This window comes from Mastacembelus armatus, chromosome 6, assembly GCF_900324485.2.
Source record: "Mastacembelus armatus chromosome 6, fMasArm1.2, whole genome shotgun sequence".
Lineage (NCBI taxonomy): Eukaryota > Metazoa > Chordata > Actinopteri > Synbranchiformes > Mastacembelidae > Mastacembelus > Mastacembelus armatus.
The window spans coordinates 14403773-14475861 of NC_046638.1; the positions used below are offsets into that span (position 1 = coordinate 14403773).

Sequence of the window (72089 nt, forward strand, 5' to 3'; positions counted from 1 at the left end):
TCAGCGCTGGGGGACAGGTTTTCATTAAGGATATCTCTGTACTTTGCTCCATTCAGCTTTCCCTCAAACCTGGCCAGTCTCCCAGTACCTGTTGCTGAAAAACACCCCCACAACATGATGCTGCCACCACCATGCTTCACTGTAGGGATGGTATTGGGTAGCTGATGAGAAGTGCCTAGTTTCCTCCAAACATAACATTTAGAATTGAGGCCAAACAGTTCAGTCCCCAAGCAAGTTTCATGTGTTTTGCACTGAGAACAGACTTCTGTCTAGCCACTCTGACATAAAGCCCAGATTGGTGAGGGGCTGCAGTGATGGTTGTCCTTTTCTGATATGTATTGCCACCTGTAAGGCTCAAATCATGCCCAATCAATTTAATTTACCACAGATTGACTCCAGTCAAGGTGTAGAAACATCTCAGCAAAGATCAAGAGAAATGGGAGGCACCAGAGCTATTTTTCGCATGTTGGTACAAAGGGTCTGAATACTTATGTAAATGTGATATTTCAGTTTTTCCTTTTTAAAAAAATATATACAATTGTATCAGACTGCAGCATAACAGAATTGAAAAAAGAAGGGTGTCTGAATACTTTCTAAATGCACTGAATATTGAGTTTCAGTGTATTTCAGTTCATAGTGAGAGTGTAAATTCCAACCTTCTGAGCATGCCTAATACCCAAACCCTCCTATTTCCAGGTATGAAGGAGGGTACAGTGACCAGAGTTTAAAACTAAACACAATTCTGGACTACTGTAGAGCATTTCTGTGCAACATGGCTGCGACTTCTGCAGATTAAAAAGGCTCATTAGTTTAAGAAAATGCAACGGTTGATATTTTTTGGTCATTACACACTGAGAACATATTTAAAACATTAGATTCCATTTCTGCTAATAGAGCATTCTAAATATTACACTTTGAAACTTCAATTTGTACTACAGACTCAGAAAACATCCACATTGAATGGCTTCATTACACTGAAAAAGAGAAGTGTCTCTGAAGAGTAAAACAAATTCAGGAAATGTAATTGAATTAGATAGATAGACTTCATTTGAATAGAGATGAGGACATGTTACACCAATAAAAACATTCCTGTTACCGAATTTTTAAATATGGCATCTGTAAAATCATGCAAGTGCACCAAAGGCTCAGAAAGACATTTTGTGCTGCATGAAGTATCTAATACACATTATAAACCATCAGACTGATGATACGGTATTTAAGATCTTTTAAGAAGTAGAACTTGATAAAAAATATAAAATGACTAAAAGAAACCTCTGTCATCGAACAAGTTATGTCAAAAACATGTAGGCCAGAGGCTGCCTGAGATAAAACTGACAATGATCACTTTATTTCTCCTAACCTTCCTGCCTTATTGTGGTCTGGAGGACCGTTATCTGACAGTAACACAGCTTTTTCAGACAGCAGTGTCAAAGAGACATTTGACTGCCACCTACTGTGAAAGATTATCTCAACAGATCTGTGTACGGTCTGTAACCACCAAAACCACATATTTATATTTTTATCTTTTATACTTATGTGTGGAATTATTTAGCTATTGGCTGCAGGTACAAAAATACATTTCACTGTATTGTACTATGTATAACTGTGCATGTGACAAATAAAGCTTATCTTATCTTATCTTATCTTATCTTATCTTTGGTAGTCTTGTAAATGTCCAACATTTACCTTTATATTGTGGTGGAGCAGAAATATAAAGTAACATGAAAGGAAAGTATTACATGTAGCCTTATTGTAACAATTGATAGACAATCATAATGTTCTTCATTTTTCTATTATTTCTTTCTTATGAGTTTTATGTTCATGACAGTGAGTAGGTTTGGTTGGGCTGTTTTTTATTGTTTGTTGTATATCAATTGATTTGGCCGTCTGGGATTACATGGTTAATGTTATGTTTTTATTTTATATTGTAAGGTGTTTAAGTACAATATCACTTGTACAAAGACCTATATGGATTTGAGACATTCATATTTTAAACAGCAGAGGGAAGTAAAATGGAGATTAAAAGTAGCAGGGACAAAGGAGGAGGTTTGAGACAAATGTTGCAGGAGCAGTAGTCGCAGTAGTAGGCTTGATTCAGAGCTGGCCATTGTTTGTCAAAATAAGGAAATTGGAATATAACCTGATTGGAATGACAAGTAGTAGTGAAGGAATGTTGGGGGGTGAACGAGGGGGGGGATGAAGTGGTCAAGAATTCTGAATAATGGAAAGGGAGGAAATGGAAGGAATAATAGAGAAAATCAAATAATGAGGAACAGAACTATGGGAAGTGTGGTAATAATGAGATTAATAAGTGTTCAACTGTGGGGGAAATGGTACAACAATGTGAAATTTGAAAACAAGCTATCAAGATATATGCAGAGGCAGTGAAAATCTGTAGTAAATAGAAAAGGGAAGGAGGTCCCAAGGGTAACAAAGAGGTCAGAGAAGGAACAGGACATAGGCAGGAGGAGTTAACAGTAGAGAGACTGCAAAACAAGCAAAAAAATACAAAACAAAAAAAAATCTCTTAAAGAAAGCACATTCTTGACTCTGAAACATTTTTCTTTGGTGCAAATACAAGCAATCTTAGTCAAATTATCAAGGAGAAGAAGTTTTGGAAGGGGGCAGCCATATAAAACAAATATGGTCAAATTGCTATGGAGTGTGGCAACACATTGATCAGCACCGTTGCTTCATAGCAAGAAGAGTCCTAGTTCACAATCTGGCAGGGACCTTTCTGTGTGGAGTTTGCATGTTCTCCCTGTGCTTGTGTGGGTTTTCTCCAGGTACTCTGGTTTCCTCCCACAGTCCACAAACATGTATGTCAGGTTGATTGGTGACTCTAATGGGGCTTTTCCACTAGCTCAATTTGGTTTCTTTGGTTTTCCATTAGGGGATAGAACCTGGTAGCAAATACAGTTAACCCCGAAATTATTCATACCCCTGTCAATTTTATGGAGTTTTGGATTTTTCTAATTTATAGTGTAGCTCTTTGCCCCCCGAAAACAACATTGTTGCACTGGCTACCCCTGAAATCTGATTGTCCCCCCTGCCTGACGCCCCCACCAGAGCTTGAATGTGTGCTCATATTAATCATATTAATTATGATATTTCTTTTTCTCCATGTAAAAATGCAATTTTAAAGTGTTTTGTTCAAAATTATTTAGAATTAACATTAATTTTTAGCTGTGTCCCAATTCAGGGGCCGCATCCTTTGATGGCTGTATTGGAAGGCCGATTGCAGTGATGTCGAAAACAAAGCTTGATGAAGCACTGAACCACTTTCAGACAACTGGCCTGAAAACGACACTGCTTCAAAGCATTTGATACAGTCAGAAGAGGGACATCTGCTGGCTGTCTTTGAGAATTGCATCTAGGTGGACATCCTGACAAAGCCTCATTGCTTCATGCTGTAGTGAATCTCACCTTTCCATCTTTCTCATAGTCTTTAATAAAAGTTATTTTGTCAAAGGTGTGTCATTGTGTTGGTCTGTAGATAATGCAATATTTAAAGGAGTTTGTATAACAGGCAGCCTTGATGAGGCAAATATGTTGACTGTTGACCCTAGGTCCTTAAACTCCTCCACCTTCTTCACCTCTACTCCCTGTAACCTCACCGTTCTACTTGAGTCCCTCTCATTTACACACATGTACGCTGTTTTACTGGGGCTAACCTTCATTCCTTTCCTTTCCAGAGCAAAGCTCCACCTCTAGATTTTCCTCCACCTGCTCCCTGGTCTGACTACTGATGACAATGTCATCTGCAAACATCATGGTCCACGAGATTCCTGTCTATCCTCATCTGTCAGCCTGTCCATCACCACAGCAAACAAGAAGGGGCTCAAAGCCGATCCTTGGTGCAGTCCCACCTCCACCTTGAACTCCTCTGTAACACCTACAGCACACCTCACAGTCTTACAGTTCTCATACATGTCCTGCACCACTCGAACATACTTCTCTGCCACTCCAGACTTCCTCATACAAAACCATGGCTCCTCTCTTGGCACCCTGTCATACGCTTGTTCCAAATTTATGTATAGGCCAGTTTCTAATGGGCCTAAAGGAACATATACATTAAATAAAATGAATTACATGAAGGGAAGGCTGTGCACTATAGATTGAAAATAGATGTAAAACACCACTCCTGACATTCGGACGTATAGTCTTTATTTTTTGTTACTTGATCAGTATATGGACAGAGACAGCTTAGTTTATATATGTATTTATGTATAACATATTTAAACTTTACAGTACACACCTGAATGACAACAAAGTAGGTCAGAGTCCTTCTACTGTGAATAAAAACAAGCTCATAAGGAAGCCTCCAACATTATGAAAGAACCAAGATGAGAAAAAAATAAAGAAAAGAACTTATTGCTCAATACAAATCAAACATAATGATAGCAAGAAGAACAATAGTAGTACACATGTATCAATATCATTATACCAAGATGAGGTTAAATCCTATTGTTGTCTAGAAAAAGACAAATTCCAAGTGAAGAGAAACAGAAATATGTTGATGTCTTCTTCACGATACAAAGTGGTAGAGTGTTGGGTTAAGGGTTTGGTTAACCTGCTCTCTAAATAAAATGTGCAAGGAGGGCCAAGGACTACACAAACCTATCCAGCACTTGATCTCAGGAGTTGTGCACTTTCAGAAAGGTACTGAACTTCACTATTTATAGACCTTGAGAAGGAGCAGGTAAGAGCTTGGTTTTCATGTACAAGGTTAAATTGCAAAGATCTGGGTCCAGGCATATTAAGTGCAAACCATAGTTGTTCTGAGAGGATGAGGTTTAGGTTGACAATGCTGTACAGCACTTCAAAAAGGGGCAAACTACCTCCCATACACAGTCCGCCCTGCAGGCAGTTTGGGTAAAAGTAGTGTAGGAGGTAACCGAAGTGTAGATGGCAGCGAATAGCTCTGTGTTTAGACAAGAAACACTGAAATATGATCATATACGAACTCCGCTACATGCAAACATCAGTGTTCATGGAATCCATCGATGAGGTTCTGTGAAGAGTGACTGAGGTGTTTGAACTGACCAATAACCTCTAATAATCACTCCCTTCCATGTCTGGATTTTTTTCACACTTACTGGATACTTCAAAATATTCAACAATAATTTGCCCAGCTTCAGTAAAATCACATTCTTTTCATTTATCATTCATTCATTCATTTACGATTTCCCAAGTCAAAAGCTCCCCAGTGTTTTGATAACAAAAAGAAAAAAAAATCCCTCTCTTTTTCTCTGCATGTAAAAATGTATTTTCCATCAGTCTGCTCTCTATGTCCCCCTGGTGTTCTAAAACACAATTAACACTACAAACATTTTAACTTCAGCTGATAGCCCTTTAGGGTGCGGCTGGGTTTGCCTGTGGAGGGCGGGGCACCTTGTGATTTTTTTAGGGAGAGGGGTTTATTTTCTAAGGTGGCTGGGGGTTGCCCTACATTCCGAGCTTGGCGCCCAAATGGCTCCAAAAAAGCCCCGCCCCTTACAGGCCGCCTCAGTAAAGCACACACCTCAGAGATTGGAAGCTACGCCCCTTCTTACAGGAGATCTAAGGGTTTTTGTAAAACAGAAAATGTGATGATGATACATGAATACAGAACATTACTAAGCCAAAAACTGGGGGACCCAATCTCTGATCACCAGTGACAAGGTGGTCCAGTATTCCAGCAGACAACAGCACACAGCTCGCTAGTCTAAAACTATACTGTAAAACTATACTGTATACATATACTCTACTGGTGAGATTATTGTTGCATGGCACATAAAGGCACACACTAAACACATAGCATAAGATTCCTACTTGTGTGTGAGCTTGTATATTTATGTCATTTCTTTGGTTTAATTCCCTTACAAAGCCTAGCTCATGCAGCTTTTATTTGGGAAGATGTGTGAGAATATGTGTGTGGTTACGGATATTTGTGCCTGTAGGGGTACCTTTGGTATATGCATGAAGAGGAGCTAGGTGCTGTAAGGGAAGGCTGCTGCGAGTTCTTTGGTGGCGACCTGGGAGGGTTTATTAGGTCAGCCTGGTTCAGCCTCTGGCCCCCTGGTTCGGTCTGGTTTGGTTTGGTTTGGGTGATTGTCATGTTGGAGACTACAAAGAGCCAACTACAGCCTCATTCATGCACTAAAGTTACAAACTAATAATGCCAGTTGCATCCATAGCTCTATTTAACTAGTCACATGTAAGGTGCTAATAATGAATGCCCTAATACTAGGTACTACTCACATACTAGAATGGCCTAAGATTATGCTCAAGATTATGCTTTTAAATGCATAAATATGTTAATAAATACTTATTCTAGACTATATGCATGTAATGGATTGTTTTAGGAGCTTGGGTTAACACACAGCTTAAAGCTGCACACAGCTATGTTGTACTAATATAATTCTGAATGTCCACACTGGGAAAAATTTTAACGACAGTAACCAGATATCCTAATATCTGATGTCCTTAAACTGGTCATGTTCACTGGCCATGCCTGTCTTTTCTGAATTTTACCATTTTGTAAGTGGTTTAGGGAACAGTTTAGAACCTATAGTGTTTCCAGGTTGCAATTTAAACCCATTTAGTAATATTCCTCTATTAGACATAACAATTCCTTAGTTTATGTGCTACAAACATTACAGATGTTACTATTTAGCTCATAATGGTGCATTCTCATAGTGTTTTTAAGCAGTGAAGTATTGTAATACTGGCAATTTTGTGCGCACAGAGTGATTAAAGTTTGTGAATACAAGTTCACTTATCTGAGTTGTTAGTTTTCAACTAATCAAGTGCTTGATAATAACTTTGCTGCTACAATGATTCAATTAGTCTGTATATTTAGATTATTCCTGCTGTGCTCATTTGATACTAAGCCACAGATGGACTCCAGTGGCTCACAAATCACAGATTGTCATCTTGCTCAAAATCAGATTAAGGTACAGATTATAATGGTGAAAGCAATAAAAATGTATGAAGCTGCACATTTGTTTTAGCTAATCTTCCTGGTGGAGTAGTGGCTAGGTTTAAGTGCACATATGACTGCAGGCCTGGGCTTAGTATTCCTGGCAGAAGATGGTAAGAGTTCAGGCTCACGTTTTGTCAGACACTATACATGTAAAGCTCTGTGACTATCCTGAACAGACAGATTTGACCTATTATTTCAAAGTTTTTATGAGTCTGGTTTCTGAATACCTATACTCAAAAAGTGTTTATGATCATCTGTACACAACAAGCCCGCCCGTATGTCAGTAGTTCACCTGTTCTTAGTCACATTCCCACACTGCAGTTGTGAAGAAATTCCTAAACAGCAAAAAGGCTATTTTGCATTCTAAAAAGTAATCTGAGATATAATCATGCCAAGTGCAGCACTAAATTGGCATGGTGTACTCTAGCATGTACTCATGACTAAAAATGCTAAGAAATTCACTCTAATCACAACAGGTGCACTGGGCTACGATAGGCTGTGTTCTGCTGTCTATAAAATTCTGGACACACCCCTTTGGCACTCACCTATCACTCTTAACCATTCCTATGCAAACAACACAGAGAGAGATAAAAGAAAAAACTGAAACTGCTTGCAAAATACTGCTCCATACCACTTTTCTTTATGGCACCCCCTAAAAGTTAATTTTTTTTTGCCATATCCTGCACTCTAACCTAATGAATTTTTTTTCCTGTATTGATTGTTTACACACACAGGGGAGGGGGGTGAGGTGGGGGTGGGGTCACCTAGCAAATAAATCACACTTCAAGAACAAAAACAGTTTGCTAAAACTTTAACTGCTAGGCAAATGGTGTGGAGTTGAGGCGAATATTTAAAAGATGTGGTTTCATTTTTGTTAGCAACACATATGGTATTTTACAATGAAGAGACAAGGATGGCAGACAAAGGACTATGGAGGAATTGATGACAGAGAAAGCTGTCTCCAACTAGCTTATGAATTTTCCTTCCTGTTGCTGTCATGCTCTTCCCCCTAACATGTCTGACTACCTCTCTTACATCTTGAGTACTTTTTCATCATCCCATTCCTCTCCCATCTCTTTTTTTGCACTAACCCCTCCCTGTCTCATACCCTTCTTTCTCTGTCCCTCTAACTCCTCCCTTCCTTTTTCTATGGCTCTTTAGCAGGACACTTCCATGGTGTGGGTCACTGCGCCGACTCCCTCTGTGCTGTCGGAGTGCGTGCAGGCCCGAGAGCGGGATCCATCCGTGGAGCTGGCGCTGGTCAGGGAGGCTGTCCTGGAGCGAGCCAGCCGGGTCATACTGGCAGAGGGCACTGGGATAGAGGGAAAAAGTGGAAAATGCAGGAAGGCAGAATAAATTAGCATTACATTTTGTAAGACAAATGTTAGATTAGTTGATATTAGGGAGATGTGGGAATTACATGCTTATGTGGAGAACTAAAGAATATCTTTCTTTTTGACTAGCAGGAAAAGGCAGCTGACTGGGTCACAAAACAGCTGTGAATGCTTGGGGATCATTGCCTGTGTCTGAGCAGAGACACTATCAGCACCATGCACAGGAAAAACTGGGGCATCAATTAAATAAACCTCAATTTTCATTTGGAAGCACAACATTTGTATTATGGAAGTATATTAAATTATTCATTAACATTATACATGTAATTAATAGTATTAGAATATGTGTTTCCAAAGTCAAAAATAGACCCTGACAATTTATGCAGAAATCTTTGCTCTGAATATGTTATGGATAAGACTTACCAAAACCAAAACAATTTATCCAAAAATGTAACACAAGTGATGTAGCTGCAGTTATGTGTTTCCTTATAGTTGGAATGGCATGGTGAGTTATACTAAATTAAAGTTTATTTAGATTTTGTTCCCTAAATGGCAACACAACAAGCTAGCAAGTAAACAAAAAGTCAAAAGTATTTTTATAGTTAATATGGTGAGTGTTAGTAAACAGCTGCATATTAACACTTCCAGCAGACACAGAGCAACATTAGTATTCATTTGATGTTGTGTTTCTGGGCGCCTGGAATACAGTAGGTTTATCAGAGCGTTGTTTGCTAAAAACAGCTGCCTGCTGCAGGAAGCTGCTTTATGTGAGTAGAGTCTGTGAGCCAAACAAACAAAATAATGAACTTGATAAAAGATGCTAAAATGCTCTACAGAGCTGAGAAGAACAGGGTTATTTGCAACTCTCTTGCTTTGTCCCACTTTCACATCATAATAACCATTTGATCCACCATTAATGTAAAATATTTACTAGAGCAGCATAAACTGTAAACTGTGACTTAATTACCTTTTTCAAATGGGAATGAAAGGGAATAAAACTCAGGGAGACACTGAATTCCCTGAATGATTTTTTAAAAAATAGAAATACTAATAATCAAAGTCGCAAAAGAATTATTACTTGCAGAGTTACGACCAAAAAAAAACATTAGCTCCACCTTTAAAAGACCCACACCAGTCCAACTAAATGCGTGAGTCTTGTAGAAGTTCAAGGCCGCCCTCTTGTGTTCATTCAGTAGTTCATATAGTTTTATTTAGCTCATTTGATTTCACTCTATTTCCTGTTGTGTTGGCCTTTTACCTGTAAAGACTGAAGTTTGACTTGTCTAATGTCATTAGTAATTTGTTATGAACTTAGGCTTTGCTCAAAGCTAGCTGATGGCCATGCAAAGAGCAGTACTGGAGATGCAATGGTAGAGGAAGGTGGGGAGGGGAAGTAAGGGCAGTATATTTTTCCATGGGAGGAAAAATTATTTTTGATAAAACAAAGAATGGGTTTAATGTCTTTGGGGGTTAAAAAATAGAAATGAAAGCAAAAGTAAACATTTCATAACAGCCCAAAATATTGTGTTTAATATAACAAAATAAAATTAACATAAATATCAAAATGCTAATGTCATTGAACGGGACAGCGATAAGTCAAAGGTGAATGGGGAGGAGGAAGTACCTGGCCCTCCACTCAACCTCCGATCCTTCACATAAGCGACTGAGAGGGCAAGGAAGACAGAGGGCAAGATTAACACAACTCAAGTCCCTCTGCATGAAATACATGATATCACAATGCACTCACATATGACTGCAATAATACTTCTGCTGAAACAGTGCTTTACAAAGAACTACATTTCGAAAAATTTGGTCACAAACAGAAATATACATCTAGAATCACAGTCTCACTCACTTTCATGGATACTTACTGTAGCCCATTCCCTGAAGGAAATACTTGAAGGCTTCAGTCAGCTTGCCAGGCTGGAAAACAACGTGTCAGTTTTCATTGACATGAACAATGTTAAATACAAATGATGTATTCAGGTTCGTCTGGAGTTTAATTTCATTTGATCATATGGAATGCTGTTGACTATGTCGGTTTTGTAGGCGTGTTACCTGGGTGAGCTGGGGAAGTCCACCAGAGTCAGCCATCTGCCATAAGAAAAAAGAGCAGCAATCTAATAACTCACAGTTAGATGGAAGAATTGTAAATCCTCTGTCTTTCCTAGCCTCTGTTGTGCTGGCACTCATGTTTTTCCCTTTTCATTGGTCTTTCTGAAATACTGAAATGTGAAATTGAGCACATGCATTTATCATTAGTGTTTTCTTTCAGTCACATTTCCTGACAGTGATGTGATGTGCAAACACAAAGGTAGTGCTAGATTGCTTAAGTGTGCACTGCAACAATTCCATTTTGAGTGTGCCCGGAGACCTTTTTGTCTGTTGCCAACCCTCTATACTCTCTGATCTCAAGTAGCAGTAAATGCTCAAAAATCAGTCTCAGATTTGAGATTTGTCTAGTTATCTATCAGCCACTCATCTAATACTGGATATTTTTCACTGCTTGTATAACTGTTATTAAACTACATTCACTTTTGTATTGTATTTGTTGTAATGCATTTTCCTTGTATTCATATGGTCTTTTCCACAATGTTAAGTTTTTTTTAACACTTTTAACACTTAACATGTCACAGTAGGTTATGTTGTATTAATTTAGTGTTGCATGTTGTATTTCATGTACTTTTGACAAGTAAGGATTATTTTGTCACACCAAATTTGGTGACTTTGACTGCAGAAGTAAGTATTCCTTTATAGGTTCAGAAATTTCTCATACACTTAAGCTAAGAACAAAAACACCAAAATCAATCGGATATTTTATTTACTTTACTATATCAACACCAGAGAAAAAAAATCCCCAAAAAATGTAGAAAGTCTACGACTTTTCATGTTATACTCAAGTATGTGAAGCATTTCCACATTTTGTACAATTTGATGTGTATATATATATATATATATATATATATATATATATATATATATATATATATATATATATACATATATTAATCTGAAAAAATAATTGCCATCTGATTTTATGTCATTTCCAAAAATGTGCATTGAGTGTAAGTGGGGTGAGAACAGGTAGTTACCTTTAGGAAGGTGGTGTTGGTTGGATCCAGTTTGGAGTTGCACTCGACCTTATAGATGAAAAAGGAGGTTGAAAAGAAGCCAATAAACCTGCTGTACAGGCAGAAATCTGATAATCTCAGAGAGTTAAAGATGATCAGGAACTGTGAATGTACTGTATAGGCCTGTTAGTGTGTGTATATGAGTGACCCAAATACTGCAGTGTGCTGCATAGATGAGTCACTCTAGCAGACTGAGAACACAGCCGCAGTGTGCACATACACACACACACACACACACACACACACACACACACATATCACATATACACACATATATCACATATACAGCTGACAAATGTGAACAGATATGCACATATGATGCATGAACACTCACACAAACACAGCAGGAGTAAACACACAGCCAGCATCATACACAAATGGAACATGTTTTTGCTGTAGGCTGCTTCCTACTGGGTTTAGTCCTTTAATCCTTCACACAGATTGCAGCCAAAATATATATTTTGCTGCCCAAACGTGTCAAATGTGAAAAAGCAAAATGATGCATAACTATGACATGCATGTATTTCTGTTTCCACTGACAGATAAACATTGTCAGATAAAAGTCACATGCAAATTTTCAACACTTGTAAATGAGGTGCAGGATATGCAAATGTATTAATCTCTTAAACAATTTCTCTCTTCTTCTGCTCACTTCTTATATAAGGATGTATAATAAATATGTAGGAGGAAAGACAGCAGCCTCAACTGTTCATATCAGTGGATGTCAAATAATAACATGACCTCCATCTGTCACACCTAATAAAGCAAATTTTGTTTACTGCTCTTGGTTCCTCAAAGTGCCCCAAACTACTACCATTTCATCTCTCTTTATTTCTCTCTTTCCAAGAGGTTTTATAATAACATCCTTTCCCCATATTTCTGTCCAATTCCTCCCCCTCCATCTGACAGGGGAATGATTTCATTCAAATCTGAACATGTGGCAGATTAAATAGTGCAGAATCATAATCTGGGCCACATCAAGCTTGTACAAAAGAATGAACCAGGTCTCCGCTGGCCAACTTGTTTCTGTTTTTCTGAACGAGCACAGACATTTTCTTGCTAGATTTACATGCCATGTACAAAATATTGAATACAACACAAACAGGAGCAGGGAAGACAAGGAATATATAGAGGTAATAAGTCATTTCTGAGGAAAAATTAAACTTTAATAAAATAACATTAAAAGTAGGGTAGGCTATGAGACAGCTTGATTTTGAAAGTAGACAACCAAAGAAATGTTACCCTTTTGGAGAGCAAGTATTATGAAGATGATCACAGACACTCTCATGAGTGATTCAGCTGTAACTTAGCTGATATTAGCACTGGGCTAATATATATACTATACATATTGGATAACATACACAAATCCCCCTCAAACAAAACAAAACTGAGCATTACCTGTCCAGCGGAAATATGGCCCCTATCAGGTCATTTTCAGCCCCTTTGTACTCTCAGTTTTGGCCATTGTTGAAAAGCCACACCAATATTGATTCTGATTTTAGTTCTTGCAGTCTTCAACTTTGTTTTAGCCATAGCTTTCTTGACTACTGTCTTCATTAGCAAACAAAAGCTGCTGTGTGACCCTTTTCTGCCTTAACTCACTAGCTGTAGCTATAAAAAACAGTGTTAACATGTCTGCCTGCAGCGCCTTGTGGGAGATCCTTGGCTCACAGAGTGCAAGGGCAGAGTGTAGGCAAGTAGGCCATCCAGTTGTTTTGTTGAGACTGAATAAAATGATTGGTCAGGCTTTTTTAAGCTCTGTTGCTGCCACAGATGAGGGTTTTTTTCTTCATGTCATCAATGCATTTAATTAATTTATTCATTGCAATTGGGATGAAAAGCACAATTCAATGAATGTAAGAAAAAATACTTCTGCAACTCCTACCCTACCTTTAAGATGAGAGATAACCAGTGAAACAAAGTTTCAGAGATAAGAAATATGATGGACTTACCACTCCTTCCTCAGCAGGGGCATTGTCCCCTACAACCAGCATCACAGGGCACCTATAAGAACACAGCATTCAGGGTGAATATTTCAACCAGTAAATTGAGGTGGCCAGAGCTGTACTTTATTCAGAATTGTGGGTGGGCAGGAGAGGGGTGCAGCAAGAAGTTTTCAGGTTTGAATCCTGTTTGACCCTGCATGGAGTTTGCATGATCTCTCCATGTCTGTGTGGGTTCTAAAGCTCTAAATTGCCTTTTGGTGTGAATGTGAGTGTGTTTGTCACAATGTGTCAGCCCTGTGATAAAGTAGTGATCTGTCCAGGGTTTACCCTGCCTTTCACCTAATGGGATGGAATTACAACTGGAATTTTAGGGCTGAAATTAATTTCTTAGAAACCATGCTTTGTTTTTTCTAGTAGTTGGGTCTAAATACTGCAATACCCATAAGCCTCTAGCACCGTTGCAGAAATAGCTACTCAAGACATGAATTGGAAAAGAAAGACATTCAAAACCCTCTCACTTTGTAGCACTCTCTCTCTTGTTGACCCCAGTTAGATCTTACTGTACCTTAGACTCTGTAAGGGTTTAGTCAGATGGATTATGTATTGTGAACTCTATTGACTTACTTCAGGGTCTTGGCGTTGAGAACAGTCCCACTGCGGGTCATCTCTAGATCTCGCCGACTGAAAGAGACAAGACGTGAATGATAAAATGCCGTCAGTGCTTATGTCTTTATATTTGTGTGTGTATGTGTGTGTGTGTGCGTGTGTGTGTGTGTGTGCCTGTGCCCAAGTAACATTATAACACTGTGGTGTGTTTGTGAATGACTTGGTTAAGGTTGTCAGGGAATGGCAAGTAGTGGTTCTGATTAAGGTTAGGGTCCCCAGGAAATGAATGTAAGTCACTGTAAAGTGTGTGTGTGTGTGTGTGTGTGTGTTTTCACATTTCTCCACCTGTTGTACATGTTCCAGAAGAGTTGCAGGTTGAACTGGTTGATGGTGCTGCTGATCTGTTGCCGGTAGCTCTGCACTAGCTCTGTATTGCTCATTAGCTCTTCCTGCACACACAGTAAGAATAAGAATTAGGAATGTCAGTTTTCCTGTCCTGTTTTTCCTATTTACAGGAAATATCTTAAAATGAAGAAATCGGGTATAGCTATTGAAAATCAAATTTTATTCCCAGACCATAAGTATACCTGGCTAAAAAGATGTGGCAGCACATTATCTGGCAGACCGCTGGTCAGACCTGACAGCTGGGGGAAAACCATAGGGAGATGGTCATTGTAAGAAAACAAGAAGTATGTCTGAAGGCAGGTTTGTAAGCTTTTTTGTACTGACTCCAAACATTAGTACATAGTAAAAGACAGGCACCTTAGAGGCAGCCCAGTCAATCCATCCTTTGCCATTGGGGTCGATGTTAAGCAGAACCAAACCCTCTACCAGTTCAGGGAAGATCAACTGAAACAGAAGACACAGAAGATTGATTTAAGATTATTCTTGGATTGAGAACACACAAACCTTAAATTTAGGATTATTGCCCAGACCAGGTTACCCGTGAACAGTACCATAGGAGAATCAGGGTTTGACTTACGGCAAACTTGGCCAGGATGTATGCTCCAGCTCCAACTCCAATCCCAACAATGCTCTTAAATCTACAAAGATAAATCGTTCATTAGGTGTTTTAAGGCTACAACTGTAAGTAGTTCACATGTACTGATGTGAGATAGGATACAAGAATCCTGACATCATGCTTAGACAGTCTGTGCCTATAACAGTGTTGCAGAATGCTATTGGAAGCACAGATCGAAATTCATGCTTGTTGTGTGTTGAGTGTTGTACATCTCAGCTGTGCCTGGTACTGCATGTTCCTGCTTCACTTAGACTGTTTTATACAGAAAAAGGCTGGCCAACAGACTAATCCTGACCATAAAGATACAATGTGGTTAATGTGTTTATGAAAAGATTACATGTCATTGTTTTGGTTTTCACAATAAAGCTGCTATTTTCAGTTTTGTCTGATTGTCAGTCAGAACATTGAACAGATCCCATTACTGATTTTGTATGCAACACAAAAGAAGCAGATATAATAGTATTTGCAGCAAAAAAATCTAGTTTTTGCCAACTCAGAGAGAAAAAATGGGGCATGGTGTCCTGGTTGTTGCTGAACATTGGCTGTGTATGAAGAAATATGGACTAATTTTAATTAGTAATTCTGAAGTAGCACCAACCCAAAGTGCTCCACCACAGTGGGCAGCATCCCAGCCAGCTGGTCCATAGTAGGGTACTGGTACCTGTGGAGAGAAAGCGCACAATGCATTCAGTCCACTCTCCACTTCACATGCTTCTATGTGTAACACCACATTTCTCCTCCTGTTCTTCAACAAATGAATCCTCTGACCACAGATAATGAACACATATTTAGCAATAAATAATTCTCCTCTATTAATGTGCGCACATTTGAACTGTACTTTTTTGTGCGTGTTTATATACCCCTGTGGCAACTGCGAAGCTCCAATCTGCTGCCCTGGGGCGTCGACATGGCAAACAACAAAGTGCTTGGTGATCTCCTGCATATCCTCATTATTAAAGAAAGGGTTGAAGCACAGCTTGTCTGTAGGAAAGACAGGGAGGAGACAAGATAAGCAGTGGTAGCATGGGGTGAGAGGACAGAAGGATAATGGAAAAGAAAAAAGAAAGTGCAGGTACAAAATGGAAGCAAAGGGCAGAGCAATGAGAGGGTGGAGAAATGGGAACACTCTAAATATGGGCCACACTCCGAGAGGATATTAAAGGTGACCATCTGTACAACTGATCCTATGCCATCAAGGAGAAGGCCAAGACTCCTTTCAACAAATCTGACATGTTAAACAACAATCCTTATTCACCTCCATTTTTAGCCAGCTGACAGTATGAATTACTCTACAATGTGTTTTTTACTGATATGGCAAACATGAAGTCTTCATCTTTTAATGGTAATGACAAATGGCCTAATTAAAGGAGAAATGAGCTTGAAATATCCCTGTTTGCCTTATTATCTAGGTCAAATGCATAGGTTAACATAGAAAAATGTGTGTGTAAATGTTTTTTCTTTAGTTTCTGATGTCAGACCAAACCATCATTATGGGTAATGTCCAGTGTAGTGCATTTCAAAACATGTTTCATGAAGAATGTAACTATTTAAAATCCATCCATGCATTATGCCTCTTGGCTACTAGCCTATGTTACTGCACAAAAATGTACTCAAATGTTGTAAAATGATTTTTATATACTGACTACTCTTCCTTGCTAAAGAGATTTATTTTCATGTATTTTTGTGAACCAGTAATAAAAAAATACCAAGCAATGAATTCTGAAATAGCTGCATGTATAATAGATGTCAGCACTCCCCTCCCACTCGCTCTGCAGTCGGCCTACTTTCAGCCTGTGTGTGTCAGACTCTGTGAAACTACGCAGTAACATTGTTTCCTCCTCGAGGTCTGACTGAGCTGCATTAATTAAACGGACCAATTAGCATGACAACTGGGTTAGAGATGAAAAGTATGGGAAGCTGGGCACAGGCACCCGACTGAGCTTTTTATGTTCAGAAAAATACAGATGCTGCATTAGAACGGAGGTGAGAATTTTCTCCCGTTTTCTCATCAATGCACTCTGAATCATCGGTCAGCGCTCGCAGTCTGCCCTCCTACAGACTCCATGACCTACTTTCTCCTTATCACTTTCTTTTTGTTTCTGTTTAAGCCTCCTCTCTCACATCCCTTTATTATTGTTCCCACCCATCTTTATCCTCTGCAGTCATATCAACCACATAGTGACAGATGCCTCCAAGTATTTATTTATTTTTTCTTATTTGCAACTTTGCAAATTTCTGACCTCTTTTCTACTTCTTACATCATCACTTTTACACTTTCAGTATTTTTCTCTTTGTTGAATTTTCTATTTTTTCCCATTCCCTCCTGTTTGCTTTTGTTCTTGTTCCTTTAAAATCACAGATTGGCAAACTGCTCTGCCATCCTGCTGATTGGCAGACATTTTAAAAAGAACAATAATGCAGTGTCCTTCCTCCTTTTCCTGGTTTGTGTCTGTGATAGTGGGTAGTGTGTTCAGTTTTATATAGATATGATAAAACTGGAGGAAATGATATGAATGAAATTATTTAATGTTATTAATGGTCGGTCAGTATGGATGGATGTTATTTTCTCTAGTGTGATGAATTCTTATAGAAGGTCCAATGATTCATGTGTAGTGACCATTTTGTTTTCCAGTTTGCTTTCTTGGCAATAGTTACAAAAATGAGGAGTGGACTTTTATATTTCATTGGAAGATGATCAGCTACTGTGCTATTACTAAGCAGGTGGAGTGATGGAGAGAGAGGGACAGAGAGCTAAATCATTTTCCCATTTCATTATTGGCACTGTTATTTTTGTTTCTGTGTTTGTGAAGAGCTAAATTACAACAGTTATTAAATCATCACTTGCAACATGTACACATAGTCCAATCTGTCACAACTTTGATTTTCAAATGCACAACAGCCTGATCCATTTTCCATCATGGCAGCAGAAAGGAATCACACACCTTCGTCACCTATTTGAAAATAACCAGTTTATATCATTCAATATTCTAGTCCAGAAGTACAGAGTTGGGGAGAGAGACAATTTCTCCACTACCAACAACTAAAATCCATAATTAAATCAAACATTAGTATATTAAACAACCCATTTAAATCTCTCAATCTAACTGAAGGGACTATTAAAATTACAAAATCCAATAAAATATCTAAACATTATAAGCTCCTTCCTTGTCCTGTGTAACTGTGCCATGGTCAAGAGATTGTGAATGCAAATAACCCCATGGTTCTACTGCAGCAGCAAAATACATTAATTAGTTATTAGTAATTAATTAGTTCTATTCTTTAGTCTGTTGAATTCACTATTATGAATTATGTTAAGTAAGTTTATTGTTTATTGTGCTTTTTTCCTTTGTGATTTTATTGTATTATAAATAAGATGGATAATAAGCTTAATAATAATTTAAAAAGATACAGACCAAAAAGACGGCAGCAGGGCAGACAACAAATGGCCAATACATGCAGTCATACCAGCAGTTAGCAGAGCTCTGGTCTATGACACACGGTACTCCAAACCCCCTCCATCCCTATGCACCTCCACCCATCAAAGCAGCGCCGCATTGCTGCTAGCCCCGCCCGTCTCCCTCTGCAGGATGGGGATGTTTTTCTGACCTACATTTCATCACTGCCTCTCATACTCACTCTTTGATTTGAATCCTCATCTCCTCCTCTTTTCTATTTTCGTTCCCACACAAATTCATCTCATAGCCTTTCTACCTCTGGTCTCTTTCTTTGTCTCTCATTGTTTTTATTCTGCTTTCCTCTTCACTGCTTCTCTCTACATCTACCCTTCCTCCCCTTGACAAATGGGTTTATATTGTTATCCCTGCTATAATTAAATTATTGACCACTCAACCTGTATTAAGTGCTGGAATGTAGGGCATGCTGTGACTCTGTAGCCTATAATAACATAAACCTAGCAAACACTGTTTTGATTTTGATTTTAGACTTCAACACAGAGCTTGAGGTTATTTATGTGTACGATTATCTATTGTAACCTGAAATCTAACTAAATGTAGACACAACTTCATGAAACCAATCTTTTTTAATTAACTTTTGCATTAATTTGAACACTGCTTTTTTCAGACATAAAAATGTCTCATTATTTCCTGATAGAACACACCCCATACTGAACCTGTGTATATTTTGAAATTGATTAATGGATAATTTTTCCCTTGGAACTTGGTGGCATGGACCTCCCGTTGGAGATGATAATAAGTATGTCTCTGTTCATGTGTCTGCTGCCAGTGTGAAGCCATGAAAGAAAGATGTGGAATGGATGCCAATTATCACCTTTGATAAGTGCAGAAACACCTTACTGACAAGCTGGGAACATCTGTTGAGACGCACACACACTTTTTATGGATACTCACGGTTCAGTCCCACGTCATGGTAGGTGAGGATAGCAGGCCGGTTTCCTTTGGGTGCCCCACGGATTACCACATGCAGCATCCCATAAGGGGTCTCAACATCATGTTCCTGTGAAACACAAAAACACACACTCACCTGGTGGCTGACATGTCTGTAAATCCTCCCAGAGCAGACTCAGAGGAAGAGCACCCCACTGATCCATAAAATCAAATTTTACATTATGCGGCATGCCACATCAATGTGTAGGGTCTCAGCAAAAGGTAAGAAATTGAGTTGGTGAGCTAGTGTGAGTTATATCCACAGTAAATGATTGGACACGGATTCAGGTTGTACAATAATTCACCAGTCAAACCTCTCTTGTTATTACCCACATTTTGTCACCGTTCGCTTGTCAGAGCAGGCAAAAATCAAAATGGAGGCAGGGCTTATGTGTTATTACAATATTATGAGCGGCGCAATGCAGTCATATGCGCACACATAAATGCAGAGTGGTGTTTTGGGATTATTGTGTCTGGTTTAGGTAGTAAACTGCAGTGAAGCCTTTGCTGATAATGCTGACACTCTTGTAATATACTCTGCACTTTAAATCAAACAGAAATCCCGAGAAAAATACAGAGAAACAGCTGTAAGTAAATCCATTCATCTGTAGCTCACAAAAGCTGCCTGCTTTTTGTAACATAATACACATTCACTACAGTGATTGAAGTAACTTCCAATGACTCACAGTACAGAAACAAGTTATTAATGAAGCCAACTGCTAAATTTCTGCATAATCCCCCCAGCAGCAGATAGTTATGCAGCCAGCAATTATGAGGTAATCCAGCTAGATTATCTTTCTATGGTTTCAACATGAATATTATCTGCACACTGCGTTTTAATTTGAGCAGTTATTGCACCTGGGGCTTCATTGACAGTTTGTTTTAAGAGGACAGATATAAGGAGAATATAATATAAATATGAATATATAATATAAATATAAGCTATTTCTCATGTGCTCCTCATGACCTTCAGGCTTCCTGGACAAAAGCACTAAGCGGAATTTAAAATATCTCTTAATAGAAGTGGGATTCCAACTTTCAGCATAAGACACAGCATCTCAAGGCATTTTGATTAGCGTTCATGAAGCTCAGTCCCATGGAACAGCAAATGCCTTCCTTACAATGTTACTAAGACCACAATAAGCCAGAACCAAGAGCTGCCTGACTCAAATAATCATTCCTTCTCTCTATTCTCTCTTCATTTCCTCACATACATATGGCCACTCATCTGTTCCATGGTTACAATGGATAATACTGCAGACAATCAACACTTCTGTCTACTCTTTAGCACACATACTCACAAACACACTAGCGTTTATCCGCAGATGTATGTTCGTTGGTGTGTTGCACAGCATCTGTGTTAGCATGCGTAAGTGTGTCAGTGGGCCAGAACCTCTTAATGACACTACAATTTCTTCTTGTCAGTACAAAGACAGAACATATCACTATTGTAAAGACGTAGGCTTAGTTGGAAACAGAAAAAATGTTGAGAATAATAATACAGTAAAATACAGGGGCTCATACTCTGGGAGAGTATATACCACACAGTCTTTCTAGCTACTCACCCCATCCCAGCACTCAGGCATGACTCCACAGTCACTGTACGCTCAGCCAATCAATAAGAGGAGGGTGCAGACAAGAAGACCAGCAGCCAGAACTCGCCTGTTTTAAAGGACTAGGTCCTGGTGAGCATTCACTGTATGATGCAAAGTTGTATAGTAGATGCTGCAGACTGCTGCAGTGGCTTTGTGTGTTGGACACTATTCCCACCCAGGCTTTTAAGCTGCTAACCTCCTCCTTGTTCCTCCCTCCCTTTCCTTACACTCTGTAGGGTCCAGAGACAGGGGGTGGGGCAGGCTAAAGATGATTGGTTCACAGCATTGCCTCCCCTGTGCAGGATTGGTCTGCTGTCTTGTCAGTCTTTATTCTGGAGGTTCTCGCTCTCTCATCAGTACCACTGCTCTAATTTTGTTCATTCTGCTGTGCTATCTCTCTATTTTCCTCAGGAACCTTGTGTTCCAGCCCTCTGGCAAAAACAGAATAGCTGCTATTCATCACTTAGCCTTAATGAGGTTGATTCTTTGGATGAAAAACATTGGGAGACCTCTTTTGTAAGTCTGCAACAATCAGAACAAGAATCAGAAGAGTCTTCGTGCCTTAAAAACTGCAGCATCCTCTTCAGTTGCGCAGCTAGAGTCTGCCAGGTGTCTAACCAAAACAAATTTGTGATGATTTACAAGTGTCCCAAATAATGATTTGCTAAACAGCTAAACCGTAAACAAGCTTGGAAAGCTTTTCCTACCTTCCATAACTCTACATTAAATTATATGGTATACAATACTGAGACCAAAAAAACTCAGTAAAGAGAAAATATAAAGAAGATTAGGAAGCTACTGAATTGAATATATTGACCCATCTGAGAGGATTTGGGGTTTCTGAGGATTCAAATAATGCCAAACTCAATTCAATTGGTCAAAATGTCTAGGAAGTTAAAAAATGTAAGTAAATTAATACTCATTTTGCTCTAAGCCTCCAAAAATGAGCTTTTAAGGACATTTGTTGGTGCTCAGAACCTAAATGACCAAATTAATTCATAAATACAGTGTCTGTAGTTGGAACAAAATATTGAGTGTGATAAGCGTGAGAAGCGTACGTGCATATTCACATGACTGTGATGGTGTCTGAGTGACTATCCATACACACACACATTTTTAGTAACACACATGTTGAGTCTCCCTCTCTTTGGTCTCTTTGTCCCTAGTGGCCAGACCCTTTGTCCTGCCTGCACCTCTCTCCCTTTTCTTTCCGTTTATCCTCTCTTTTCTCTGTTCATCTATTCCCCATTTCCTGTTGACAGAACAAATGGCATGCTGACTCAACTTGAAGCGACACTCTTTGCTTTCCCTTTCACTCTCTCTCTCACTCTCTCTGAGTTTGCCGCTTTTTCCTTCATAGAAGACTATATCTGCCAGCATGATATCGGAAAGACGTTTAAGCCAAAAGTTCAACATTTAAAACGAAACTGAAATTTAAAACTGAAATTAGTTTATACCAAAGTGTTGTATGGGGTTTTGTATCTTTCTTTTCTAGTTCACCTACACCTACCCGTGTCCCTGCATATATTGTCATTAACTGCTGGCTCCTGTCAAGATTTAAGAATTTTATTCGACATTTAACCCAGAAAATCTGAGTCAATCCATATTTCAAGATAAGCATAGAAAAATAAAGCGTGTCTGTCTTTCTAAGTTGTAAGGCTATTGTTAACTTTTTTAGTCTTGATTGTGAAGACATTCTGTACAGTCACACTGCCCTTTCATCCCTGAGGTAAGTGTTCCACCAATAACAATGCAATCCTATAACACTGTCAGGTCGATCCATCCATCCATTATGCACACTTATTCCTAACCAGGGTCACAGGTTTTTTTTTTTTTTAAAAAAGGATTCAGCAGAATGATTCAGCTATCATCTCCTGATTCTCAGAATTCTTCTTACACTGAAAACCCTGAGCATCTCATACAAATGCTGCTGGCTGGCTCTAAGTTACAGAACGGGTTACCTATGGTTTTAGCAGTTAATCTAGCCTCGAGCCATTATTTAGATGAGAAGCAGACTAGAGAGGTCTGGCAGATTCATTTCTCTCTTCATACCCCCAGATTATTTTCATTTTCAGACTTTCAAGTGGCATCACCCAAGGACATTTATTAGATTTGACTTTGCAGATTTTGATGCACTTATGTGTAGGGTGTATGTGAATGTGTCTAATTAACTAGATAATGCTGATGTCAGTATACACACTAAATACATGCACAACCCTATGCACAACAAGTTTGACTGCTCATGGAAATCAAGGAACTGAAGAGGCCATATATGTGTTATATCAGAGTGAGTATCCACATCAGATGGGGCGATGTTCTTGACACAAAGAGAGCCACTATTTTATTTTCATTCCTGGCTGAGGACACTTTGTATTTGTACTTGGCAAGCATAGTCTCATCATCATTTCCTATAAAATGTGTATGCTTCATCAATAAAAAAAAAGTATTCTGAAGTCAGATTTGATCACTCTCAAGTTCATGTTTGACTGAATGGTAAGACCACTCTGGTACTCTATTTATATCATCTCTTATTGATATTATCTGAAAATATGTTGAATTAAACAATTTGTCTTGCAATTAGTGAACTTTTGCAGAATTAAGCTGATTTTTCTGTCTATACCCGTTTATTCCTAACCAGGCTCACAGGGACCTGCTGGAGCCTATCCCAGCTCTCTTTGGGTGCAAGGCAGGGGTACAACCTGGACAGGTCACCAGACAATCACAGGGCAACATATCACCTATTAACCTGACATGCATGTTTTTGGACTGTGGGCGGAAACTGGAGTAACCATAGAAAGCCCACACAAGCATGGATAGAACATGCAAACTCCACATAGAAAGGCTCCTGCTGTGTTTCAAACCAGGTCCCTTCTTGCTGTGTGGCAATAGTGCTAACCATCAAGCCACCATGCTGTCATTTTCCTGTCAGTGTTCGATAAATACCTAAACTTATAAGTATAAGGCACAGATGTCAATCTCGAATACTGGGTGGCCACTGTCTGTTTTTCCAACTATACCTGCCCTACCTAGTCCTGGTTACCTGGATCAGGTGTGTTCATCCTGCAGTAGGGTTGCAACACCTAATCGATTACTAAAATAGCTGGCATTTTTTATTACATGTGTAGCAAACTCATTCAAGGTTCATATTTTGACAATAAAATATTGAAAACAGACTATATTCTTTCGTAAAACAATTGATTAATCAATTAATCAGAAACACAAAAAAACAATTAATCTATTATTAAAATTGTCATCTGTTGCAGCCCTAATTCATCCAGTCAGAAACTGCAGAGGGCAGAGACAGTTGGAAAACCTGCAGGACAGTGAGACTCAAGGATGGGACTTGGACACCCCTGGTCTAAGGTGTCTATAAGTGCTTTACTGACAAAAATAAAAACATATAACTGCAGTAAGCAGGCACAATACACAAAAATAAAGCAGTCTTTGCACTGTACATCGCAGGTTTTCCACTATGCACCGAATGTTGAATTAAAATGTTGATATAATATTTTATGTCAATTTATACTTATTCATGGACTACATTTCCTTGTCTTCTACAAAGAAATGGATTTGTATCATCTGCAACAAATCTGCAGCACAAAGAAATGTCTTTAAAACTGTATTAATTACATCAATACTTATCTATATAACTAAGACAGAGACAAGACCTCTTAAGCAGGAAACAGGCAAAAACAGCCCTGCTCAATTACTGATCCCATGATGTGTTAGGTCTAACTGTGAAAGAGAGGTGTTTCATGAGAAACATCTCATCGACCTGTCTGACACTCAGTATGCCTGACTAAAATAATCCAGACATGTGTGAAGCTCAGTTTCTCAAACTCATGCTGTAATAGTTCATGCAAGTTTTCAAATTAAGAGTTTTTATCCTTTACTCTAATTAGCTTAGGTGTAAACGATCCAATCAATGCACACTAATGGTGCAACAGTATTTTAGTTTAACCTACCTGAACTGAGGAAATTGATACAGTATTTTAATCGCATCATGTGAACTGTGATTTACACTCTTCTTGGAGAAACTAAGAAGTTAAAAAAGCTGTGAACACCTTTAGTCATATCCTATGGAAAGTTATTTTCAGTCATAGCAGGGGTTACATATGGATTTGTGATGAGGGGGAGTCCTTGTCCAGTAAAGTTGAGTTTATCTAATAAGGAAACCTTAAAATATAGAATGAATACAGAGTGAAAAAAGCCATTAAATCACTTTTATGGGCTGAAAATCTGAGTCATGTCTTGGCTTTCCAAAGGCCAAAGACCTTTCCAAATCTCAAAGCTCAACACATCCAAGCCTGTCAGGGTTAGGTTAATACTGGCATCAATAGAAAACAGAGCAGTTGCTCTGAGCTTCATACATTGCCATGAGTGGGTTTAACTCTGAGGCAGCACAGTGGTGTGGTGGTTAGCACTGTCACCTCACTGCAAGAACGGTTTGACTCTGCAGTTTGGGGTTAGGGTAATTGCTGACTCTAAATTGTGAATGTGTAAATGTCTGTCTCTTTGTCATCCCTGTGATACACTCGTGATCTGTCCAGTGTGTGCCCCGCCTCTCACCCAGTGTCTGATGGGATTGGATACAGCCCCTCTGGGATTGGGATGTTCCAGCATAAGTGGTAGACAATGAGTGGATGGGTTAACACTGGAGTATGTTGAAAATCCTTTGCATCATTATATATACACTCTAAAGGATAGTTTTGAGAATGGGCTGACACAGGTTACCAGTGTATCATAGTACCAGCATGGAAAGACAAAAGAAATTCAAACTCACAATCACATCTTCAGGCATATTAATGTGGCCCATTACCCTATTGTGCATGTCTTTACCATTCTGTGTACAGTAAAATATTTTTAGTACTGTGTTGGTGACACAGTTGAGGCAACACATCCACCTTACAGTAGCTATTATCATTATTGTTATAGTTGGTCTTGTGAAATTACAGATACCCTTCACTTTTCTCTTTTCCTCTTCTGCATTAGTTCATGCAGACACACTATTTAAGTAAGTAAGCAAAAAAGAAGAAGAAACAAAGAAAGATGAAGAATGATATATAGCAAGAGAAGGTAGAAGAGAAGAGGGGAGGTTCTTTCTCTTCACAACAACAGCAGACACACATCTCATACCTTCCAATCCCCTATCGGCATCAGCTGTTCACAGCTTTCCTGCAGAAAGAGACAGACACAGAAAAAAGAGAGAAAATAAAAACATTAAAATAGAAAGGAGATAAGTAGTCTAAACTCAGACAGAGACATTTTGCTCATCCATGGGTGTATCCACTGTTGGAAATGAAGGCCACCAGACTTACACAGGATGAGCACAAGCTGTGTAGTGTAGGGCTAAACTACAGACACAGAAAACCGTTTCCCAGAGGCACCTTAGCAGAACCATATATCTTTATCTGTCTAGAAACATACACAGCAATGTATGTTATGTATTAGATTGTGATTAATTGCTTTCTTTTATAAGCAGAGAAATTCAATAATTTGAAAGCAAAATTGGTCTAAGTTGATACAACAGGTGCTTGAAGACCACCTGACTTCAAGCTCCAAATGTCCCATGATGCAACTAATGCGATCCCATGTTGGTTGTTATCATGACCCTAGGAAAACAACATATATCATGTCAAATAAGACATGATATATGTATATAATTTCACAGGTTGAGGAGTAAACTGACATTGATTAATGGAGTGTATCTTTAAAAACAGTTGGAGTGTCCAACTAATTGAATATTTAGCATTTTAACACATCAGTAAGTGTGAAGTTAGTGCCAAATACACCTGGTATTCATTCAATGTATCTCCTAGAAAGGCAGCAAAAACAATTTACTAAAGCACATTTGGGAAACTAGGGACAAACTGGCAGTAAAAACTGAGGAAGAATGGTGTTTTAATATAGGATGAGAGAAAATGTTCTGTCCAGATTCACCCCAAAGCAAGTCAACTCAACAAACAAAGATGAGCTCAGACTTGCAATCACAGCATAAAAATAAAAATTTTGTGATGTGGCCACAGGGCAAAGAAAGTCAGAATTCGTCCTTGACTGCCAAAATGGATTTAAAAACAAAAATATTATTTGGAAGCACTGAATGTTGTTTTGAATTTTGCAGGGTAGGTGCTCATATTGTTTTAGAAGAAAGTTGCTGAAAAAAATAAAACATGATTTTTATCTATGGCTAAATGTGTACTGGTGGTTGGAATATAAGATTATTCTTAGTATGAACATGTATCTTGTTTTTAATAGGTTGTTTGCAGCAATACAAGCTCACTGATCCTAACCTGTGTTATTACAGCTCATGTCACTGTATGTATGAGCTGACTCCTGCTCCATTGAGCTAAGAGCAAAGCAGGAACATCAAGACAAAAACACATAAATAAATTAATGAATGAATTAAGGACATGCACATGAGGTTAGACACCAGTCAGAACAGATGGTTTTCACTCTTCTGCCATGTTAACCATGCACATCTGGAGAGATTTCTGAAAGAAAATATGACAGGATTAAAGATGGATACACGGCATATACAAAGTCAAAAGGAACAGTGGTGGATTAAGGTAGGGGAAAAAGAGTAAAGAAAGTAAAACTTTAAGTTAATAGCAATGAAGACAAGGGAAAAGGACATGAGTGGCCCTCCACTGAGTAAACAAAGTCAGATCAGGGACACACCTAAAGAGAGAGAAAGATGTCATAAAACACAACAGGACCTGAAGCTGCCCTCCAGACAAACATGAGCTATTATCTTTTATTATCTTTTGCTATTGTATCATCACCAGCAAGCCGCTGAAGATGTGAAGGGGAGGAAATCCAACTGAAAGGGCAACTTTAGTCCCTGTGGTTCCATGCCATTGGCTCTTTGCTTTGAGAGGAAAAATGTTAGTGATGATCGGACCAGCAGGTGGCACTCTTCTCTTTCTCATAACTCGCACCCCATCACAATGCATGTAGAGGATGTGCAGCAGCTCAGTGAGAAGGGAGAGGGCTTTGCAGCTGGAAGGTGTACTGTAGGCGGTGACATGTAGATGAAATTTGACTTGTAAGTGTGTCTTACAAGACTCGTAAGTGTGTTCCATTTTGTCTTAGTGATAATGGATATTCACCATAAGTAATGGATACTCAAAGGTGGTATGAGAAGGTTTTTGGATGGTTTTGTCCAGGTAATCTCTAAAGGCTCTCTAGTCTGTAAAGTTGCTTAATGATAGTTTCTGGTGTCTGTGATAACTCACAGCTCTGTCTCTGTGGCTAAGGCTGGTTTTGTAAATGTAGTTTTGGCCTATATTTTAGGCTTTTTAAAAGGATCTCTGTGCTGAAAAACAGAATTACTGAGGTGCTAAATTTAAATCATCAGGTCCAGGAGGATCAGGGGATTGACATGATTAAGTCTGATCCTTGAGATTCTATGAATGGAGATGTCTAGAGGGAAAAAGTTGTCTACGCAAATCACTTGTCGAAAAAACTGAACATTTACACATTAAATTAAATGCTGAAGTATAATAGTGTAAAGCTCAATGGAAGATGTATAGTGGTGTAAGTATAGTGAGGTGCTTGTTGTGCATGCCACCTAATCTCTGAGCTATGGAAATTGATGATGACTGACCAAACATCCTTAAATGGTCAGTGAGTGAGATGAGCACTATTTGGGTTTGGAACTAAATGTTGTGAATTATTTTTCCCACAGCTGTGCCAGTGTTCGATCCAGCATGCCTGTATCTGATCTGCAAATACAGTAATAAATTTGTTTTTTCCACTGGATGGTGCAAATAAGACCCACATATATGACCCACTTGAATATTGTAGTGTACAAAAGTACACTTCTAAAATAGCTATTTTAAGACACATGCTATTGTGCTATTGTGCTATTGTATCCTTCTCTTTTATAGCACTTCAGAGGGAAATAATGTACTTTTTTGTTTCACATTTGCTGACAACTATAACAGCTACTTCACTTTGCAGGTTAACTCACCATGATGCATTTCTATCATAACTATATAAAATTAATTTAAGTTGTGCTGCATAAGCAGTACTTTACTTCTGGTGCATTTACCTACATTACCATTTCAGTAGAAGACTTTTACTTCTAAATGTTTTATTTTTGAGGTCTATTGCAGTTTTTTTTAAACTATTAATTCTTGTTGTCAGTGCTATTACAGTGGCACAGTAACATTTTACCTGCTTTGCTACCTGCTTTACTTTACTAGTAGGTGTTAAGTAGCAGATACCTAGAGGTAACATTAGCCACACTGGTCCAAGTCCTCTGTAGAGCTTAGAGGGAAATTCTTTTAATTTTTTCTTGAGGGTTTAATAGTGTATTAATAGATTCCATGTGTCTGATGTTCCAGTTTCTGCTTGGCTAAGCTGTTAAATTTTCAAAGCTGTCTTGTGTTGGATGTGTGTGTTTGATTCAGTGTGACGGCAGTCAGATGTTTCTGCTTGTTCTGGTGGTTCTGGTAGTTACCGGAACGACCCCGCTGGTCCGACGGCGGGTCTGGCGGAGCCAGTGCCGTGCGATGGCATGCCAGCGGTGAGTGGGGCGGCTGGGGGGAGGGGGTTCGTTAAGGGGCGTTGGGCTGGCAGGGCAGGGGAGCCCCCCCGATGCCTCCTCTCCTTTATCCTGCTGTGTTGTGAAACAACAAGCACAACAAGGTGGTTACTGGGTAACAATGGGGCAGACATAGCAGCAACATATACTAAAAATAAAAATGTGATGCAAATCTTTCATGATTCATTTTCTGATGAAACATTTCTGTTCCTGTATATCCAGAAAGGTTATGATATACTATTGAAAATCGCAGCAAGTTGTGGGTAGAGACCTGCTGGATTAGATTATTCCCATGAAACTCTATGGCAGGAATATGCTGCATTCCTATCACATTTGAAACACTGGAAATAGAAGCTGGAAAAAGCAAAGCAGTATCTGGTATGTCACTTTCAGAGCCAGAGACAAATTTACAGTAAGACACTGAAATCCTTAGTACAAGCTCTCTCTAAGCCCTCCTACATGAAATTCTCAGGAGAGTCTTTCAGTTATTTGTATTTTTAATATTTCATTGATTTTTTTTATTTTCCAGCATGATGGTCTTAACACACACATTAATGCAAGAAATTAATTCTTTTTTTTTTTTTTTTAGCTATATCTGATTTAATGGTAGAATGACTCAGATTGCTCAAACCCCTAAATTCCTCGAAAAAGTCCATGACCTCAGTTAAATTGTGTACTCTTATTGGTAAAACCCATAGATTCTGGTTTGCACGTGGCTCTGCTGCTGCTCAATTGAGTGTCAGGAAAGTTACAGGAAAGCTGTGAAAGGGAACCAGGAATGTGCCATCTCCATAGCTGAGAATGTTCATGTCGTAGGAAAGCTTGGTATTGCTTTAAGAGGGCATGACAGAGGCAAAAGCTCAAGCAACCATGGATGCCTTTTGGAAACCCTTCTTGCTGACCGAAACATGGGTGCAAGCACAAGAAAGCAAGACAAGTTCATTTATTACGATGCTATAATGACAAACTCTAAAAATGACAGCAAATTCAGACACGAAAGGGAATGGGAGACAAAAAATACAAAACTACAGTGAGGTAATGATTAACAAAGATTTGTTCCACCCCTGCCCCTGTCCATCAGTGTTTTCACACTTCCAGAAATTAACAATTTGAAAATGCTGTAGAATAATCTTTCCTGAAAGAAAACTGATTCAGTATCCTAGCTTTGCATTCAGACACTGATAGCACCTGTTCTGCTGCACACCTCCACCTCCGCCATCAGATGTCTGGCAGGTTATTTGTGAAGCTAAATTATTTTTATTTTTATTTGTTGCAAAGGCCTACAAGGGAAAGGAAAGGCCAATCCACTGGAGAGGCAAGACGAAGGAAACACACAAGACATAAAAGTGACACAAAGCAAAAGGTGCAGGCAGAGGAGGATGCAAACTTTTTTTTTTAGGAAATTCATGGGTTTTTTGCGTCTCAAACTAGAAGGACTTGGCACTGTCTGAAGTTGGCAGTCTTTTTCTTCATAGCCTTTGTTGGCAGTGTACCAGAAACATCTATCACTCAGCAAAATGGCAAAACATCAACAGCAAGATATAAGGGTGTGCATGTTTGTGATAGGAACAGAACACAGTGGCCCTGTAGAAACACTGCCCCATAGTACAATTGTGACAAGAAAAACTACCTAGGGTGAATTTTCCTAATATTTATTTCACACAGATCATTATCAGAAATTACATAAACCACATATTTCAAATAAAACAAGCAAAAATAATGATCATCATTTGATCATTACTGACATCTTAAGTCAATTTGAACAAATAAAAACTTCCAAGTTGCTGCTTTTAGCCATCAGGACATCTATGCTCATATGAACTGAATGTATCATTAGTCCCAACATGACTTGCTGTGAATCCAACCAGAGTTTAACCAGTGTTTTGTGCCAGGAGGCAATCACTCAGTAACTGCTCTTAAAGGTCACACTGCAGCACAACACTAGAGCTACAGACTTCCAATGAGCTGGGAAAGGACACAGGCAGGAGATGAACCTACAAATGTGAGCAAGTCATCATGAGCACACACAATGACATTTTTCTAAATGGGCTGAAAAATAGCAGAATTAGTGCATCATATTAGACTACCACTAAAAAACTACTGTCTTGCTGTAACTCCTGGGAGTACAGTTTCATTTCTGACACACTGGACCAGTGAGTCAGGATACACTAACAGGTTTAGTCAGTGGCACCATCAGCTGCCTCACACTGACTCTTCCAGCATAATTTTGAAGTTTCACAGAAGTAGAAGAATATCCCACCCTTAATCCACACAGTTGGTTCAATATGTTGCGTTCATGCTATTTTGAGCAGTAATAATTTCTCATGATTAGCCATACATTTTTTTAAACTATACCATCTACACAGCTTGTAAGAATAATAGTCAGTTCACATCACTAAGATATGGCTATTTAATTCTTGCCTAGCTTTTCCATCAAATTAATCTGATATGTCTTTGCCATTGCCACCATTCCTGCAACAAGAGGCTCTCAAACATTCAAGAGCCCCTGTTTCAGCCACAACCTGTTGCTTAGGTAATGGATAAGTGGACTGGAATAAGTGGCCTTTATATAACCGCCCACTGACTATGTGCTGCTCAGCTCTGTTTTGCTTCCCTCTTTATCTACCACCACTCTCTCCCCACTTAAATGAGTTATTATCTTTTCATAGTGTTGTTATCAAAGAGTCACGCTTGGATGGAGTTTGTTGATTTCCTCCTCTGCTGGTAAACAAACACACTGTCAAATTATAAGCCATCACGTCTAACGAGCACAAACATCTGTCTTAATACACAATGCCAAGAGTTTCACGTGGCTCACACATGAATCAGATGTGAACAGTCAGACAGAAGGGTTAACTAAGGACACATATGGTAAATAAAGAAGCCAGACTGACCATGTCTGAGTCCACTCCTCTCTGCTCTGGCAGCAAGGGCTTCTCCTCTGTGAACTGCTGCTCCTTCATCCCTGCCATCCTGGACAGCAACCTGCAATCACCATGGCAATACACACACACACACACACACACACACACACGCACACACACACACACATACACACATATATCTAAGGTGTGACACTATCATTATACACAGTATTGTCTCTGTTCAACCTTAAAAAACCTCAATAAACTGTATTTACTCCCATTGTGATACATGATGATGACAATTCTGTTTCATTTAAATGTAATGAAACAGTTACGTCCTTCACAAATGTACAGTGAAATTATGGAAGGCATCAGTTAGCTGGCCGAATGTTGTATTGACCTGGAGTAATCTGAGAAGCTGACAAATGAGGAACTGACTGAAAACAGAGAAGATGGAATTAAGATGGGAATTAGTTTTGCTGAAAGCCTGTTCTGCTTTATAAAAAGATATGGTTGAAAATGCATCTACAGTACAGTACACGCCAGGACTCAATGAAAAGTCACAAAAAATTTAAAGGTCTCCTGTGCAGTTTTGTGTGCATAAAGAAAGGTGTAATTGGTGTTAATCACCAAAATGCACCATGTATGCTTGAGGTCCAATAGAGTTGTTATATATATCAACCCTACAGATCTATGTCATGACTGTCAATTTGAACTTTGTTTCTGAGAAATCTTGTTTTCTTCACCATTTCGGCATTTTGAACAGGTGTAAATACCAAAATACTTATGACACATGGCTGCTTATAGCATGGAGAAGAGGCCAGTCAGAGGTGCTAAATTCACCCTTAACTGACCCAGAATTAAATCTGCAGATTTAGTTTTCAGTTTTTTAAATGTCATAATATTCAGATTTTACTGACCATTAGCTGTGCCAAAATGCAGTTATGAATCTTTTGTACTAATGATTTAAGATAAACAAAACAAGAGACAAACATAACACATAACACAATAAAAACTTTGCTGTACTAGTGGTCAAAAACTCCAGTGTACTTTAAATTGTGGTAGGTTTGTTGAGTATATCTGGACCTAAGCAGAATGTGTGTAAGATACAGTCCAGTTTATGTAATTTTCCTGCAGTCCTGCTGTGTCCTGCAGCCAAATCTAACAGAATGGGAAGCTCTCAAAGCAGCACTGATAAATATTTGTGCTTTTTGTCAACAGAAATTTTTAGCACAAACAGAAACAGAAAGCACATATAAACACAACACATAGCATTTTTTTTTTCCAAAGTTCATAGTACAGTATCTATAAAAACACAGTTAAAAGATCCACACACTCACACTTATTTGCTTTCATTCCTCTGGAGACTTTACATTGACTTACATTCATTTCCTGGAGACTTACCCTAACCTAAACCAGAACCACAATGAGCCATTCCATGAGTGACAACCTCACTCAAAAGTCACTCAAAAGCATACTACAATGTTATTTGGACACACACACACACACATACAACATATACAGTAATTATACACGAAGACAACCAAATACACTGACACATCAACACAGTGCAGTCAGATTGCATCAGGGACACAGAAGAAACCACACGCACACACAAACACACCTACACGCACACACACACACACAGAGTTAGTTTCTACTGACACTATTGACCTGAGACAGATATTTGTTGGCTTTATTACTCCATCTCATAACTGACAGATTGGTGCAGTAACATTTTTTTTTTTACTCACAGGGAATAGTGTTCTTCATTCAAAGTGACGTTAAAGAGTTGGGAGATGGGAGAATATGTTGAGTTAAAAATTACTACACAGGAGATTATTGCAATTAGCTACTGTTATTCCTTGAAAACAGCTGCAATTGGCCCTTCACTAAGCTCCGTCACCCTTGGTTACTGTTGCTGTGCTTGCTATTTTTAGACTCATTGTTAGAAGTAATAATGGTAAAATGTTTGCCACTGGAATCGTAGTCATTTTTGAAACAATAGGTACATGATTTCAGCTAGAAGTAAACAAAAGCAGCCTTCGTATTTCTGTTGCATGTTACAGCTAAAAAGAAAATTGTCACCAGCAGATCCATGGCTTAACTCTAGTTCAGTGAATGATTGGAAACTCCTTGTACAGCATTATAAAAAAAAATGGTCAGATCACATTATAAACAAGCTGAGGAGCAACACATATGTTAGACTTGTATATTTAAATATTAATTGTAAGTTTGTGTATAATTGTTTGTATATTTTCACAATGTTTTGGTTTTTTAAAGAAACAGACGAGAATGAGGGCTAATACAGTAGATATTAAGTTTTTCTAGCGTTGATTATGTGTAAAATAAAACTACATTCTGACAAAATTGCATGGAGCCGCATACACCAAACAGAATAATGAAAAGTGATTTAAGCATCACAAGCAGCATTCAATCTGCCTCAGAAGATCTCAGGCAGTAGCAGATAATTCAGAGGGAAATGCCCCAAAAATAAAGTGAAACCAGAGCTATTTGTATGGATGGATCTTCTGTTGTGATTGTTCATTTGGACTGACCCTATCAGCAGAACACACACCAACACTGTCTACCTTTCTGCCCATTCCAGCCTTTTTCTCCCTCTCCAGCCCTGTTTGTCCTCTACTATTTTCTCTCTGCCACTCTTTCAGCATTATCTGTTTTCATCCGCTACCCTTAAAGAGACAGCCCAAATGACACACGTGTGACCTTAGACTGTCGAAGTTACTACTTACAAGGGAAAATCCACCAGAAACACATCATTCCAGCACATACTTTTAAAATAGCGAAAGCGAAAAGCGAAAAAAAGCGAAAAATATATGACTCAGATCATTCTGTGAACATTATTCATGCATCTTTTTTTTAGAAACACAAACAATTGTGAAAACACTGCAAGGAATCTTTTACATATTATCAATATTAAAATAGTGACTAGAGTGGCTTTAAATGGATTTTGGACTTAATGGCATCAGCTTATTCCCTCTTATGATAATGGATCACATTTTATCACAACTACTTTTCATTCTCATCCCAATCACTTCTATTGCTTGGGATGATGCTGTACCTGTTGTACCTGCTGAGATCTGGAAACACTAAGATCTTTAAGTAGCCAGACCATCAGACCAGTTGTCAACAGGCCAACAATTTATCCAGACCATCACTTTATGTGCAGATAAAACTAAGGGGTGTGCTCACTGCACAAGAAAACACTTTGTGCTTACAACTATGAAAACTAGGTCAGATTTAAATCAGAAAGTCAGTCTGTGATGGACCTTTACAACTGACAGTTTGGGTAAGATTTTTAAGGCTGGCTAAGTTGTGGGTTTATTGATTCATAACAATTAGAAAGCAGCAGTATATGTTCTTAATACCAACAGAAATTATGTCCAAAACTATAAATTTTATGATTGATTTTTTATACATATATAGTAAATGTGACAACAACAATCACATGGAACATTACAGAGTATGAGCACCATTACTCTTTGGTGTCTAGGCTGTGATTTTGTCGCTCCACACTTCCTGCAGAGTTGACCTTGATGTTTCCTTGTGTTGAACAATGCTAACTTCCCTGTGTGGGAAACCCGACTTGCACCCCAGGTTGATCCTAGGGTGGAGAAAGGGTCTTTGAAATGCCGACAGCAGCGGCAGCAGCAGTGGCAGCAAGTGGCAGCGTATCTTTTGAGTGGACAGTGTGCACAGGAATGAGGCATAACAATGAGTAGACCACTGACAATTAAGTTCACCACCATGTTTAAGAAGGTATGTTGGATAAGTGCTGCAGTGACAGGAGTATTGTATCTCATGTGAGTGCAGTATGCTCATAAGTTACATATGTGTTTAAATAGTATGGAGGAATTATATTAAGCTAGACTGTTTTGTAAAAATCAGTTGTGCTGATTTAAGATTTCTCTCATATCAAAGAAACAACACTGATCTGTCAGCAATAGCTCTAATTGGCTTCTCAATCACCAGCCACAATGTATTACTGTTGCATGTTAAAAATACCTTTCAGTCCCAGTGCTGTCTCAGAGGAATTTCTTTCCTCATAATAAGAAAACTATGCATGGGCTTTTATTCACCTCGAAACATAAGCATAAAACACATAAAAAACACATCTCTAAATAGCTGCTGTCAACAGTTGACCTTGTTTTACAAGCACTCACATGCCAGTCAAACAGAGCACACCTGATGTTGTTTTTCTCCTTCCCTCTGTCTTTTTCTCCTTCCTGTCTGTCTGTTTCTCCTTCCCGTCCATCTTGCTTTTCACTTCTATCGTGACCGATTTATTAAACAGGTGAATGTGACCTTTCTGAGGCCACTGGAATGGAGCCATTAGGAGTATTAATATGAGAACAGCGACCTGACAGCACCATCTTTCTTCCTCCTGCTCTCCTACTTTATAGCTGCCTGACTGCAGCTCTTTTGCTCTGTCATCACTTCCCCTCTTTATTATCACCTCACTACTCTCTGTCTGTACCTGTAGCATACATGATATCTGGAAGCACTTTCCTCACAAATAAGTACTGTTGTAAGAACAAAGTCTAGGCCACAATGAAATTTTTGCTTCCAAATAACATGCAGAGGAGGTTGAGATTCTCAGGAACTGTATTATATGTATCTGATATTCTGATGTTATCAGAGTTAGAAAACAAACTCTATTTACAGATAATCAAAACACTATATTGTCCACATTTTTAGGAATAAACACTGAGCATGACGGGTGTTAAATAACAAGAAAAAAAACTAGCCTACAGGATTACCACCTTATCCTCATTTCACCTCAGTAAACCCCTGTTTATTCCCTCATTTGATTTCTTATATAACCTGCTTTATAGTTTTGCCTCTAGGACAGTCTGTGTGCATTATGCTGAATTTCCTCAAAATTTGTATTACTTTACATTTTCTCCCCAAATACTTTTGTGTATATGCATCAATCTGCTCAGAATGTTACGCAAAATGCAACATAGGGCACACCTATGCAACATGCATTATGCGGTTTTTTTTTCACTGCATATACATACACTACACCAAAAGTTCAGCAAGTCTTTCTCATTAGAGAAATAAGAACAACTGCAGCAACACTTAATAACTTTAACTATAAAAATATTAATTACTACAGTTTTATAGTTTAAAGTTAAAACCTTATTATTTTATAAATTACTTGAGGGAGCACAGTAATACAGAATAGTCACTTAGTAGGTGTTATTTCCCACCAGGCACTGTGTCTGTTACGCTTGCCTTGGCATTCTCTGGCATTAAATCTCTGCTTGTCTAACTTTCCCCGTCTCTGCTCAGTCTCTGCTTCTTTTTGTTTCTCTGTTTTTCAAACTCATCACCACTGTTTGACAGTTTTTTCCAAGTTCTTTCCCCTACACTTCATTTTCTGTCTTCCAGCATCTCTTTCCTTCATCTTGCTGTCCTTTGACTTTTTCCTTATTCATCTTGGACTCCGGCATATATCTCTCATCTAACCCTCTCTATCACTCCATCCATTTTCACGCCATCTCATCCTCCCACCTCTGTCTTGTCTCCTTTCTAACTCCACCCCATCTCCTCCCTGTCTTTCTCACCATCTCTATTCACCACTCTGACATGCTTATGTAAGACAGCGAGTTGTGAAATCAATTACCACTGCATTATACCAGCTATATTTGGCCTCATGATGCCACTGCTGCTGGTGGAAAGATACCAGTGCCATCTCCATCTGATTTAATGCTTCATCTTGTGTGCAACTTTGCATCTATTTATGGTGAAGTGCTTGTTGCTCTTTAAGTAAAAGATGCTGACCCATGTGGTTAAAAATCATATGCAATTGTGTGTCTTTATAAGTGTAAGGCTGCAAGACTGTTAATGTGAACTTTGAGGTGGAGGAACTGTTAAGTTTTCATTAATTTGGGACATTAACATCCTGCGTGTTGGAATACTTGGCTTCTAGTACACATTCTTGTTTTTCCCTCCATCCTTACATCCCCACATTTACATTGATCTCACACGTCAGTTGTGTTGTGTATGTCACAAACAGCACTGCCAGTAAAGCTGTACAATGAGGCATGTGGCGATCACAGTCCCCTCTGCACAGTGGAGGACCTCACTTCAAAGCCTCTCTTCATCCCTCATGAAACTGTGCTTAGGCAGCCAAATTGTCAGTGGGTGAGAAGTTATTTAGGGTTCTTTTTTCTTTGTCCCTTCTGTCAGCCAAGGAACAGGCAAAGTAGGTTTTTGTCTAGATTTGTAAGAAAAGAGTCTGCTTTTACAGCAGATTGTTGAGGAGAACAAAATGGACCTGTCCTTTTTTCTGCTCTCTCTCTCTCTCTCTCCTTCGTTCTTTTTTTTCCTTCTTTTTAATTCTGCCCAGACAGGGTTGCTATGGCAACCCAGCTTAGTCCATCAAGTCTGGCTCACCTTCTCCTTGTGGCTTTTTTTACATTATACATTTATTTTCCCACAATCTCATCGGACCCTTGTGCCAAAATTATACTGCTTCTGTGGTATCATATTGCTTTCATCAAGTTTAAAACAAACATATTTTATCCTTTGTGCTTCATTCAGTGGCTTCATTTTACACTGGGCTATTCAGAAGGACCAAAATCAGGCCTAACACATATTATGAATGCCATCTGCACACTGTCATTATATTAACTCATGGAAGAATTGTTACTGCTCTCTCCTCACTGCTCTCATTGTTATAATTAGACATAATATCCTCCTTTGTCCTTCATTCACAAATCTAGTCACATCTTGTTCTCTATGTTTTATTTTATTTGCCTCCTCCAGTTCACATTCAGCTAAAAGCCTCCATTAACATTGTCAAGGGTTGCCACTGTGTATTATGTCAACACAGGACAAATTAAAGCATGTAGGTCTTTATGACAATCCCTACATCCAAAATAACTTAGCCTCATGTTGGATCATGGTCCATGATACAGTTGAGTGAGACAACACAAAAGCAGAAAAAAACTCAAAATCAAACTACTCATGCAAACTGTTATACTTTTTATTTTTATCTCATCATGACCATTCCACAAATGGCATGTTTTTCTTTTGGTTATCATGAATAACTGAGTATCTCATAAGTGACATTTAAAAGCATTTCAGCCTGATAGTTTTATTAACTTTGCTATTGTTGGGTAAACCAAAATGAGCTGCTGACTGTCAATACCAAAGACAAACATTCAGATCTTATATTGCACATCTCTCGTACTGATTTGTCCTACAGTTTAGTGAAAAAACTAATTTTCTACAGCTACAACTTGGGGGGTGTCTGAACAAGCTGAAAACACAACATTATGTCATTTTAGCAACAGTTTTTATAAGCTATTTTAAATGTATATGTATGCAGTGTATATTTCTAAATTCATTCATCTTATGCGTACCAGATATTTATTAACTAAAGCCACTTTTTACACTGGCTATATTTTGGCACCACACTGTTCTATGTCAAAGTTATCTCAGGACAGAACTGTGTATTATGCAGCAGCAGAGAAAGTGAAATTGTCTGTCTCCATGCCGATGACATGATGCTATGTTATTCTGGGATTTAAGTCATAAATAGAATGTGAATCTGTGACCACCATTATTAACATTTGTACCCAATGCAACAACTTTGCTGAATTCATATAATGTGCAAGACCACTAAAAATGCATTAATACTCTTCCTCATTTTTTTATGTAACAATACATAAGTATACATAAACCTGTAGCACTGGAATGCTTTATATTTCTGAGACATGTGTTATATGCCACAGTGAATGTCTCATTTAACATCAGGAAGGAAAAGGAATCCAACATCAAATCAGTCCTCAAACAGGCCCAGCAGGAACTTCAACCTGACTCAGCAGCAGCTGATAAAGTTTTATACTGCTATCAGTGAGGATGTTATATGCACAACCATTATTGTATAGGTTGGTCTGACAACAAAAGAAGACAGATTACAATGGAGAGTCAGAGCTGCAGAAAAGATCATTGGTGCTGACACGCCCACCACAGAAGTTGGTCAGGGAAAAATCACTGCAAACCCTTCACACCATGGACATATTAACACCAAAATAACAGAAAAACTGCTTCTTTTCCATGTGCCATTAATATGATGTCAGACTTTTCAAATATAAATTCAGGCTGTACATACTGTACACAACTACGTACTGAATGAATATTATCCATTCAATATTTATTTCAGTGCTCTGTGTTGTTTTCCATAACTTGTATCCTTGTTTACTATCTTTCCATATATGTATGTACCTATTTTTTCACCCACACATATACAAAATAGTTTTTATGTTTATTTTCTTTGTTCAGTTTTGTTGCCACTATCAATGTGGGTGATAGTTCTGTGTGTCTGTCACTGCAAGCAAGCTTACATAAGGCTAGAAGGCTCAATAGATATGCCGTGTAGATCTATTCTGTGTTTGTTATGTAATAATAAAGGTATGTTCGGATCCAGTTTCTTAGCTCCAATCATCCATTGCAGGCAGAGCACTTTAGTTTGATACAGGGACAGTCGAGAGGCTAATAGAGAAGCTTCCCATCAGACCAGAAATCAATTGCACAGCCATGTGGAGGGGATCTAATGTACATTCTGGCAATCGTTAACTGGAAACTAGGACATCTCAAAGAGACCAAGAGACAGTAGGACAGTAGGGGGAGAAACAAAACAGAAAGAGCGAAAACTGTAATAGAAAACTGGGCACATAAAGGGGTGGAGATAATATGCTCAGAATGATTTATCCACTATGATATATCACTTTTAAAAAGCACTGAAGCACTGTCAGCCTACAAGGTTACTGGTTGTGTTGAAGTGTATAAATCAGGCATACTGAATGGCTGAAACATTTCAAAGAAGATAACAGCCCTCTGGGGGATATAAGTCCTCTCTCCCTCACACATCCTCATCCCCTCACCACAATCACAGCGCCACCTGGATGCTTCTGTAGCCTGATAAAGAACCTGAGAAAATGAGAGGACTGATGTAAGCACCAAGGACACAAAAACAGGGGCTGCTACAGATATGTTACTAAAGCCAGGAAAGAAATGGTCTGAAGTCAGCTACAGATTTGAAGATGACTTCACCACCAAGATAAAGAAGAAAGTGATTATGTGATTATGTTAACGGCGTATGTGCTTGAACTTAGTGGTTAACAGAACATTATAAACATAAGGCTCTACCTGCAAAACACAGACTGAAAATTAAGTTTTACAACCGAAAAATCAATAAAAACCCTTGTCCACTGTTGTTCTAGATACATTCATTTTCAATGAGATTTTGTTGTGCATGATATTATAGCTTGCTCCAGACTGAAAATAGCAAAATAAAGCAGAACAGAGCAGGTAACTTCACTATGTGACTCCATTAACCTCTATAAGTGTGGTAAAAGTTACTGTCATTGTGCTGTTCTCACTAGTAAATATACTAGTCTCACATTTCAAACCCTGAGTTTTAAAGTATGACATGCATATCCTTACTGTATCTTAATGTTTTTTTGAGCATGGTGGCTGAGTGGTTAGCACTGTTGCCTCACAGCAAGAAGGTCCTGGGTTTGCAACCTGGCCTTTCTGTGTGGCGTTTGCATGTTCTCCCTGTGCTTGTGTGGGTTTTCTCCAGGTACTCTGGTTTCCTCCCACAGTCCAAAAACATGTATGTCAGGTTGATTGGTGACTCTAAATTGCCCATAGGAGTGAGTGTGAGTGTGTGAGGTTGTTTGTCTCTATGTGGCCCTGTGATGGACTGGTGACCTGTCCAGGGTGATAATGGATGGATGGATGGAAATTTGCACGTGTGAATTATTTTGCATTGAAAATAGAGCGAAGCTTTAGAACTGACAGGGCACCCCTTGCATTAGCTGATTGTCATGAGCTGCTTTATTCATGCTTCACAGCCACTGGCTGCTTTGTGGCTGTTTGGCTACAGACTGGTGTATAGCACGACATTCAGAAGGTGACACCTTTCACCATCTCTCTATGTAAATAGTGTGTTTAAATCTTCTAGCATCATATCCAGTAAACTGACAGTGGACATAAAAAGACTAACAGGATACATAAACCATGTAGTAGTTAAAAAAAAGAAAGAAGAAAATATGTGAGCATTATTAGCAGACCTGTACATTTAAGCACCAGTAGAATATGCCTGTATCTTCCCTCTTGTTTTCTTCCTGTTGACTTGGTGTTTTTCAGTTGATGATGCTATTGAACTAAGTGGATATGATTCCCAGAGGATGTTCATCCACTCAAGCAGAGTGGAGAAGTTAATACTGACTGACATGACCTGACATTCATTCCTATAAATCTACCATCACCCTAATCCACCTGTTAGTATGTGGGCATGCACTGGAACAATGCACCTGCTGTCATGCATTTTTTACACACTTTGATTCAAAATCATGGCACTGCTTACAAATGAATTTAGATTCCACCATTTGCAAATTAAACTTTTATTTATGTGTAGCTGCTGAATGTCTAGAAGAGTGTTCTCTGGCTGAGAAGCTACCCAGAGCATATCAATGTCGAGTGAAGGATTAAATATTAAATATCTGCTATTTACTCCAGACTGAAACCCTCTGCAGCGCTTCTAACATAAAAAGCTTCCTTGTAGCCACTGTCAGATGAAAGATATAAGTTCCCAAAAGTAGTTGTAGTCAAAAAGTCAGCATTTTACCATGTATCTTTATACTCAGGCCGGACCTTTGGTGTTCATAACAGAGAGCAAGGTGATTCAGGTAAAACAAAAGCCAAAAATCAACAAAGGTGACACAGAGTGACAAGACAAATAGGGGAGAGTTCATGCTTCTCTATTGTAAAATGTATTTCTGCCTCAGCTCTCAGTGGTGGCTTCAGAGTTGGGGTTTGAGAGGGCAGGGCCCCTTGATGTGTCTTAGTTTCTGCAAGAGCTTGACTTACTATAGCAACTACAGTGCACAGGTAATCTAATATTAGATTCTGGTAGAATCGTGCTGAGGACAAAGCACTGAGCCTTTGTAATCTCTGATCTTATAGTTTCATTTACTCAGAGCCTCATCAGGTTTCTAAAGGACAAATCTAAGAGCTTTAAGTGCTACCTCTTTATTACTACCTGGAGTTCAATTGAAGGCCAAATTAAAATCCTATATTATGAGAAGGGCTGTCAGAAGCAGCCTTTCAGCAGACAATTGAATACAAAAAAGAGGAACCAGTAAAATAGGCTCTCCAAACACTGATAAAAAAGGAACAGGCAGTCAACCACGTGTGTATGAAGTCAATAAGATGAATTGAATTGAGCAATGAATACAACAAAAATACTATAATATTCAATAAAAAGAAACTTCAGAGTTCATTTTTGATGTTGAAAACAGCTGTTAAGAACAGACCCATCCCAGTTTAGTAGCTGTCAAAGAGATTTGGACCATATCATAGCTATTCAGCCAACATAGATAAGAAGTTCTTCAAGTAGAAAGTTGAACATCTATATAATTACATGACAAATAATAAAAAAATAAAAAATAAATAATAACACAATAAACAACAACAAGCTGAAAGAAATAACTTGAAATGATCAAGACAATATGGATTAAGTAGTGAGTTAGCATTACCTGGGGAGCAGAAGGACTAAAAACTTATTTATAATATAAACTGGGCTCTGTCTGCTTTTGAGACCAGAAAATTAGAATTTATTATTTTAAAATGAAGCAGCCTTTGAAGAGGTAGTCTTTGTGTCACAGTTGTAAATTTATGGATCATTTATGTAAATGATCAGAAACAGTGTAACAGTAGCATAAGTAAAGAAGAGTCACATAGTAACAGCTGCCTAAAGCTCTTTAGCTCATTACCTGGCATGAGCCACCACAAACTACTGGTCATACCTGACCAAGTACAGCTGAAGCAGGCAAGGTAAGATGAGATATAAGATAAGATCAAATCTATTCTTACCACTAGATGCTACGAAATATTTCACATTCTAAACATCACACCCTTAACGTTTTTTAGATATTTTTATTATCAAATCCATCCATCCATTATCTATACCTGCTTATTCCTTTTCAGGGTCACAGGGATCTGCTGGAGCCTATCCCAGCTCTCTTTGGGTGAAAGGCAGGGGTACACCCTGGACAGGTCACCAGTCCATCACAGGGCCACATAGAGACAAACAACCTCACATGCTTACACTCACTGCTATGGGCAGTTTTAGTCACATTAACAACATACATATTTTTTGGACTGTGGGCGGAAACCAGAGTACACCCATGTAAACACAGGGATAACATGAGAACTCCACACAGAAAGGTCCCTGACCGGTTGCGAACCCAGGCCCCTCTTGCTGTGAGGCAACAGTGCTAACCACTAAACCAACGTACTGCCTAGTATTATCAAATCATTGCACATAATATATAAATTATTATTTCAGATTTTTGTGCATTTGTAGCTACAATTTTTTTTTTTTTCTTAGCAAATCATTCTGGTATGCATTTCAGTCATACAGACTTACTGTTTTATATTAATCTAATTGCAGAAATGTAATGTTCTGACTTCAGCGTCTGGATATATTATGAGCATCTACAGTGACTACAACCTGAATGCCAAGATTACATGTATGCGTAACTCAACTAAATCCTACTCTGACATACATCCTGAAATACATATGTTTCCAGCTTTGAAGGAGTGTGTTGGGTGGATGAAGAACTGGTACTGTCTGAGGTGTGAGCAATGATTATAATGAACCCCACACATGTCCAGGTTTGTATATAATTACTTCCCGTATTAATCCACCTTAATGAGACCACAAAAAAGCAGCTAGTGGTACCTGTTTTTAATTAGGAAAGGCTGTCCGCACTTTTCTTTTTAACTATCGCCCACACACACACACGGATATGTTTGCAGCCAGTTTTCTCAGAAAAATTTGTAAGCAGTGAGTTTACTCCTTTGTACCAATGTTACCAGGGAGCACAATCCTGTGTCCAGTTGAAATTAAAAGCTGAACCGAATATTCTGTCCATAGAGATCATTTGCATGAGAAACACAGCCTCCTATTGATGTCTAGTGTAATAACTTTTACTGCAAGCAGCGGTGAGATGTTGAGCAGCCATTTTGGAGAAAAGCAAGGAGAAAATGTGTATCTACTTCCATCTTCTTTGTCTTTACCCTTGGCAAGGCATAATTTATTTATTTAATTTATTTATTGAAGGGGGTGTTTTTTGTATACAATTTTGCACTGGAAAAGGAATGACTGGTGATAACCAGGCAAGCAATAATAGTGGCTATGGATTATGTCTTACACTCAGTGAAACTCAGTGAGTCCTCTGAACTTGGATATGTTCCAGACAGCACTTGCTGAGACTGTGTTTAACTACCTGTATATGCTATGTATGAAAAAGCACCCTAAGGGCAGCAGAACAACATGATCTAACATCAGACTAAATGTGTTTAATCACGTGGGCTCCACCAGCTGTAAATGTGAATTTACAGACATGCAATAGAAAATGAAAAACATATGCACTAGATGGGGAATTTGTTATTTAACTGTCATATGAGGCCAAATTATTATTAGCTTGATGTAATGTTTAAGAGCAAGAAATAGTGCTTAAAATAATTCTGTTTTTCATTATGAAGAGAAATGTCAAGGCAAGAACTGTCTTGGGGGAGTTTTCTAACATGGGTTTCAATGGCCCAGCAATGGCACAGAAGCCTAAGGTCAGATATTGGCTAGAGTAAGATCAGGTCTACTGTAGTTATGTCAGGGCATTGAAATTGTGATGCTTCACTATCTGACAAATTCAAATGGACACATCAACAGTAGTTTGGTGGATGCTGCTGGTAATATCTCTGCACAAAGCCTGGTCTATTAAAAAACTGTTTTTCCAGCTTGACGTGGGAAAGCATGACTGATGTGCACAGAGCCCTGAGGCTGAGATACTATCTGCACTGCACTACTTCATTCACCCACCAGGTTTTTTCCTTATTTGGCTGAAGGTGAATGACACAGTTGGACTGTTCGGCAACCGGACTAAATGTATTCAAATGTCCATTCTAGTGGTTGTGTTTCTATAGTTCGCCCACAGAGCTGCAGGGCGGATGCCAGCAGAACAGACGGGCAAACAGTGGCTACCAGCACTACACCGAGGGGAGAAGGGAGTGTTTGCCGGACTCCTTCCTGAATCGAACGGAGAACCAGATGTCGAGAAGCAAAGCTCAGTAGAGCACGATGAGGGGATGAATAGTGTCCTGAGCTACCCATTGCTGTTTCCTCCAGACTAATTTCACCACTACAGTGATATTTAGCCATACGATATACTTTAAGTTTATGTGTGGAGTAGGGCTGATCCTGATTATTGACTATTGATTATGCCTGTGTTTTGTTTAGTCCCCTGGCTTTACTATGAAGACTCCAACCATGTGTACCTCGGTGTCAGATCACTGTCATTCATTGCTGTTTCATGTTGCATGTTTCTGTGTGCCAAATTTGCCATTTACCTTTCCTGGACTCTCCTCTCCAATATTCAACCAGGTTACAGTTTCTTCTACACAGGACTGATTAAGGACTGTGGTTTTATTTCACTTTCTTTTTTGGATCATTTTTTGTGTAAGCACCTCAGCATCCTTGTATTTTGGTTAAATAAAACCAGAAATTCTCACCTCACTTGCTCTGTGTCTAAATTTGGATTCAGTACTTAAAACATACTACAAAGTTCCTGACACAAGATGCATGGAGTTTTCTAATTAATAACAATTCAAAATTATGTTTGCACACATTATGAAACACTGTTGTGCTTGTTGTGCTGCCCTCCATTTTAACAGACATCCTCCATTAGTGACCACAGAGCAGCACAGTGGAGAGATTCAATAACCAATATGTCAGCAGCAGCATGCACTTAATGAATGGATCCCCATACGACAGGGGGACTACAAGTCATGTATTAGGGGACTGATATTTCACCAAAAGGCTACTATGGATTGGTAGTTTTTGTACCATACTGCTGTTCAATTTCATCATGTGGGCTACTTGACATATTAAAGTAAAAGCTGAACTAGTGCAGCCTCTTTTTCGGCCTAATAAATGCATCAAAGGACATTTAGCCTCAAGCTAGTGTGACTTGTAATGGTAGACAGTGCCACAAAGAGCATTAGTTGTTGCTTGAAGGATATATTTTAGAGGGGGAACAAAGAAAGAGATTTCATGTGCTATGATGTGATCATTAGCCGTTTTCATCTGGTACAGTGATATGGCTTGACAAATTCGAAATAAAGGTATTATTTAAAGTAACGTATATGAAAACACTGAAGAATATAAAAATCACGTGTGCTGGAATAGTTAACACAGTGTGTTAGCTGGAAGAGGTTGCTACCACATGACGTTTAGGGAATTATCAGTTTCAGGGTCTGGCTTCACTCCCAGCCTCATTTCCAGTACCTGTCCCAGGATCTGTCTTATCCATGTTTAATAACGAGATGATGAATCTCCACTGGGATTGTGGTTATTTGTCCGATGCCACAGAATGAGTATGTGAAACACGGGACTGACTGACTGACTGACTGACAAAATGGAACGGATGATTATAAAATGTCATAAATACATCCACACAGGCTGGATAAAGAAAAGACCTGTGTGGCACGGTATGGTACTTTAAGTAGGTAGGTACAGTGGCTTCACGATCCTACGTACATGGTCTGCAGGAGGCTCTGTGGAACCGTGCAGCCAGCCTTGGGTGGGAAGTTCCAAAACAATCCAGGCCCCATCTAGCAGCGGGTATAAAAATACAAGAGACAAGATCTACTATACTGCTGTTGGTGTATTACACGTGCAAAGGCAGTAAAAAGATTCAGAGGATTATAGGCAGAGATTTCATGCAATAAAACTACACAGAGCAGGCAGACGGTATTATTAGGCAGGAGACAGAACTTAATATGTTCCTGTGGAAATAGCCCTAAAAGACAGGAGAAAAAATGTGAAGGTTAACAGTCAATAAATAAAGTCTGTTCTGTGATTGAGTGCCTATCACTACTCTAGTTGTTAGATCTTATAATTGATATAATTGAAGGGTGTCCTTGCAGCCCCTTAGGGGTCTTTAAAGCTGCATTAACTACCTTTATCTGTCTCTAACAGTGGCCAGAAAGAAGTGCAACAACACAGGCTGTAATTTACATAAATAATACTGTAGTCTTGTTTCCCAGTAGACAAGAGGAAGCTAGCAAATTAGAGCCAAGATCCAGCAGAAATGTGTAGCAAGGAGAAAATATATCAGCATGCACAACATGGTCTCAACAACACTGCTTTCCCGTGGCTCACTTGCAGTGCCAACCTCCATAGTTTAGCTGTTGAAAGTGCCAGGTATTTGGGAGGGTAGAGAGGGAAAGAATATTGGGATGAGAGATTGGGAACTCCAAGGAGCAAAAAGTGCTATGTCAAAACAGAAAGAATAGGCAAAATGGAGCAAGATGTGCAAGCCAGGAAGCTCAGCATCTTCAAGATCAATGTGCCTCCACTTTTGGTCAGGATGTGTTTATGTATGAAGCAAGGAAAACATATTAGGATCATTTTGTTCAGTAAAAATCTCACCTATTGCTGCTTTACCATTACAGTCAGAGTTAAATTTAAGTTCTCACTTTGTGAGAAAATGTAGATTATTATGATATAATTTGACCATGTTTTTGCTTAGAGCTGGTGTTTCAAGATGACATCACTACTGACTGTAAGACACCATGATTGTATGTCCTACAAAATATAATAGCATTTAAAATAGCATTTAGGAAACCCAGTTCCAGTGTTACCCCACATTTAGCCTATGATGCTAACATGATGCCTAACATGCCAATATGCCTTGATTTTCCACAAGACATTACTTTTCATTTGCATGTTTTAACATCTGCTGACTCATTTGCTGCCTTTATTCTGCATTACAGAAGGGGGTTATGGCAAATCACCAGACAGTAAAAACACACTGCAACAGGTAGTCCTATACCCTCAGCACAGTACACAAACACATACGGCAAATACCAAGGACTGGCAGTATATATTGTACTTTTCTACTATTTTTATTACACCCAAGCTTTCCGTTCTTGTGCAGTCATGCTGGTTCTGTGCTTAGCATGTATAAACAAAAGCAAGAGTGCATTGCTCTTTGTAAATCTATTTATAAGCCCAAACTGAGAAACGGACCCCTCCCAAAGGAAAGACATGCTCGGCTTCAGTGGCTGTTTCATGTGCTGAAAGAGCAACAGTAGTGAAAAAAAATGGTTTTATTGCTTCAAAACTGAATGTGAAAAATTCCTAGCAAGGAAACAATAAGGGGAGGGGAATTTTGGATCCTACTGAGAGATTATATAACAGGACTAAACAAAATAGGGCATCGACAGTGTCACTATTATTATTTTGGTGAAATTCAACAACAACAACAAAAAAATCTTTTTTCCAATAGTCTAATTATGTAATCCAAACCAAGCCTTTTTTAAAAACATTTGTAAATTGTATAAAGGTTTATTATTGATAATAAATAAGCCTTAATACAATTAATATAACAATAAATCACATCATATAGATATGAATATCCAGATTGAATGCAGGCATACAGGCCCTCATGCATTACAGCCTCAATCATTCAGGTGTTGGCAGCAGCATCAGGCAAATGCAGGCAAATTCAGGGCACCACTTACACAAGCCTGCACCAAATTCAATCAACTTTTACGACTTCCACCTACTGTTGAGTCATCATTCACTCAGCTCAGAAGTACAGACTACAAAGCCTCAGCAGCAGTATTCACGCATCGTGCCAAAAATGCTGTCCTTATTTTAACATCCTCCTCCTGTACTCCTCTAACACAAAACATCTACAGCATATGACAGAGTAAATCTTACATTCCTGGACAGATAAAGGATAAAATTAAAGGACTGAGTGCATGTCAGATTCCCAGCAGTTTTAGCGTTAATTTTGGTACACATACACATCAAGGTGACTGTTTCATGTTCCAGACAGATAAAGCTTTACTGTACCTGTGGTGTATTTCAGTTTTCCTCTGGTCGGTACGGTGTGGTTCAGCTGATTTTGGTGTCTGTGTCTGTGAGTGTGTCCCTTGGGCTACTAAGGACTGGATGAGGGTATGTCACTGAGTGTGAGTCTGTGGGTGCACTACACAAAATGAGAGGGAGAGAGAGAGGCAGTGTCTCTCTCCCTCTCTTTGTCTCTATCTCCCTCCCCTTCCTGATGATAAACAGAGAGCACGTGGCTTCACCAATGATGCAGCACAGTGAAATCACAGCACCAAGAATGGGTAGGGGGTGGGAGAAGCAACAAAGGAAGAAGAGGAAGGAAAGAAACAACCATAGAGCAAAGAGAGGGAATAGGGAAAAAAGAATAAAAAATAAAGAAAGAAAAGGTTGCAGTTAAGTGTGATGGAGAGAGAGATACATGTCTGTCCTATATATGTGTGTGTGTTCATCTTGTTCCTGAATGCAGGAGGGCACTGCAGCTCTGAGCCGACGCATATAACCTATGAAATTACTCATGCTTTTTATAACACACTGATGGAATGGGTCTAAATTCTTTTAAATCTTAAAGACAGCATCCTCTTCTGGGTGTCCAATTCTGACACAAAATGACACCATATCAGCTCACAGACATCCTCACACCCACACACAGGCAGACCAACACAACAGCCTGCAGGCAACTAGAAAAGCTTTTTTTCTGCTTTAAGCTACTGTCAAGGGAACAGATAATGTCAGGCCAACTGAGGCATGAAGTGGTAGGACCACTAAAACCAACATTACCCATGTGTCCCTGGTAGAACACTGACTTCATCAATCCATAAACTGTGTCTTAACTTCATAGAATATAATATAGAATCTATATAAGAACAGATATTTTAGGTTTCTGCTATAGTTTGTATAATGTTGTGATCATGTCAACCTCTGGTTTATAAATGAGTTCCCTCCACCAGCAGCTGTTCATTTACAGTGTCTGGTTTATGCCCCCATGTTCCTGAGCAGGGTTGGCACTAACCTGTGAGGATGGAGCTATTACCTGTTCTAGTAGTTTCGGACCTCTGAATCATACATCTGGTAATAGTTTGGCAAACCAGTCAGAGCACTCAAGGGTGTGGGACTGACCAGTGACACAAGAAAAGGGAAGGCCTGAAAATTAAACATTTTTAAGTGGAAAGACGACTCCATCCCAGCAAACATAGGTGATCATTTTGGCCCTAGGTTCAAAACTCACTCACTCAACCATCTTACTATTATTGTCACAATCCATCACCTGTTTCCTGTAGTTGGAATTTTGTTTGGATGTGTTTCCTGTTTCTAGTGTGTCCCAGTTTTCTTTCTGCTGTACTTTGTCTTGATTGTTTTCATGTGTTTTATTAGAATCTCCTGTTTTATATATATAGCCCTCATTTCTGAAGTTTAGTTTAGTTGGCAGTGTGGCAGGACTTAATCAATATTGCTCTGCAGTGTAGTATGGCCATATGGCCATCACAGTGGACTTTCAAAGGGCTCACAATATCCCGGATGCCATCGCTAGACCAACAGAGTCTCTGTGGATCTTTTGCTCAGGGAAGCGACGCAGATGCCAGAAAGCGTGAAAGCAGAAGTGCGGATGCCGGTTGGGAATACTGGCTAGGCTACGGAAGCACCCACACAATCCACAACTGCCAAGGAATTTCCTGACAAATGTCTGTTTTAAACAAAATTGACAAGCAAGAGCTACTGATTGCTGACTCCTACATCCGGCTCTGTGGAGTCATGATAATAACAGAATGTTGGCTACACCAGCTCATCCCAGACGCTGCTGTTGGAGGGCTATGTATATACCTACACAATGACTGGTGTAACAACATCAGGATTACTGCTTGTCATCGTTGCCCCGACCTTGAAGCCCTGTCAGTATCATGCAGACCACTCTTCCCCGTGAACTGACTGTTGTCACTGTGACTGTAGTTTACATACCACCAAATGTTAATGTTAGCATTGGTCTCAGTCACTTACCGGCCATTGTAAACAAACTGCAGCACGCCCACCCTGATGGTACATATATCATAGCAGGGCACTTTAATCAAGCATGTTTGAGAACAGTTCTTCCAGATTTCCATCAGCATGTGTACTGAGCTACAGAGGAGAATAATACCGAGGACTGTGTTTATTCTAATATCAAGCATGCATACAAGGCTGTCTCTGTCCTTCATCTGGGTCAGTCTGACCATCTCTCTCTGCTCCTGTTTCCCACATACACACCCCTCAAGAGGTCTCAAAGACCAAGCATTAAAACCATTAACGTGTGACCAGAGAATGCTCTATCACAACTGCACGACTGTTTTGAGAACACACGCTACCAGTTATTCGAACAAGAAGACCTGCAGGAGTATAATGAGTGTGTGTTTTTATACATCAGGTACTGTGTTGACAATGTCACAGTTGACAAGAACATTCATACAGTTCCCAGTCGGAAACCCTGGATGACCAGTGAAGTATAGAGACTGTTTAAAGGATGCAACAGCACCTTCAGGTAAGGGGAAAAGACACTTTACTGCAATGCCAGAGCCAAACTCAAGAGGGGCATAAAGGAGGCAAAGGAAGTATATGGGAGGAGGACAGAGGACCACCTAAAGAAGCACAACTCTCAGAGGATGTGGCAAGAGATGCACCACTTAACAAAGTACAAAGGCAGCAGTAACGTCATGGTGAACGTTGAAGCCTCACTGGTCAACTCCTGTTGTAATTAAATGTTTCAAAAAACTGGTCCTACATCACATTCAAGCCAATCTTCCATCTTCCTTTGACCCCTTTCAGTTTACCTACAAAGTTAGTCGGTCTACTGATGATGCCATCGCCATAGCAACCCACACTTCTCTGAGTCACTTGGAACAGTGGCAGAGCTACATGAGGATGCTCTTCATCAACTTTAGCTCTGCTTTCAATACCATCGCCCCGGAAATCCTGACCAGGAAAATGCTCCACTTTGGTCTTCTCCCATCCCATCTCCCATGTTTGTCAAACTGGGCCCCCATATATCACTGACCATCACACTGAACACTGGAGCTCCTCGAGGCTGCATGATAAGTCCACTTCTCTACACACTGTACACCCATGATTGCACACCTGTTCACTCATCAAACATCTTCATAAAATTTGCTGATGACACAACAGTTGTTGGGCTCATCTCTGCATCACAGTATGGTATGAGTTTTATAATTTTAAGAAAAAAGTCTGAGAATTGCCCTGAAAGGTTTTGCCATAACCACTAGGCCTTAGACCATGATTAGTTGTGATAGCTCTGGAGGGGTCTGGAACAGAACATCTGCCAACCTGGCTTCACAAAGTGGAAGACCCATGGTTGGCTGCAAATCAAACCTGCTCCTCAGTTTGCGTCCCAGATAGCTTCACCTCTAGCCACTGCCTTGGTCACAGTTCCGCCACAGTTCCTGCCCCAATCTCAGCTATATTTCCAGTCACAGATGCAGCCACCATTACTGCCTCAGTCCCAGTCTCACCACCAGACCTTGGACCTCAGCACCCGATCCCTGAAAACCTCTCCCCTCAGCGGGAGCTGCTCTCTGGGCTCAACTGCAGCAGCTGATTTAAAGTTTTTTGCACCAAGGGTTCTCACAGTTTTATGCCACCTTGACCATTCCTAAATTTCTGCCTTTGTATAGCGCCAAATCACAATTCAATCATCTCAAGACACTTTACAAAAAAGAAAAAAACCAACAAATCCCTTATGAGCAAGTACTTGGTGACAGTGGAGAGGAAAAACTCCCTTTAACAGAAGAAACCTCCAGCAGAACCAGGCTCAGTTTGGGCGACCATCTGCCTCGACCTGTTGGGGTGAGTCGATAGAGGAAAGAGAAAAGAACAGCAACAATAAACAACAAATAGACACTGCAGGTTGGTGGGGCCAGTAACTGCACATCAGCAATATACAGATCCAGGACCAGGGACACCTGCAGAAGGTACAGGGAGAGAGGGAGAGAGAGAGGGAGCACAAAGTTAGTGACATTCAATGGTGGAATATACATGTGAGGGGGGATGAGAGAAAGAGAGGGGAAGGGAAGGGAGGGTTAGGGTTAGGGTAGGGGATGTCAGTGCTCCGATGGTCCTCAAGCAGTCTAGGCCTATAGCAGAATAACTAAGGGATGGTTCAGGGTTACCTGAACCTAGCTCTAACTTTACGCTTTGTCAGAAAGGAAGGTTTTAAGTCTAGCCTTAAAAGTACAGAGAGTGTCTGCCTCCTGAACCCAGACTGGGAGCTGGTTCCACAGGAGAGGAGCTTGATAACTAAAGGCTCTGCCTCCCATTGTACTTTTGGAAACTCTGGGAACCACAAGTAGACCTGCACTCTGAGAGTGAAGTGCTGTATTGGGATAATATGGTACTATGAGATCTTTAAGGTATGAAGGAGCTTGATCATGAAGGAATTCGTATGTAAGAAGAAGGATTTTAAATTCTATTCTGTATTTTACAGGGAGTCAATGAAGAGAAGCTAATATAGGAGAAATATGATCTCTCTTGCTAGTTCCTGTCAGGACTCTGGCTGCAGCATTCTGGATTAACTGGAGGCTTTTTATGGAGATACTGGGACATCCAGATAGTAATGAGTTACAGTAATGTAGCCCTGAGGTAATAAATGCATGGACTAGTTTTTCTGCATAATTTTGAGACAGGATGTTTGTAATTTTGTCAATATTGTGTAAGTGATAAAGTTCAAGTTCTTGCTTTATTTGTCGGACTCACCTCAGCTGCCTGAATCTTAACCCCTGCCATCAGAGACTTCACCCCTCTCTCCTGCACCTGTAGCCTGACTCTTTGCCCTTGTTCTTTCAGTCTTTACCCCTGTCAACTGAGGGTGCCAAGACCTGAGGGTGCCAAGTCCCTGCTGAGACTGCGCTCCGGCCAAGACTGCTCCAGTCCATGGTCTAGCCATCCCTGCTGAGGCTATGCATGTTCTTCTTCCTGTTCATGTTTAAACAAATTGTCAATATCACTTCACTGTTGTGTGGTAGGGGATAATGTCAAAATGCATCATCGGTTTCTTGTAATTGGACTTTTAGTTGGAAGTGTTTCCTGTTTCTGTATTTTAATTGTTGGTTTGTGCTGTCACTTCATATCCATGTTGGTGCTCTGTATTCCCTGCTAGTGTCTGGTTTTCAATGTTTGTGTTTGCCCTTTTCTCTGGACTTGTGTATTTGTGTTATTGTGAATTCTATATCTATATCATCTACCCCTTATCTCCCATGTGCAACTGGATCCTTGCTTTGAGTTTATTCCCAATTGTGATATTTATATGTAATGGCTTTTGAATACTTTGTTTACCCTAATCTCAATCAATTTTTGTATACAGGTTTCACCATGGCAGTGGAGCTATATCGATCAATTATATCTTGTGAGGGAGTCCTTAGCCAATCCCAGACATCTTGGACAAAACACAGGACAGACCCTGGACAGATTGCTATTCTATCACTGGCTGATACATAGAGAGGCATATAGCAGCTAAAAAAACAGTCAAGACACCTACATAAAAATCAATAAAACCCTCCCCTTCTTTCCCCACTCAGTTACACAGCACTCCAAATGAACCACTTTTTATTTTAGTTTGACTCTAAATATCTCTTTATGTAAAATTCATTCAGTCCAACCAAGTAATGCCTGTAAAAACTGAAGTTTATAAAAAAGTATAAATACAGTGGGTGTTAGGATTCTTATTGGATTCAGCAGTAGAACAAAGTGGTGCAACATGAAGCAGCAACATCATTTTTTATGATTCAGTTGCTCTTAATTATTTTGATCAGTAGGTATCAAATCATTGTTAATGAGTCTTTGAGCGATGAATCATTTGAAGATTCCTTTGGCTGAAAAGTTTCAGTATTTCACAAATGCCTTGTTTTTTCAGCAGTAAACAACTCTTTTAAAGTCATTCCACAGAATGTACTTTGGAATAAGGGAATTGGTTCTGTCTGAACCACTTGACAATGTGGGTTTTCTTTGTTTGAAGTTATTTTGTAGTAGATTGATTTCAGTGACCAGGTTTAATGGCATCCTGTGCCAACAACATCTACTGAGCCCTAGCCACCATGGACAGCCACCGTGTTCTTGTCCTGCAAGACTGCAAAAACCTTGGTAATTCATTTTCCCCTCAGTGATGGCAACTGTCCAGGCCCAGAGGCAGCAAATCAGCTCCAAGTCATGATACTCCCTCCACTGCACTTCATTGTTGTTGTGTTGGAATGCAATGCCCTTTTTTATACACAGTTCTGCATACTCTTCCAAAAGTGTTTGTCTTCTCTTTAAAGTAAAACTATTTTTTTCTTGGAAGAGTAGCACATTCCTCCACAGTGTTCTGACACTAACACCAGGTTCCATGCAAACATGCACCATGGTAAAGTATAGATGTACAGATACTTTTGGGGTCATTTTAGCTGGGCACACACTTCTTTGGAGAGTATTTACATTTTTTTCAATTACAGAACATTTGTCTGTAGACAGATAAATAGCCAAACAATTTCATATTACTTTGTAATCCTTTTCACCTTTGTGCAAAAACTTTGATCTTTTATGATCCTTGGTCCTTTTTTAGACATGGTCTACATGAGCTCATTCATCTGGTCAATAACAAATTTAAATGTTAGGATTCTGGGTTTTCTAACCCTAAACTCCTAAACCCATGACACCAATTAACATCATTAGCAGAGGGGTTCACATATACAGACTCATAAGTTTCCCCCTTTGTAACCAAAGAATGCTTGAATTCCTGAGACACTTAACATTAAAATGTAGTGGTAAAACACTGCATGTTAATGCTTTCATAAACTACAGCAGCAAACATGTGGTCTATAGATGCACTTTTTGTGCTTGGTTTCATGCAGCTCAAGGAGTTATATGTTTTTCTCTCTTGATTTGATACATTGATGTGGAACCAGGACAGTTGCTATGGTAATTCAAACCATCCATCCATTATCTATACCCGCATATTCCAATGCAGGGTCACAGGGATCTGCTGGAGCCCATCCCAGCTCTCTTTGGGTGAAAGGCAGGGGTACACCCTGGACAGGTCACCAGTCCATCACAGAGTGGTGATTCAAACCCTTCTATCTAATTGTTTGAATTACTGTTCCACCTTCATATGTACAATTGTATACTAAGTTGACTGCTAGCCTGAATGTTTACCTGATGCCTTTTTTCTGCTCAGACATCGATGAAGAAGCAGTAATGTTAAAACTCAACTTAAACTGCAAATTAATCGGTGTTCTCGTCTTTTTGTGTTGAAAATGTTTAACTTTATGGAAGTAAGGGTCAAATTTATCTGGTGCTGAGACAGATTAAATGTAAATTGTTAAACACCTTCACTTCCAATATAACACATGAATCACACAGTTTATGCTAAAAACAAATTTACCAAGCCAATTACTATAGCACCATGTACAGCACCAGGAGACCACAGCATAACACGTATCTGCCAGACACTGATATAATTCAGGACAGAAACTGAAATTGGCTACAGGCTAACTTATAATATAGTGGCTCAGCAGGATGTTCTCCTCTGGTTACAACAGACACCAGATTAAAGAAAGAATCTTCAATAAGATTTTTAGTTTTAAGTTAGATAATCCTCACAGGTGCAGCCTTAGCAAGTGTTTTTGCCATGATAATGTTGATACCATACTTTTTCATAGCCCCAGTAAGCCAGTGTGTCACGGTTTCTATAGGAGAATTCTTATTTTACACTGTAAAACAGTTCTATTCTTCTGCATCTACATTTATGTTAAATATCACATTTCACTGCACTGCAAAGTTAAAAGAGCATGACACTTTGAATCACTACAAATGTAATTAAAATATATTTGACTTAAACTGATGTATCACTTACTTCATCATTCACTAAGCATATGCATCAACATGTTATTGGTCAATTAATCTGATTTTGAATTGTTTAAGGCATAGAGTTGTCTGGTACAGCATGTAACTTGCAGCCTGATTTACATAGTCAAATACACATTTAGAGCAGGGTTTCACACACAATTCAACAAAAAGTTTTTTGTAAAGAAAAAACAAATGTTTTGGCTATGCCTTTTCTGGTTCGCAATCATGGTTCTGTTGGAAAGACTGTTGAATTAATACTAATTAACACTACAGTGTTTTTTTAAACATATTTGATCCATTAAGCTTGAGTACAATATTTGCATTCACAGATGTGTACATGCAGATTATATAGCCTGTTTTAATTAATTTATTAAATATGATGCACTGTACTTGAGAGGTGGGTTGCTCATCGTAAACTATTGAGCACTGAGGGTCCCCATGACTGCACCGCATAACTTGGACAGAGCCAGGTGGATACTGGCAGCTGGTAACCAGACATACTTTACCAAGCTGTCTACAATTTGGGCAGTGACACATTTTACGTGTTTGGGCTCTGCAGTGTGCAGTTATTTGATTTAAAATTAAACAATGAATGGGATTAAAGTGCTGCTTCAGCTTTAAGATGTTTGATTGCATTCACAAAGAGCTAGCTAATGCTGCCAGGCAGTATTTAATGGCCCAGCAGTGAGCTGGTACAAGTACACTATATTTCTATACTATGCATGGTCTCATTTTAATCAATCAAACCTTAGAGTTCTGTATCAGCTGGCAGCAACTTGGTTTTTGATTCATCACCCTCATTGTTGTTAGACTTTTTTCAGTGTTTGTTTAGTTAACATGATTTTTGTTGCACTACTGTATAATCATGTAGTGGCAGCAAAAATGTGTATACTTTGGGTTTTTCTGTTGTTCTTTGGCTTAAATCATTTATCACTCACTTATTTTCTCCCCTAAAGATAACAATCTCTGGCTATCAAGAGGAATTTTGTGCTCGATTCTCGATTATAACAGTAATTAAATATTTGGACTGTATTGTCTCTGCTGCTTTGGATAAAATATCCGTAGCTGTATTAGTGTATTTTATTTTATTTCATTTTTTTATCCATTTAGAAATGTAGAATTGCACTTCTTTACTTGCTTGTTAAATACTTCCTCTGTATATGGAGCTAGTGATATATACTAATAGGGTAATTCCAGTAAGAATGTAGCAACCACTAAACCAGTAGGCCACCCTACAGTGAGGCTAGAGAGTGTTACTGTTCTGTAAGCACACAGCCATGCGCTCAATCTCTGCAATTTCCCAGTGTGTCCATCAAAAGTCATGTATCCTGCAAAAATGGCCGGAAGCCAGATGACACAACTAGTTAACTTGTCCTAGATAGAAACATCAGCTGAATGCATAAATTGTAAAATAAAATGTAAAAATAAGTTTGTTTAGAGAAATGGTCAATGTAAAGGATGTGTTATGCTATAAGACAAGTCTTAACTAGAGATGAAATCTCTTCATAATTACTCTGGCAGCTGACAGCAGCTTTATCTGATGTGTTTGTGTCATGTGGAATTATATAATATCAGTTGACACATGTCACAAACTTTTAGATCAGTCCTGATATCATTTTGTTCACTGCTTGGCAAATTAGATATGGTATTTCTGTCATAGGCTCTTTCAACCACGTAACCAACTGAGACCATCTTTATCCACTACAGTCAGTCATCTATCTACAGTGATCAAATGTGACAGTTATGTAATGTAAATTAAAACACCATCATCATTCAGAGATCTCCACTGATCATATTCTATGACTAGGTGGTTAAAAAAGATAATGTAATTATCTATTGGTCTTATACACATACAGTGGGTACGGAAAGTATTCAGACCCCTTTAAATTTTTCACTCTTTGTGTCATTGCAGCCATTTGCCAAAATCAAAAAAGTTCATTTTATTTCTCATTAATGTACACTCAGCACCCCATCTTGACAGAAAAAAATAGAAATGTAGAAATTTTTGCAAATTTATTAAAAAAGAAAAACTGAAATATCACATGGTCATAAGTATTCAGACCCTGTGCTCAGTATTGAGTAGAAGCACCCTTTTGAGCTAGTACAGCCATGAGTCTTCTTGGGAATGATGCAACAGGTTTATCACACCTGGATTTGGGGATCCTCTGCCATTCTTCCTTGCAGATCCTCTCCAGTTCTGTCAGGTTGGATGGTGAACGTTGGTGGACAGCCATTTTCAGGTCTCTCCAGAGATGCTCAATTGGGTTTAGGTCAGGGCTCTGGCTGGGCCAGTCAAGAACGGTCACAGAGTTGTTCCGAAGCCACTCCTTTGTTATTTTAGCTGTGTGCTTAGGGTCATTGTCCTGTTGAAAGGTGAACCTTCGGCCCAGTCTGAGGTCCTGAGCACTCTGGAAGAGGTTTTCTTCCAGGATATCTCTGCACTTGGCCGCATTCATCTTTCCTTCAATTGCAACCAGTCGTCCTGTCCCTGCAGCTGAAAAACACCCCCACAACATGATGCTCCCACCACCATGTTTCACTGTAGGGATTGTATTGGGCAGGTGATGAGCAGTGCCTGGTTTTCTCCACACATACCGCTTAGAATTAACGCCAAAAAGTTCAATCTTGGTCTCATCAGACCAGAGAATCTTATTTCTCATAGTCTGGGAGTCCTTCATGTGTTTTTTGGCAAACTCTATGCAGGCTTTCATGTGTCTTGCACTGAGGAGAGGCTTCCGTCGGGCCACTCTGCCATAAAGCGCCGACTGGTGGAGGGCTGCAGTGATAGTTGACTTTGTGGAACTTTCTCCCATCTCCCTACTGCATCTCTGGAGCTCAGCCACAGTGATCTTTGGGTTCTTCTTTACCTCTCTCACCAAGGCTCTTCTCCCACGATTGCTCAGTTTGGCTGGACGGCCAGGTCTAGGAAGAGTTCTGGTCATCCCAAACTTTTTCCATTTGAGGATTATGGAGGCCACTGTGCTCTTAGGAACCTTGAGTGCTGCAGAAATTCTTTTGTAACCTTGGCCAGATCTGAGCCTTGCCACAATTCTGTCTCTGAGCTCCTTGGGCAGTTCCTTCGACCTCATGATTCTCATTTGCTCTGACATGCACTGTGAGCTGTAAGGTCTTATATAGACAGGTGTGTGTCTTTCCTAATCAAGTCCAATCAGTTTAATTAAACACAGCTGGACTCCAATGAAGGAGCAGAACCATCTCAAGGAGGATCAGAAGAAATGGACAGCATGTGAGTTAAATATGAGTGTCAATGCAAAGGGTCTGAATACTTATGACCATGTGATATTTCAGTTTTTCTTTTTTAATAAATTTGCAAAAATTTCTACATTTCTGTTTTTTTTCTGTCAAGATGGGGTGCTGAGTGTACATTAATGAGAAATAAAATGAACTTTTTTGATTTTGGCAAATGGCTGCAATGACACAAAGAGTGAAAAATTTAAAGGGGTCTGAATACTTTCCGTACCCACTGTATATACACATACATACACAGATGGTAGCACCAGACATGAAGAGAGTGTAGAGCATAGGTAGCCAGAGAAAGAGAAGGGTAGAGGGCAGAAACCTACAGTAAATTGGCCTAGAGACAGTGAGTAGAGTATATGGGCAAGTGTTAACTCAGATTTTGTTATTACTCTAAAAGACACATTTAGAAAAGATGTATGCCGATATAGACAAGGACATAAAGTTAGGTCTACCACTAGATATGCCCCACCATTGATGCAGTAGAAAAACCTATGAATGTAAAACCACCAACATTAAGTGAGGTGGAAGTAGTAGTTAGGAAAGTAAGGGCAGGGTCAGCCTCTTGGGCTAATGGTGTGGCCTATAAGCTGTACAACTATGCTCCAGATGTGTTGAAGTTTCTATGGAGGCTTCTTAGGTTAGCATGGAGAAAACAGCTTATCCCTAGGTCGTGGAGGAAAGCTGGAGGGATATTTATCCATAAGGAGAAAGACTCTGTTGAGATAGAACAATCTGAATGTGGAAGATTTTCTTTAGTGTAGAGGCAGAAGGTTTATTGACACCTCCAGTGCAGAAAGCTGGAATCCCAGGATTTTCTAGATGCGTGGAGCACACAAGCATGATCTGGCACCAAGTTCAGTCAGCAAAGAGAGAAAAAAGACATTTGCATGTGGTTTTCTTAGATCTAGCAAATGCCTTTGGATCTGTACCACGTAGAGTACTGTGAGAAGCACCAGATTACTTTAAGGTACAAGAGATAGTAAAAGGTCTAATGACAATGTTTTACAACAGCAATTAGAAATAGGCACTATGGCAGGATGCACAATCTCAACCTTAGTTTTTAACAAAGCAATGGAGGTTTTTATTAGGGTATCTGAGTGGGCTGTTTGAAGGGAAAGGCTCCTGTCAGGACAGTAGTTACCCCCAATATATGCGTTCATGGATGACATGACAACCATAACTACAATTCAATTCAATTCAATTTATTTGTATAGCACCAAATCACAATACAATCATCTCAAGGCACTTTACAAAAAACAAAAAACAAAACAAACAAACAAAAAAAATTTGCCACTATACCTTGTAAAAGGTATGCTGTCAGACAAAAGGTTTGTTGTTGAGGAGATGAGGAAACAGGAAGAGGCTGGTAGGTGTGCAAAGGCAGTTTCTCTGGAACAGCAGGGACAGTGGAAGAACTGGGAAAGTGTAGAAAGAAAAAAATTAAGTTGGAGAGATGTGTGGTGGCATGGAGGAAAGAAGGATTAGATTTCTGGTCTCTGATGCACTACCATCTCCTCAAAATCTGAACAGAGTGGTAGGTGAGGACCCAAAGTGTCCTTTGTGTTCAGGGGTAGCAAGTGCAGTACAGCAAACTCGAGTGAACGGTTCTGGAAAAGAATAAAAGCGTGTCAGTGGGGCAAGGATAGGTAAGGTCTGGTTGTTGTTGTGGCTTGTCTCTGCTGTTGAGAGGGCTGTCCAAGCCAGCAGCAATCTTAGATCTATCAATGCTTGGTGTTTGGCAGCAATCTTGGAATCATGTTTGGTACATAATACAGGCTTTTGAGGCCTAATAGGCTACTTTCTTCTCCTAGAATAATTTGTTCAGCTAACAAGTGGGCTGTCCAAGCCACTACCAATATTTAGTGCTATTTAGTAGCACCAGTTTAAGTCTACCAGGTGGGGAGGTGAGGGTTCTGGGATGCTGGAACACACTGTTGAGCCTTCTCTGTATCAACACCATTTTTGAGAGGGTACCCATCTAATGAGCCTGTAACTTGTTACACTCTCACACTCACGCTGAAGCTCTATGGGACTTGTGTATTTTGAAGTTATCAATCTGATAGCATTAGTAGGTCAGTGAAGAGAGCTCAGAAAGCAACATAGGATATAATAAGCAACTGGGTTTAGAATAGGGAATGGTTGGAGCGTGATCTTGTCATAGAGCCTTGAAGATTTATGACAGTGTGGCCTGATAACCCCTCTGTGGGGACACAGGACGGGGCAATCTAGATAGGGAGCTTCCATGTCAAGGCTCATGCATTTATTGGCACATTCCATTGGGTATTTTGGTAATTAATTTTTTAGTACATCATTTTTCAGAAAATACCTAAATACAAATGCAAATACAATAATATAGAATCCATGTACATATTTTGCCACACAGTCACAAGGTGTGCATGTACAAATATGATGATATGAATACAAAGTTGCATCATATTACAAACTGTGATATAGCAGATAAGGCCGTTGTCACAAGTTGCCTGTTGATTAATTGAGTTTATTGTCTTTTGATATAATGTCCCAAAATATGACAAAACTGATGACGTCATTGTGTGATAAAATATGACCATTTGAATCATGGTGGGATAGACATGATCACTGATCATGTCTATTTTGCTTGTTTGTTTGGGTTTATTTTTTACCTCAAATTGTTTTTTGTCAGTACCTAACTGAACAAAGAACATTATCTGTAGGGTAACAATAGTGTCACAATTATATCATCCATACTTGTTTGGTCAAGTGATTGAACTACCATCATCACATCCACTTCATGGACCTGACACCTGACTGAAACTGGCTTAAAATCTGACATATATGATTTTGTAGTAAGACTTACACACAAATACAAAATATACAAATGACAATTGTGCAAACATACTGTAGAGGCAGGGATCGAAAACTCTGCATGGTCCAGTCACAAAGCCAGCCCGGGCATGTCTGTCCCCTAAGTCCATTCCCATTGATCCAGTCTAAAAAAGCACTCACTGTGAGTAATGTCACAGGAGCTGCACAGTGTGTTTGCTGCCAACAGACACACATACTGCCCACTGAGAGCCCTGAACTGCTGTTAGTATGACTCATTCGCCTGTTATACTGCAAACTGCCCTCTGAAGATTTCTTTTAAGTGTGGCTGCCTGATAGATGTAACAGCAGAGGATAATTAAATTAGACTAAAGGTAGCGAGGAAGCAAGTGAGTGAGTTCACAGAACCAAACAATTTATTGCACATCCACAGAAAAGAGAGGGGTGATGGTGTTGAATGATAATATGATATGCATGTGAGCTTGAAGGCATTGTAATAGAATGAAGAAGCCCCTAATGGGCTTCATTAAAGAAGTCAACCAGCAATTTACAATTGCACTCCTATAACATTCTTGGTCTCACACTGGAAAATGTGAATTGTGAGAGTTCACATTACCCTGAATTTCCCTTGAGGGATAAATACATTTTATCCCATCTCATCTCAAAACAAATCTAAAAATCGATACAGCCAACCTAAGAGGTGACCTTTTTTAATCCACACCTTCTTTCCTGTCAGAACCTGGCACTGATTGTTGACTATTCAACTCTGACTATGCTGGTAGTAGCACACATTTTACTTCAAGACATACTGCGTCTAAGTGTATTAAGTACTTCGTGTTGAACAACTTGGAGGACACAAGAGTGGAGGACACACTAACAAAATATGCTGGTATAATGTGGAAATAAAACACTATGCTTCACTTTCCAGCATATTAAACAGTAGTAAACACAAAGCTGATAACTTATGAAATAAACATTATTTTATATACATCAACTATGGCAATTGTATTCATGCTACATATATAATTATATAGTATATGAACAACTGGAGATGTAAGTCTGCATGCAACAGGCTAACAAGGTAACAAGCACTGAGTTTTCTTTGATACATGAATGAATCTTGTGAGTCCGGATGCCACCTCTTCAGCATTCTTTGGCTGCTGTTTGGCATATAGGGGGAAGTTTCAAATGCAGAAAATGTGCATGTGTATCAGCAACAAATAAGGTTTAGCCAGTATAAAGGTTTGTACTGAGCAGCACTGGCTGGCAGCAATTAATGTATATGGCTGTTAACATGATGTCAGCCTACTGAAGAAATAGGAAAAACACCTCTTGGTAGAGTCATGCATTATTCCACTATGGCTATCCCTAATGCTAACCTTATAGTCTGACCACATAAATAGCCTAAATTATCCAAAGGTGAAACCAGATACCAATAAATTGTGTCTGTATCAACTGCATTAGTTTTAAGATTGGATTTTATTTTCATAACACAGCTTGCACAAACCACTGAACTCTTAGTGAAGGTCCCAAGTCCAAGGGTTGAATTAGGAAGAGCATCTGCTGTTACATTTGGGCCTAATTAAATCTGCGGCTCATAAACAATATTTCCATGGTGGGATGAGATGAGATTATTGATTGCAAGAGGAAAACTGGTTTGTTACAGCAGCTACGATAACAATGAGGTAGGAAAGTACAAACGATAAAATAGATAAAACACAGAGAAAGACATATAGTTAGAGGAGATCCCTCTCCTGGCACAGAGGAGGGGGTGTGCAGAGTGATGGCAGTTGTCAAGAAGGACTGTAATGTTTTCTATCTAAGAATCATAACCAGATACGAATAAATTGCATCTATATCCCTTAGCAGTGGGTCCTTGGTAGATGTCTGTCTTGTGTAAGTCTATGCCTCTCTTCACATATGCAGCAGTACTCCTGGTGACCTGCAAATAGACTCTGATGTGTAAAATCAGTTGATTCTCCGGTGACCCAGATTTCATCCCAGAGCAAGGATACACAAGACCATCCATGACAGAAATCTGTAGTCGGTCAGTCAGAAACTGATGTCACCACAGACATTTCAGAAAAAAAAAATGTCTCATTTCACTAAAAATTTTTCAAGATTCATCTCAACATCAGTTTGGGTGTAGTACATTACCAGAGCAGCAGCAGTCTACAAAACATCTATATCTAAAGGCTAAAAATATGATGTGAGTCATGGCTCAGTCTGTGTCGACAGCTGGATCGACTAAGATAACGATATATATGTTCTGCCAAATACATGTGAAACGGACATTTGGAAAACAAGGCTGAAATGTCTGTTCAGCCCTTTGCGTTAGATGTGAGGATATAAGACAACTGAGGGAAACAAAGAGCCATTTAAGATAGACAGGAAGCAACCAGTGAAACCAACTTCCTGAGGTGCAATTCATTTGTACTGTAAAAATCATTAGATCAGACTCATCTGAGATATAGTTACTTACTTAGTTACTTACTACAACAAAATATGTAATGGAGTGCTGGATTGATTAGTACATTGTAATACTGTGTGAGCTACCTTTTAAGTATCTGTTGTTAATCCTGGGACTGGTTGACCAATAAAGGCATCCCTGCACCACTTTACAATGTAACATGTTACTTTATACTGTATGTTGTTACATAATAACCTCTCTCTTCGCCACTACCATCAGTAACATAAAATAATGGATATTTATGAGTATTTCTGAGTCTTTCATCTGTATTCAAAAAATATCCAATTAATTAAAACACTGATTTCTTCAAAATGTCACATGAAAATCCACCTACACTGAATTGTATCAGTTCAAGAAACAGGATCAATGAATTCAATCCTAATGAATTGAATTCCCTTTTATATATAATACTGAATTGTTTCAACGTTGCTAAAATCCTCAGTGCACCATCTGAACTCTCCTTGGACACCCCATGGTGCCTTTGCAGGAAACAACTGCAAAAAATTTGGATGACCTATTAAGCACGCCAGCTAAATGGTGTGTTTCCTTTAAGCAGCGTGAGTAAAAATTGAAAACATAGGTTATTTTTGCGTGGTACAGAGGAATAACACATTTTCACATAATTACACCAAAGCCTTACCACAGTAACACAGTGATGTTTGGGTTTGACATGCTGCTTTGATGTGGATGATGACCAGGTAGTTACTGAAATTGTATTTTTTAAAAGGTAACAAATAAATGCAAATAGGCTCCTGACTATTTTTGATATATGAAAGCTGTGCTGATAATTTACAACTGAAGAAGCAGTGATGGTTGATCATGTTAATTTAAAGCAAACAACTCACTGGTATTTCTAAATGTCATATATTTCCCAGGCAGTGTAAAGAAACAGTGCAGTATTTAGGCTAAACTCTACTATCTGCAAACATGATATGATACTAGATATAAAAATATAACCTCTTAATCTTTGAATTTCTCTAAGTAAGAGATTATATACAAAAACATTCAAAAGCCGTTCAGACACAAATAAGGTCAACTGCAAAACCACAAAAAAATGTTGTCTTATGTCACTGATGAATCTCCTGCTCCAGATACTGTAACTTGAGATATGAATGGGAAGACAAATTGGCATGACAACAGTATTTCAACACGTACACCCAACATCAAACAACTCTAGGCACTGTATAGACTATACAAAATCTATCCAGATGGCTTACCCAGCTTCTTCCATAGCCCTGTAATTCAGTTCAATGTCTCTTTGTTCCCTTGCTGACATTTCCCATTTCATTTTGTAACTGATTTATCTTTTGATTTGATTTAAGTGTCATTAAACTGAGCAGCAACTGTCATTGTCATTGTACTTTTGGTCCCACTCGTCAGTAGCCTACAGTAAGTATCAAAACCTTTTTAAAACAAGTTGCTGAAAGGTACTAGAAGATTTGTATTGCTGCAAAGTCACATGACCATTTTTGTTGAGTTCATTACATTAAGTATCACCTTTCAAGTTATTAATTTGTCCTATTTTATATACAAATACCGATTAGTGAAGTTTAAAGGACCATAAATCTAGTAATAACAGCTAAATATCTATAATCATATAAACAGAATATTTTGATCAACAAAATTGTATTGTCTAATTTCTGACAAACCTTCACTCAGCAATAAAACATTCAGTCACTTCGCTTCAAGAGCACAGAGTCCAAAACAGTCATACAACCCTGTCCAAACAGTTCAGCATCGCTATGGCATAGTTAGACACATACATCACCAGCTACCAAATAGCTGCCTGCCATCTGCTACAGATAATGAAATGAGGCCTACGGCATGATGGAGTTTCTATGAGCTGTAGCTGTTAAGCCACAGGTGTGGCTGAAGGGGTGATAATACTCATTTGGACAGCATAGCAGGGGCATTGTTTCTGATAGAGCTAATCCTTACACTTCATTGCAGTGATGTGGCCTGGCTGCAGCAGTGATCTCTGCCACTCCCTCCTTTTTTTTCCTCCTTTCTTTTTTCCCACTTTATTCTCTCTTCTTTCTTGACATCCAGTTGCACTGCTGTTCTTTGTCTTCATAACCATGCCCTCTCATTTTCCTCTTCTCCTTCCTTCCTGCTCTTATCCCTTTTAGAGGATTTTGAACATAAGGGATGTTGATTAAAAAGAGTGGAGGAGAATACAATACAGTGGGGAATTAAAAGATGTACCCTTCTTTCTGTTTGATATCCGTGTAACTGCTGGACTAAACACATAAAGTCTGAACAACTCACAACTCACTAATTTGAAGAAATATGTTACAGATACTAAGCGCAGCTGTGTTCTTAGTTTGGGTGGCAGCAGTAAGGTTTTATAAATATGTAATGAAATCATTTCAATTTCAACTTTTAGGAAGTGCTACAGCTGAAAGCTAATAGCCTCAAAGTTCTCTGATCCCGTCTCAGGACTTTTGGCAGGATATGGGTGTTTATCAGACCAATATAAGAGTAGCACTTACTGTAATTACCAAGCCTAGAAAAATTGAGTACCACAAAGAATAACTATAAATCACAAAGCAATAATAAAAAATGTAAAGCAGCAAGAAAATGTGATCATGGTGAAGTTGTGCTCTTTGCATTTTGCATTGGAGCTCTTTGCCTCAGTGTTATTAATAGATCAAATTAACCCAGTAGAATCAACAGAAATACCCAATCTATCATGGCTTTATAATTTTTTACTTTTTTGTGAATCTGTATGTTTAATAAGGATGCAAAAATATTTAATATATACTCAAGTGAAGTGTGTTAACTACGAAAAAATGTTTTAAATGTAACTGTTTGAATGTTCTTTAATGTTTTAATTGTTAGTCAATTGTAGGAATATAAATAAGGTTACACAAATGTTTACGGTATAATTTATCAGGTGCTGATTCTTTGAAAACAATGTAAAACACAAAATCACTCATTTATTCTCTCATCTGTGGCACAGCATACATGTCAGATGCCTCTGTGTGGCAAAGTGGTGACAGTGACCAGTCATGGCTGACGAAGTACGGTACTTCTGAAAGTGGAATAACTATATTAAAATAAAATGTTAACAGACTCACCCTTTTTTGTTGAAGTTGGTTCTGATTAAAGTAACCTTGAATATTATATTTTTCAGACACATAGCCTTCCCCACCACAATGCACATGTACACACACGCACATTGGAACTCATTGTGATTTCTCTGAAGTGAATGGGCTAGAGGCCTCTTGGACGATCCAATAAAGAAAAGGCACTACACTAGATCTGTGTTTTGTTGCAATGTGGCTGACAAATCGTCATGAGACAGTGCTGGATCTGCTGTCCATTTACTGGCACTCTATTTAGGATAATCACAAAACAGAAAAACCATCAGCTCTGTGTGTTTGTGGCATCACGCTTGGCTCCTTTGTTTACAGCCAGTAAAAGCTTCTTTTTATTTTTCCATTTTTGCCTGGCAATCTGTTCTGTAATTGCAATCACAATGTTATAGGAGATCATATTTCTCCAGTATTAGCTTCTCTTCATTGGCTCCCTGTAAAATCCAGAATACAATTTAAAATCCTTCCCCTCACATACAAATCCCTTGATGATCAAGCTCATACCTTAAATACCTCATAGTAGATGGGGTTTGTGTTTTGTGATTATCCTAAATAGAGTGCTAGTAAATGGACAGAAGATCCAGCACTGTCTCCTAACAATTTGTTAACCATCTTGCAACGAAATGCAGATCTAGACTAGTGCCTTTTCCTCATTTGATCCTCCAAGAGGCGTCTACCCCATTCACTTGAAAGAAATCTCAATGAGTTCCAATGTGTGTGGACACGTGACATGCCCTGTGACTGACTTCGTTGTCAGAGTGCAGGTCTACTTGTGGTTCCCAGAGTTTCCAAAAGTAGAATGGGAGGCAGAGCCTTTAGCTATCAAGCTCCTCTCCTGTGGAACCAGCTCCCAGTCTGGGTTCAGGAGGCAGACACTCTCTGTACTTTTAAGGCTAGACTTAAAGCCTTCCTTTTTGACAAAGCTTATAGTTAGGGCTGGCTCAGGTGACCCTGAACAATCCCTTAAATGTGCTGCTATAAGCCTAGACTGCAGATTCATCACTATCTTTGATTAGGCTGGTTAACAACTGACAGGTGGAGGCTGTCAGAGTGAGTTAAATGAGCGTAGACCAGAGAATAGAATGAGTATAAAATTACTCTAAGACAAACATTATATTAGTTAACTAGCAAACGGTACAAACTGCTGTTAAAACATCTCCATACTTGGTTAGAATATTGACTAAGCATCTATCTCATCAACATTTTGTATGTGGAATCAAACTTGGCTCCCTTGACAGAAAAATCCATAATATAGAAACAATGAATGCAACCAGCTTGTGTTTGACATTGAGGTTTAGACTAATGTTAGCAAGAAGGTGAACAGGTAAACATTTGCCTGCTCACCCTCACGTGTAACTTGATGTAAAACTAAGAGTAACAGCGTTAAACCTGAACAACATCTCTCCCAGAATGCAAAGGACTTCACATGGAACACCACCAATAAGTAGCATCTTAATAGTGCAGAGACACATTGGGCACACCTTGTAAAAAAATGGACCTGTGCCCATGCACACTCACAACCTAGCACACAAACCCATAGTCTACATAGTATAGTTCGTGCGATACACATAACAGGGGATGTCCTTAAATATGTACGCTACAAGTACATAAAACATTTTAGCTCTAAAAGGGCAAAATTTCACCTAGTGTCATTCTTAAAAGTCAATTTTAAAATATGCAATTTCAAAACCTTGACTTATTTTAGGATTCTCAAATTCATAGGGCAGTTTTCAAGTATGATGTGATCTTCAGCTGTAAATGGAGGCCGTGCACTGTCAGGTGTTCCTTGAGGACTGGATTTTATTAGTCAAGTGTTTTACGGTACAGTACTCTGTCATTTCATGCTGGCAAAAACTCATTTGACCAGCAGACACACTCAAATCAACGTTTTCATCTACACAAGCCAAGAAAACACTGACCTGACAGTTTGGGTGTCTTTGCACAGTCTGAACCATAAATCAGTCCGTGAATCCAGCAGTTTTACAACATATTCAATTGAGCTACAATGAAGCACAACTTCAATAAAAGTACAGACGTTAACGATTTATTAGCTGTCTGGAACCTTGTAAAGTAACTTCTTGTTCACTGATGTGCTCTTCCTTCACAATGTCCCCAAGGTGGGTGAAAGTGATAAAAAAAAAACTGGGCTGAAACATGACTAAAAAGAAAGATATACTAGAAATGTCATTAATACATATGGAATTATATGTATAAAATGAGA

At 39.1% G+C, this 72089-nt stretch overlaps 1 protein-coding gene across 8 annotated transcripts; it reads right to left on the reverse strand.

Moving 5' to 3' along the window:
* Nucleotides 1–4264: 4264 nt before the first annotated feature.
* ndrg4 (NDRG family member 4) lies at nucleotides 4265–50513 on the reverse strand. Of its 8 annotated transcripts, none has more exons than XM_026311882.1 (19): nucleotides 50384–50507; nucleotides 48059–48132; nucleotides 32446–32536; nucleotides 29468–29623; nucleotides 26140–26178; nucleotides 19373–19478; nucleotides 15866–15986; nucleotides 15604–15666; nucleotides 14967–15027; nucleotides 14747–14833; nucleotides 14572–14628; nucleotides 14330–14433; nucleotides 14003–14059; nucleotides 13385–13436; nucleotides 11394–11441; nucleotides 10360–10395; nucleotides 10173–10224; nucleotides 9926–9964; nucleotides 4265–8279 (listed from the first exon to the last, which is right to left on the reverse strand). In XM_026311882.1, the coding sequence occupies exons 2-19, from the start codon at nucleotides 48130–48132 to the stop codon at nucleotides 8125–8127; spliced, it is 1398 nt and encodes a 465-aa protein (XP_026167667.1). In that variant the 5' UTR covers nucleotides 50384–50507; the 3' UTR covers nucleotides 4265–8124. The 8 variants fall into 8 exon arrangements, with proteins under 8 accessions (XP_026167667.1, XP_026167666.1, XP_026167669.1 ...); XM_026311881.1 differs by having other exon boundaries at nucleotides 29468–29626; XM_026311884.1 differs by lacking the exon at nucleotides 48059–48132 and having other exon boundaries at nucleotides 29468–29626; nucleotides 50384–50513.
* Between the last annotated feature and the right edge of the window lie 21576 nt (nucleotides 50514–72089).

What these genes read in the sequence shown, in the direction of transcription:
- ndrg4 (XM_026311881.1), bottom strand. Translation starts at nt 48,132, where the DNA reads ATGGGGCCTGGATTGTTTTGGAACTTCCCACCCAAGGCTGGCTGCACG. An exon ending in TTGACTGGGCTGCCTCTAAG is followed by an intron (nt 14,629 to 14,746) that starts GTGCCTGTCTTT and finishes GTTTTCCCCCAG; the next exon opens with CTGTCAGGTCTGACCAGCGG. An exon ending in TTCTGGAACATGTACAACAG is followed by an intron (nt 14,060 to 14,329) that starts GTGGAGAAATGT and finishes TGTCTCTTTCAG; the next exon opens with TCGGCGAGATCTAGAGATGA.